At 34.1% G+C, this 72,089-nt stretch overlaps 5 protein-coding genes across 5 annotated transcripts; 4 read left to right on the top strand and 1 right to left on the bottom strand.

Moving 5' to 3' along the window:
• Positions 1–27,497: 27,497 nt before the first annotated feature.
• On the top strand, positions 27,498–29,164 carry LOC120079538 (large ribosomal subunit protein uL29). The gene is made up of 4 exons (XM_039033751.2): positions 27,498–27,631; positions 27,757–27,892; positions 27,985–28,141; positions 28,939–29,164. Exons 1-4 carry the CDS (start codon positions 27,628–27,630, stop codon positions 29,011–29,013), a joined length of 372 nt encoding a protein of 123 aa, XP_038889679.1. The 5' UTR covers positions 27,498–27,627; the 3' UTR covers positions 29,014–29,164.
• An 8,785-nt stretch (positions 29,165–37,949) lies between these two features.
• ITN1 (Ankyrin repeat family protein) lies at positions 37,950–41,256 on the top strand. Its single transcript, XM_039034425.2, has 4 exons — positions 37,950–38,432; positions 38,554–39,063; positions 39,182–39,591; positions 40,226–41,256. The coding sequence occupies exons 1-4, from the start codon at positions 38,411–38,413 to the stop codon at positions 41,054–41,056; spliced, it is 1,773 nt and encodes a 590-aa protein (XP_038890353.1). The 5' UTR covers positions 37,950–38,410; the 3' UTR covers positions 41,057–41,256.
• A 6,943-nt stretch (positions 41,257–48,199) lies between these two features.
• Positions 48,200–53,566, top strand: TT5 (Chalcone-flavanone isomerase family protein). Its single transcript, XM_039034903.2, has 4 exons — positions 48,200–48,488; positions 48,591–48,749; positions 50,537–50,760; positions 53,226–53,566. The coding sequence occupies exons 1-4, from the start codon at positions 48,383–48,385 to the stop codon at positions 53,439–53,441; spliced, it is 705 nt and encodes a 234-aa protein (XP_038890831.1). The 5' UTR covers positions 48,200–48,382; the 3' UTR covers positions 53,442–53,566.
• A 153-nt stretch (positions 53,567–53,719) lies between these two features.
• Positions 53,720–55,676, top strand: LOC120080277 (dirigent protein 10). The gene has a single exon (XM_039034901.2). The coding sequence runs from the start codon at positions 54,603–54,605 to the stop codon at positions 55,575–55,577; it is 975 nt and encodes a 324-aa protein (XP_038890829.1). The 5' UTR covers positions 53,720–54,602; the 3' UTR covers positions 55,578–55,676.
• Positions 55,677–56,275: 599 nt separating this feature from the next.
• LOC120080102 (ABC transporter G family member 6-like) lies at positions 56,276–59,475 on the bottom strand. Its single transcript, XM_039034662.2, has 2 exons — positions 59,040–59,475; positions 56,276–58,517 (listed from the first exon to the last, which is right to left on the bottom strand). Exons 1-2 carry the CDS (start codon positions 59,205–59,207, stop codon positions 56,451–56,453), a joined length of 2,235 nt encoding a protein of 744 aa, XP_038890590.1. The 5' UTR covers positions 59,208–59,475; the 3' UTR covers positions 56,276–56,450.
• Positions 59,476–72,089: the final 12,614 nt, after the last annotated feature.

The following is a 72,089-nucleotide window of genomic DNA, read 5'->3' as shown; positions in this document are numbered from 1 at the left end:
TGAACGATGTGGCGCCACACACCTTCTCTTGGCTCGAGAGGTATTCACACATGTTGGACTATGTTGTATTGTTCATTAGAGGAATCAGTGGTACTTAAGGAATGGGATGTAACTACAGGGACAAAACGGTAAATTGGCTCAACTGTACTTACGAGCATCTGTGAAGGGTCATCGTACTCATGATTGGTTATATCCGATAGATACAAAAATATATCTGTGGTAAGAAGAGTTCAGCTATTGGTCTTTAGTGGAATCATTGACAGCTAACGGATGGTGGATCTCGTGGCTAAAGAGTTTAGTCAGCTATTCACGTACCGTTGGAGCTTCGAGCCATAGGTTTATTAGGTCCCCTGGGTAGCTTGGATAAATTCGAGAACCAGTATTTGGGTTAATTTGAAATGTTCAAATTGACAAGAGGAAGTTCGATTAGATATGATATAATTTGACTGGTTAATTATATATGATATAATTGGAAAATGTATGAGATACATAATTATGGAGGAAATTAGATATAAATATGATTTATATCAAGTCATGAAAATATTTCTTGAAAAGATCGCCCGAGAGCCTATACGATAGTTTCTTCTCCGTCTAAACAATCGTCTACCACAAGATTTATCTAAACGATCATATATGTTTTTCCTAAACGGTCGTTCAACATTTCATACACGATCGTGTATCTCCTCTATGCAATAAGCACTTCTGCTATACGATAGCACTTTTTTCTCTCCCACTTGCTTATCGCCTACATGACTCGTTTGTCCTCCGTCCTTTACCAAATTCACCAAAGCCCACCCTTTGGGTTTTCACTCCGAGAACACCTAGGGCCCATTAGTTGTGGTGTCATCCCCGTTACGGTGTTTGTGTTAATGTTGATCGTGCTGTTGCAGTCGACGTTCCCACCGATTGTTGGTAGATCTGTTGGAGGGATCCGCTGCGTGAGGGTTCAGAAGTTCGAAGATAGTCTTCAACTGGTATGGAACCCTTTCCCTGTTATTTATCTTGTTCTGAGCATGCCGATAATTAGATTTATTTGCATAACTGTATGTATTGAATGTATATCATTTGTATTTCGATCATGGTGAGCTCAGAGCGATATAAACACGCTCATAGAACTCTCGGTATGAGATCCTTTAATTGGTATCAGAGCCAGGTTCTAATACTTCGATTTTATCTGTTGCAACGAAATGACATATACATTAATGGTGGGTGCATTTCTACGCTATTTTAATTGTTAAATCTGCTCTGGATGTGCCGGATTAATGGATGTTTTCGGGATGATTAGCCTCGGTTTGTTTAAGATCCTTTTACGTTTGTGGTTATTTGTAAAGTTCCCTGTGTTTTTTGGCATTAATAATCGTTATCGAGACTGTATTCAAAGTTTGTTTGACGTTTTGAGTCATTCATCGAAGTTCTGGGCAAGCGTTGTAGCTCTTCGAGGAAGAAAGCGATTTAGGGTTGGTTGTATCGTGCAGAAGAAGTTCTACGTGATCGCTGTCCTCGTATCATAAAAATGAAGAAGTACGCGATCGTGGTTGAATGCTTCAGTTAAACGATGGGGAATGCAATCAAGAGTTGGTCGCATCGGGTTGACGATCGGGTACGCGATCGCCAAGCATCATTTAATGCTTGCGCGCTAGACGATCGTTTAGGTCAGCAAGCTTCATCGCTTAGTAATTGACTAAACGATTGCTTAGTATCGCAAGGTAAATCGTTTACCTAGTTGCACGCATCGTGTAGACGATGAGACACTAGCGTATTGTTTAAAGCACGCGCACTAGACGACGTTTAGGTTAGCAAGCTTCATCGTTTAGTAACTGACTAAACGATCGCTTAGTAACTTAAGGTAAATCGTTTACCTGTCGTCGCGCTACATGATTGCATGGACGGTCAGGCTTCGCAGCCTCGTCGTCGTCTACACGATCATGTTCTTATGCTTTTATCGTCTAAAGCGCGTTGAACGATCATCTACCTGTTGGAGTTTGTACACGATGAAGACCTCCTGGCAGTTCAAGACCCGATTCGCCTGTAAACCGGTTTGCTCAATGAAAAATGTAATAGATAGGGTTTTTATTTCGTTTTTTTTTTTTTTTTTTTTGTAAAGGTTTATCCTAGTCCATTAATCCTTTGTTTATTACATGCGATGTATGTTTTTTATGTGTCATATGGTATACATATAGTAAATCCCACCTTAGGTTATGCAATGGTCATGCATCATCTCTTTATTGTAATTATTATAATTTAGAGAAGCGTGATTTAATTATGTAAGAGCATGCTCATACATCATATAATATAGAGTTATATTTATGCATGCATAAAAAGCATTGACTTGCATCATCTTTATATTATAATTGTTATAGTATAAGGGTGAATGATAGCATGTTTGCTTGGTTATTACGCATTATATAAAATTTATATATAGTAATGACAGGAAATTGCATGAAGCATGAACATGACACATAGGTTACTTTATAAATGTTATAAACACCTCATTGTGCGCAATGGTTTTAGTTGTTTTTTTTTTAGAAAGTTAAAGAGGAATTAGAACTAAAAGAAATAAGAAAGACATGCATGCTCACTTAGGCTTAATTCATGGTTGTGAAATGTTTAAAACTTGGATCACATAGACCAAAGATCATGGTTCTATTATGATTAGCAACCCTAAGGCTTTAATCTTTTAATCAGTTTAATAGGATTAAATTGGCTAATAAAAGGTTAAAGTGTAGCAAATCTATCTATAAGGGACCTTTTGTCTAAGGTGGGTTCTGTCTAGGCTGGGGTATTTAAGTTGACAAAAACGTAACACTCCTACCTGGGAACTTACCTGGAAAGGTGAATTAGATAGATTTGATGCATGCATGCAAGTTAAGGACAGTCCATTAAAGTGTTTAAATGTGACTACTTGAACTTGTTCATTTTTCATAGACAAGCATTGTTTATGAGCAGAGTTTAAAAAGACGACTCAGAGTAAAATCAGTAGCCGGATTGTCTAGGTTAATGAATCCCTAGGTAGAACATTCAATGGGAGGTACTTGGGGCATGAGATTCTTGACTTAAACCTTTCACTTTTCTCCTAAATAGTCCACATCGTGAGATCTATCCTCAGCCTTGCGACACCTTTGGCGTGTCTCCCCAACAGATGGTGTTTAGGTAGGTCAATATCAATGTGGATGGAGAGAATGTTCATAGTAAGTGGGAGCAGAAAATGTGATAGCATATCCCTCGGTCTCCCTCGTTAGGTTGAATAAAGTTACTGCGCATCGCCTCGAGGCACCCTATGAGTGTCCCCCTAAAGGATGGCAGTATTGCGCGTTTCTTTATTTGATCTTCTGTAAGAGGATAAGGTAACTTAGTCTCTTGTCCTAATCTACTTCTTCCCTACAATGGGCTCATTTGGGCAGGACTCTGGCACTGAAAGCGAGGGGTCACACTTACACGGAATTGTTAAAGGTTAATAGTTCTGGACCGAAAAATGGTGGCTATTAGGTTCAGTTCCAAGAGTTGGTTTTGCCTAATGGTTGAGAATGTCTCATCCCAGCAAAGGGTCAACTGATCACCCCACCGGTGACGTTTGTCCTGCCTTACTGGGGCATCATTGCAAAATAGAAGTCTATAACTTAGGGTATTTGAAATTGTTTTGCAAAACTGATTGGTTTAAAAATGGTTTAGCAAAATCTAATAAAGTTTTGTTCGTATTTTCAGCAATATTTTCAAATGGCAACAGCCATGTTATCGTTGTTAAACGCTGAAAAACTAACTGACGATAATTTTTCAACATGTAAACACATGATCACGACGATCCTAATCATCAAGGATCTCATGTTCGCTCTCACGGAGGCTTGTCCTCCTATTCCAGCTCCAAATGCCTCTAAAAATGTTTGGGAGGCATACGAGCGATGGACAAGGGCGAATGAGAAGGCCCGAGCCTACATCTTGACAAGTCTTTCTGAAGTCTTGGCCAAGAAACATGAACCTATGGTCTCAGCGCGTGAGATCATGGAGTCTTTGCGGGGGATGTTTGGACAACCGTCTGAACAACTTATGCATGAGGCTCTTAAATACATATTCAACTCCAAAATGCAAGACGACACCTCTGTTCGTGAACATGTGCTAAACATGATGGTCCCCTTCAATGTGGCGGAGTTGAATAGGTCTACTATCGATGAGGGCAGCCAGGTTAGCATAATCTTGCATTCTTTGTCGGAGAGTTTCCTACACTTTGTTAGTAATGTGATTCTTAACAAAGTGAAGTATAACTTTACAACTCTCCTCAACGATTTACAGACAAACCATTCTTTACTGAAAAGTAAGGAGAGGCCGAAGGGTGAGGCAAATGTTGCTTCATCCTCTAGAACATTCCATAGAGGTTCGACCTCAGGAACGAAGTCTGCACCTTCTACTTCTAACTCTGCAAAAGGGAAGAAGAAGAAGGGTAGTAAGGAAAAAGGGAAGGCACCTACTAACCCACCGCCTGTCGCCCTAATGAGGCATCCAAAAGTTGCTAAGGGAAAGTGTTTCCACTGCAACCAAAATGGACACTGGAAAAGGAACTGTCCTCGGTATCTGAAAGAGAAGAAAGCAGCCAAGGCTAAGGCCAAGGCGGATAAAGGTAAATGTGATTTACTTGTACTTGAAACTTGTTTAGTGGAGAATGATGATTCTGCCTAGATAATTGATTCAGGCACCACTAACCATGTTTGTTCTTCTTTTCAGGGGATTAGATCTTGGCGACAGTTGAAGGTTGGTGAGATGACGATGCGAGTAGGCACCAGGCACGTCGTCTCAGCTGTGGCAGTGAGAGGACTCCAGTTAGCTTTACAGAATATGTTTCTTATTTTAAATGATGTATATAATGTTCCTGAACTAAAAAAGAACTTTATTTATGTAAAATGCTTATTATAATGTAAATATACTGTCTCTTTTGATTTGAATAAAGCGTTTATTCATAAAGATAGTGTTTTTATTGTACTACAAATCTGGAATCGAATTTATATGTGCTAAGGCTGTTAGCCATTAATTCCCTCCATAATACTGAAATGTTCAGAAATGTCGTAACTCAATCAAAACGTCGACGAATTTCCCCAAAAGAAAATGCCTAACTTTGGCATCTACGTTTAGGGCACATCAATCTCAATAGGATTGAGAGATTGGTGGAGAATGGACTTCTAAGTGAGTTAGAAGAAAATTCTTTGCCAGTGTGCGAATCTTGCCTTGAGGGTAAGATGATTAAACGACCTTTTACTGGAAAAGGTTCTAGAGCCAAGGAGCCTCTTGAGTTAGTACATTCTGACTTTTGTGGTCCTATGAATGTGCGAGCCTGAGGTGGCTATGAGTATTTTATCTGTTTTACTGATGATTACTCTAGGTACGGGTATGTTTATCTTATGCAACGAAAGTCTGAATCCTTTGAAAAGTTCAAAGAGTTCAAGGTTGAAGTTGAAAATGTATTAGATAGATGGATTAAAACACTTTGATCGGATCGGGATGGAGAGTTTTTAGATTCCACATTCTAGAACATGGAATCGTTTCCCAACTCTCAGCGTCGGGTACACCTCAGCAGAATGGTGTAGTGGAGAGGAGAAATAGGACCTTGTTAGACATGGTTCGCTCGATGATGAGTTACGTTTCCTTACCGGACTCATTTTGGGGTTTCGCAGTAGAGACTGCGGTGTACATACTCAACTGTGTTCCCTCCAAAAGTGTTGCAAGAACACATTTGGAGTTGTGGAACGGGCGTAAAGCTAGTTTACGTCATTTCTGCATTTGGGGTTGTCCTGTACATGTGCTTGAGGCTAATCCCAAGAAGTTGGCACGGTCGAGGTTATGCCTCTTTGTAGGCTACCCCAAAGGTACATGAGGGGGTTATTTTTATGATCCAACGGAAAATAGGGTGTTTGTTTCAACAAACGCTACTTTCTTGGAGGAGGATCATATAAGAGAGCACAGTCCACAAAGCAAAGTCGTGTTGCGTGAGCTTTCCAATGAAATTACTGAAACTTCAACAAGAGTTGTTGAAGAGCCTGCTATATCAACAAGAGTTATTGATGGGAGTTCATCTAGTAAGTCGGTTCCACCTCAAGAGTTGAGGGAACCTCGACGTAGTGGGAGGGTTGCGAACCCACCCGTTCGCTATCTGGGTTTCACGGAAATCCTTGCTATGGTAGCAGATGGCGACATTGAGGATCCGTTGTCTTATAAGAAGGCAATGGAGGATGTTGACTGGGATGAATGAGTCAAGGCCATGGATCTCGAGATGGAGTCGATGTACTTCAACTCAGTATGGGATCTTGTAGATCAGCCTGATGAGGTTCGCCCTATAGGTTGTAAATGGATCTACAAGCGCAAACGATGTGCTGATGGGAAGGTACAGATCTTCAAGGCTCGACTTGTGGCAAAGGGTTATACCCAGGTAGAGAGAGTTGACTATGAGGAGACTTTCTCGCATGTTGCCATGTTAAAGTCGATCTGCATCCTTTTATCCATTGCAACTTATTATAATTATGAGATCTGACAAATGGACGTCAAGACAGCCTTTCTGAATGGCAATCTTGAGGAGACCATTTATATGGTGCAGCCTAAGGGATTCATAGCCCATTGTAAAGAGCAAACGGTTTGCAAACTGAATCGGTCCATTTATGGATTGAAACATATGTCTCGATTTTGGAACATATGGTTTGATACTGCGATCAAGTCGTATGGCTTTGATGAAAACGTTGATGAACCTTGTGTTTACAAGTGATATCCTACTCATTGGGAATGATGTAGGTCTACTGACTGCAGTTAAGAACTGGCTAGCGACCAATTCCAAATGAAAGATTTGGGAGAGGCTCAGTTTGTTCTAGGTATACAGATCTTTCGGGATCGTAAGAACAAAGTGCTAGCACTGTCTTAGGCATCGTATATTGACAAGATGTTGCTCAAGTACTCGATGCAGGACTCCAAGAGGGGCCTACTGCCGTTCAGGCATAAAGTCATTTTGTCTAAGGAAATGTGTCCTAAGACACCTCAAGAGGTTGAGGAGATGAGACGGGTCCCATATGCATCTGCCGTTGGAAGTTTGATGTACGTGATACTCTATACTCGTCCAGACATCTGCTACACTGTGGGCATAGTCAGTAGGTATCAGTCTAACCTAGGCCAGGTTCACTGGACCACAGTGAAGAACATCCTTAAGTATCTTCAGAGAACGAGGGGCTACATGCTCGTGTATGGTTCGAGGGATTTGATCCTTGCAAGATACACGGATTCTGACTTTCAGACTGATAAGGACTGCCACAAGTCGACATCAGGGTCAGTCTTTACTCTTAACGAAGAAGTTGTAGTGTGGCCAAGAACTAAGCAGGGGTGCATCACCGACTCCACTATGGAGGCGAAGTACGTAGCGACTTGCGAAGCTGCTAAGGAGGTCGTTTGGCTCAAGAAGTTTCTGACAGACCTGGAAGTTGTTCTTACCCTCTATTGTGATAATATTGGGGAAATGGAAAACTCCAAGACCAAGAAGTCACGGGCGTGGCAAACACATAGAGCGGAGGTATCATCTGATCCACAAGATAGTGCATCAAGGAGACGTGATCATCACGCAGATCGCTTCGGAGCACAATTTTGCTGACCCGTTTATGAAGGCTCTCACGGCTACAGTGTTTGAGGGTCACCTACGGAGCATGGGTCTATAGGATCGCCCGCAGCTGGACTAGGGCAAGTGGGAGATTCTTTTGTACTGGGCTTTTATACCCTAGTTTATTGTTTTGTACTAAGTTTATTGTACACCCCACTTCGCTTTAGGACAAGTGGGAGATTGTTGGGGTTGATGCTCTAAATTCTCGTGTCTTGTAGTTTGTAAACAGTATGTACAAACAATTTTGTTGTTAATATATGATATTTATTTCACATCTTATATTTTGCTCAGTTACTTGTTTTATTTGCTTTACCACAAACCAATAAATATCAAATCCCTGGTTATCTGTATGTGACTCAAGCATTTATGTGGTGACATATAAGTGGATCATGTCTTGAGTGATAACTAAAATGGTCTGTAGTATATGGATATAGGAGGGAAACCTTATCCTGGTAACGCTACGGATGCGGCCTGCTTTATGGAATGGTCACAAGTGTTGTGACTTGTCACAAATGGTCTAATCCTGATCATTCGTGTTAGGGACATGTGAGCGGGGGCGTCCTATACAAAGAGTTTGTATAAGACCTGACCACGAAGTGTTAACATCTCGTTATATAACACTGTTCATGACAGAGACTTCACTTCACTAGGATGACCATAGGTAACATGACCTCAATCCCGAGTGAGTTGGGAACTCCTGCCATTGAAGGCGGTCCTTTGATTTGTATGGGTGCGAGTGGTTAGGCCGCCGATTCAAACCTGACATTTTGGGGATTCGTCTAATTTGGGAGTTGGGAACTCAGCTACACAAGATAGAATTCACTTCTTCCCTGAGGCAGGGGTAAGTAGATAGATGGCTCCCTTAAGGGCTAATTCTGGGGGCTTGAACGATGTGGTGCCACACAGCTTCTCTTGACCCAAGAGATGTTCACACATAGTTGGACTATGTTGTATTGTTCATTAGAGAAATCAGTGGTGCATAAGGAGTGAGATGTAACTACAGGGGCAAAATGATAAATTGGCCCAGCTGTATTTACAAGCATCTGTGAAGGGTCATCGTACTCATGATTGATTAAATCCGATGGATACAAAAATATATTTGTAGTAAGAAGAGTTCAATTGTTGGTCTTTAGTGGAATCACTGACAGTTAACGGATGGTGGATCTCGTGGCTAAAGAGTTTAGTCAGCTATTCACGTACCGTTGGAGCTTTGAGCCACAGGTCCATTAGGTCCCCTGGGTAGCTTGGACAAAGTCGAGAACCAGTATTTGGTTTTATTTGAAATGTTCAAATTGACAAGAGGAAGTTCGATTATATATGATATAATTGGACTGGTTAATTCTATATGATATAATTGGCAAATGTATGAGATACATAATTATGGAGGAAATTAGATATAAATATGATTTATACCAAGTAAAGGAGAAAATACTATAGTAGATATGTGATATCAAACTATAGGATATAAATATAATATGATTATATTTATTAATTAATTTATTGATTAATTTTATGATAATTAATCCCCTTTTTTTCCACGTTCGGACGTGGGTAGTGGACAGCGTCGGTTATGGTAACCGATGGGTTAAAAATGAAAAGAGTTTTCATTTTGAATCGTGCATTCAATATTTCTTCGACCGCCCAAAAGATTTCGTGAAAAGATCGCCCGAGAGCCTATACGTTAGTTGCTTCTCTGTCTAAACGATCGTCTACCTCACGATTTATCTAAAAGATCGTATACATTTTTCCTAAATGATCGTTCAGCATTTCATACACGATCGTGTAGCTCCTCTATGCAATAAGCACTTCTGCTATATGATAGCACTATTTTCTCTCCCACTTGCTTATTGCCTACACGACTCGTTTGTCCTCCGTCCTCTACCAAATTCACCAAAGCCTACCCTTTGGGTTTTCACTCCGAGAATTCCTGAGGCTCATTAGTGGTGGTGTCATCCTCATTGCGGCTTCATGTTCGCGTTGATCATGTTGTTGCAGTCGACGTTCCCGCCGGGTGTTGATAGATCTTTTGGAGGGATCTGCTTCATGGGGGTTCAAAAGTTCGAAGATAGTCTTCAATTAGTATGAAACCCTTTCCTTGTTATTTATCTTGTTCTGGGCATGCCGATAATTAGATTTATTTGCATAACTGTATGTATTAAATGTATATCATTTTTATTTCGATCACGGTGAGATCGGAGCGATCTAAACACGCTCATGGAACTCTCGGTATGAGATCCTTCAGTAGGCTCAGGCCTTCTCATTCGCCCTTGTCCATCGCTCGTATGTCTCCAAAAAATTTTGAGCAGCATTATGAGCTAGAATAGAAGAACAAGCCTCCGTGAGAGCGAACATGAGATCCTCGATGATCAGGATCGTCGTGATCATGTGTTTGCATGTTGAAAAATTATCGCCAGTTAGTTTTTCGGCGCTTAGTAATGCCAAAGTGGCTGTTGCCATTTTTAAAACATTGCTAAAATACGAACAAAACTTTATTAGATTTTGCCAAACCAATTTTAAACCAATCAGTTTTGCAAAACAGTTTCAAGTACCCTAAGTTATAGACTTCTATTTTGCAATGATGCCCCAGTAAGGCAGGACAAACGTCACCGGTGGGGTGATCAGTTGCCCATTTGCTGGGATGAGACATTCTCAACCATTAGGCAAAACCAACTCTTGGAACTGAACCTAATAGCCACCATTTTTCGATCCAGAACTATTAACCTTTAACAATTCCGTGTAAGTGTAACCCCTCGCTTTCAGTGCCAGAGTCCTGCCCAAATGAGCCCATTGTAGGGAAGAAGTAGATTAGGACAAGAGACTAAGTTACCTTATCCTCTTACAAGAGATCAAATAAAGAAACGCACAAAACTGTTATCCTTTAGGGGGACACTCCCAGGGTGCCTCGAGGCGATGCGCAGTAACTTTATTCAACCTAACGAGGGAGATCGAGGGATATGTTGTTGCATTTCCCGCTCTCACTTACTATGAATACTCTCTCCATCCACCTTGATATTGACCTATCCAAACACCATCCGTTAGGGGGACACGCCAAAGGTGCCACGAGGCCGAGGGTAGATCTCACAATGTTGAATATTTAGACGAAATGTGAAAGGTTTAAGTGAAGCATCTTATGCCTCAAGTACCTCCCACTAAATGTTCTACCTAAGGTTCATTAACCTAGACAATCTGGCTACTGATTTTAGTCTAAATCATCTTTTTAAACTCTGCTCATAAAAAACGTTTGTCTATGAAATATGAACAAGTTCAAGTAGACACATTTAAACACTTTAATGGACTGTCCTTAACTTGCATGCATACATCAAATCTATCTAATTCACCTTTCTAGGTAAATTCCCAGATAGGGGTGTTATGTTTCCGTTAACTTAAATACCCCAGCCTTGATAGAACCCGCCTTAGATAAAAGGTCCCTTATAGATAGATTTGCTATACTTTTAACCTTTTATTAGCTAATTTAATCCTATTAAACTGATTAAAAGATTAAAGTCTTAGGGTTGCTAATCATATTAGAACCGTGATCTTAGATCTATGTGATCTAAGTTTTTAACACTTCACAACCATGAATTAAGCGTAAGTGAGCATGCATGTCTTTCTTATTTCTTTTTGTTCTAATTCCTCTTTAACTTTCTAAAATAAAAACAACTAAAACCATTGCGCACAATGAGGTGTTTATAACATTTATAAAGTAACCTATGTGTCATGCTTCATGCAATTTTCGGTCATTACTATATATAACTTTTATATATAACGCGTAACAACCAAGCAAACATGATATCATTCACCCTTATACTATAACAATTATAATATAAAGATGATGCATGTGCATGCTCTTACATAATTAAATCATGCTTCTCTAAATTATAACAATTACAATAAAGAGATGATGCATGACCATTGCATAACCTAAGGTGGGATTTACTATATGTGTATGCCATATGACATATAAAAAAACATACATCGCATGTAATAAATAAAGGATTAATAGACCGGGATGAGCCTTTACCAAAACCGGAATGAAATAACCCTATCTATTACATTTTTCATCGAGCAAACTGGTTCACAGGCGAACCGAGTCTTGAACCACCAGGAGGACGCCATCGTGTAGTAAATGCCATAGGTAGACGATCGTCCAACGCGCACTAGACGATAAAAGCAAAATTAAATGATCACGAAGACGACAACGAGGCTACGAAGCCTGATCGTCTATGCAATCTCTTAATGCGGCGACATGTAAAAGATTTACCTTGCGTTACTAAGCAATCGTTTAGTCAGTTATTAAGCGATGAAGCTTGCTGACCTAAACGATCGTCCAGTGCGCGCGCGCGTTAAACGCTACGTGTACCCGATCGTCAATACGATGCGATCAACCCTTGATCGCATATCCCATTGTTTAACCGATGCATTGAATAGCGATCGCGTACTCCATCGTCTGTATGATGTGATCAACCCTTGATCGTCTCCTTCCTCGAAGAACAGCAACGCTTGCTCCGATCTTCTTCTTTGAACGATTCAAAAGTTCAAACAGACTTTGAATACAGACTCGATAATGATTATTAATGCCTAAAAAATTCAAGGGCCTTTACAAACAACCGCAAATGTAAAAGAATTAAATCAAACCGAGGCTACCATACACGAAAACATCCATTAATCCACACATCCACAACAATTTAACCATTAAAAAGTGTAGAAATGCACCCACTATGAACGTAAATGTCATTTCATTGCAACATATGAAATCAGAGTATCAAATACCAAATGAAAAATCTCTTAACGAAGAGTTCCATGAGCATGTTCGGATCGCTCCAATTTCACAGTGATCGAAATACATCAAATACGTTCAAACGCACAATTATGCAAACAAACAGTAATTATCGGCATGCTTTGAACAAGAAATTACAAGGGAGAGAGTTGGCATACCAGTTGAAGACGATCTTCAAACTTCGAAACTCAACACAGCAGAAACCTCTACCCGATCAACCAACGCCCAGCAGATGCGTCAACTGCAGCAGCACGAACAACCGCAAACTCACGAAAGCAACGGGGACGACACCATCAGAAAGGAGTCCCAGGTATTCTCGGAGTGAAAACCCAAAGGTGGTCTTTGGTGAATTTGTTAGATGAAGGAGGAAGAACATATCGTGTAGGCGATAAGCAAGTGGGAGGGAAAAAGACGCTATCGTATAGCAAGATGCTTATCATTTAGGAGAAACTACACGATCGTGTAGATTTTACTGAATGATCATTTAGGAAAAGGTATACGATTGTTTAGCAAACACGACACACTATATGATCGTTTAGGGAAGTTATCCGATTGTTTATGAACTAGCGTACGAACATTTAGGTGCGAGGTGGACGATCGTTTAGGCACAAAGCGACTATCGTATAGGCTATCGATTTTAAGCCATCGATTACGATTTCACCAACGCGCTCTTCTATATCTTTTTGGACGAACGAAAAACCATTCAAAAATGAAACAAATTTCATTTTATTCACCGGTTACAATAATCGACACATTCCCACTGACGCACGTCCGAACGTGATTTTGGGTTAATTATCATATAATTAACCAATTAAAATATTAATAAATATAATCATATTATATTTTTACCCTATAGTTTGATATCACATATCTACTATAGTAATTTCTCCTCTACTTGATATAATTCATATTTATATATAATTTCCTTTAAATAATATTTCTCATACATTTAGCCAATTATATCATATATAATTAACTAGTCCAATTATATCATATACAATCGAACTTCCTCTTGCTAATTTGAACATTTCAAATTAACCTAAACACTGATTCTCGACTTCATCCAAGCTACCCAGGGGACCTAATGGACCTGTGGCTCGAAGATCCAACGGCTCGTGAATAGCTGACTAAACTCTTTAGCCATAAGATCCACCATTCGTTAACTGTCAGGCATTCTACTAAAGACTAACACCTGAACTCTTCTTACCACAGATATATTTCTGTGTCCATCAGATATAACCAATCATGAATGCGATGACCCTTCGTAGATGCTCGTAAGTACAACTGGGGCAAATTACCATTTTGCCCCTGTAGTTACACCTCACTTCTTAAGTACCACTGATTCCTCTAATGAACAATACAACATAGTCTAACTATGTGTGAACACCTCTCGGGCTAAGAGAAGGTGTATGGTGCCACATCGTTCAAGCCTTGAAATCAGCTCTTAAGAGATCTATCTATCTACTTACCCCTACTTCGAGGAAGGAGTGAATTCCATCTTGCGTAGCTGAGTTCCCAACTCCCAAATCAAACGAATCCTTAAAATGGTAGGTTTGAATCGACGACCTGGCCACTCGTACCCATATAGATCAAAGGATCGCCCTCAATGGCAGGAGTTCCCAACTCACTCAGGATTGAGGTCATGTTACCTATGGTCATCCTAGTGAAGTGAAGTCTCTGTCATGAATGGTGTTATATAACGAGACGTTAGCACTTCGTGGTCAGGTCTTATACAAACTCTTTGTATAGGACGCCCCCGCTCGCATGTCCCCAACACGAATGATCAGGATCAGACCATCTGTGACAAGTCACAACACTTGTGACCATTCCACAAAGCGGGCTGCATTCGTAGCGTTACCAGGATAAAGTTTCCCTCCTATATCCATATACTACAGACCATTTTGGTTATCACTCAAGACATGATTCACTTGTATGTCACCACATACATGCTTGAGTCACATACAAATAACCAGAGATTTCATGTTTATTGGTTTATGGTAAAGCAAATAAAACATGCAATTGAGGAAAATACAAGATGTGAAGTAAATATCATATATTATACAACACAAGCGCTCGTACAATCTGTTTACAAACTACAAAATATGAGACTTTAGGGCATCAACCCCAACAGTTACATCCAACTCCTTAAGTACCATTGATCCCACTACTGAACAATAAGTCATATTCCAACTATGACCAAACCCTTCTCGGGCCAGGAAAGGGTATGATGCCACATTGTTTAAGCCCCAGAATCAGCTCTTAAGGGAGCAATTTATCTATAGTTTATAACTATAGAGATTGAGTGAATTTCTTCTATGTAGCTGTATTCCCAGCTTCTTAATCAAACAAAACCCCAAAATGGTAGGCATATTGCGTCGCCGAAACTGGTCACTCTCATCCATACAAACTAAAGGACTGCCTTCATAGGTAGGAGTTCATAATTGACTCAGAATTTAGGTGAAGTCATCTATGGTCATCCTGATGAAATGCAAGTCTCATCTATTAATGGTATTATATAGAAAGACTATACATTTCGTGGTTTGGTCTTATACGAACTCTTTGCATAGAACACCCTCACTCACATGTCTACACGTGAACGATCAAGATCAGATCATTTATAGTACTTTACAACAATTGTAACAACTATAAAGCAGGTCGTATTCGTAGTGTCACAAAGATAAGGTACCCAACTTTATCCATCTACTACAAACCGTTTAGGTTATCATTTAAACATGATCCACCTATATGTCTCTACATACATGTTTAAGTTTAAGAAAATAACCCTAAATCTTAGTTTATTGGTTTTTATGGATAAAAGCAACTAAATGATAAATAAAATACCTCTTTATTTTATTAGATAAATCAATTGTTTGTACTATACAATTACAACTACAAGACCAACGAGATTTAGGATATCAACCCAACAATCTCCCACTTGTCCTAAAACTAGTGAAGTGTACAAAAGAAAGAACAAATAAGTATAATGTACACAAAAACAAGAAACTAAGGCACATAATACACACTCAATAATATCTCTCACTTGTCCTAGACAAAACGAGGCATATCTCATAGACCTAGACTCTCTAGATGACCCTCAAACACCTTAGCCGTAAGGGCCTTTGTAAGCAGATCAGCAACATTATGTGTCGAAGCTATTTGCGTGACGATCACGTCTCCTCAATGAAAAATATCTCGAATCAAGTGATACTTGCACTCAATATGTTCCCCATGTTTGTGACATCTGGGTTTTTTTAAATTAGGCACAACACCATTATTATCACAGTAAAGGCTTATAGGTCTCGACATGTCTGGAACTACTTCCAGTTGAGTTAATAAATTCATAAGCCAAACAACTTCTTTGGAAGCTTCACAAGCCACTACATATTCTGCCTCCATGGTGGAGTCAGCAATGTACCCCTGCATGGTGCTTCGCCAGACTACAGAGAGACCGAGTATGTAGCGGCGTGTGAAGCTACTAAGGAGACCGTTTGGCTCAGGAAATTCCTGACTGGTCTGGAAATCATTCTAAACATATCAAAGCCCATCACCCTTTATTGTGATAATAGTGGTGTTGTGACTAATTCACGTGAGCTTTGGAGTCATAAGCTCGACAAGCACATTGAGCAGAAATACCATCTCATCCGAGAATTGTTCATCGACGAAACGTGAATGTCACAAAGATAGCTTCGGAGCATAACGTTGCTGATCTGTTTACGAAGGCCCTCACAGTGTTTGAGGGTCACCTGAAAAGTATGGGTCTATGGGATAAACCACAGCTGCACCAGGGAAAGTGGGAGATCTTGTACTGGGCTTGTTTGTGCCCTAGTTTATTGTTTTGTGTACTTGTAAGTTGATTATCTTGTACACCCCACTAGCTTTCAGACAAATGGGAGATTGTTGGGGTTGATGCCCTAAATCTCAAAAGGTCCTGTAGTTTGTAAACCTTGTATGAACAAACATTTTGGTGATTTATAATATTTGATATTTTATTCACTCTGTCTATGAAATATTTGATATTTTAGTTGCATTAACCACAAACCAATAAACTAACATCCATGATTATCGTTGTAACTTAAACATATATATGGAGGCATATAGATGGATCGTGTTTAAGTGATAATCTAAATGGTCTGTAGTATATGGATAAGGCTGGGTACCTTATCCTGGTGACACTACGAGTATGGCCTGCTTTGTAAGTGTTACAAATGTTGTAAAATGCTACAAATGATATGATCCTGATAATTCATGTATTAGACATGCGAAGGGAGAAAATCTACGTAATTTGGGGATTCGTCTGATTGGGGAGCTGGGAACTCAACTACATAAGATGGAATTCACTCATTCTCCGAAGCAGTGGTAAGTAGATAAATTTCTCCCCTAAGGGTCGATTTCGAGTCTTAAGCAATGTGGCGCCACACCCCCTCTTGGTCCAAGAGGAGTTTAGTCATAGTGGGACTATGTTATATTATTCATTAGAGGGATCAATGGTACTTGAGAAGTTATATGTAACTACATGGACAAAATGGTAATTTGGCCCAACGTACTTACGAGCAATTTGTGAAGGATCATCGTATTATTGATTGGTTATATCCAATGGACACAAAAATATATCTGTAGTATGAAAAGTGCAGTTGTCGGTCTTTAATGGAGTGTCCGACAGTTAATCGATGGTGGATAATGTGATTAAAGAGTTTAATCAGTTATTCACGTACCATTGGAGCTTCAAGCTACAAGTCCATAAATGGTAGCTCAATGGATTTAAGTTGAGAATCAGTTTTTGGGTTAATTTGAAATGTTCAAATTAATAAGAGGAAATTTAATTATATATGATATAATTAAATTAATTCAATCATATATGATATAATTGATATAATGTATTTGATACATTATTGTTTAATTGGGGGAACAAATATTTGAATATGATTCAAATATATTTTCTATGAATAAGATTCATAGTTATTAAATTTAATATAAATATCATTTATATTAAATGCCATATAATTGAGAGAAAAAACTATGGTTTATTTATTGTATATGATGCAATATTAAAACTATAGGTTATAAATATAATATGATAAGTCGGTTATCATATTTATTTGTAATTTATTAATTATTTGATAATTATCCATTTTTCTCTCTAACCACCCTTAGTGAGAAGTTATTTGGTTTTATGGCAAAAGTGGGATAAATAAAAATTGGTTTTTTATTATTCTAAGTGATAAGCTTTTCATGATCGAGTAAGAAAGTCTTCTACACGATTTCCTTGAGAGACTAAACGATCGAGTAAGAAAGTCTATGCGATAGACTTCATTGCCTACACGATAGCTTTTGTCTTCCTCGATCGTCCTCCTCCTCCAACTCCAAACTTCCCTCTAACCAAAATTAGTCAGAGCCCACCACTCTTGGATTCTCACGTCGAAAATACCAAGGTCACCAAGTGGTAGTGTCCTCCTTTGGTTCGAGTTTCTCGTTACTGTATGCTGCTGTTCGAGGAGAGTTCGTGAGTTGTTTGACACGTTCATGAACATGTTCATTCAAAGGATTAACGTGCAGAAGGGTTCTTCAAAGGTATAGTCTTTTGAACCTTTGTTTATTATGAGATAGCATGCTGTAATTTAGTTTTATGCATAATTTGTTCTTATTGACTGTATATGTGTGCGTTCAATCGACATGGGATTTCAATGATCCACTTTCGCTCAAAAGTTCTCTATAAATAGAGTTCCTTCAATTGGTACCAGAGCCGGGTTGTATTCTGATTTCCAAATTTCATTTACTGTATTGAATTTCGTTTACAGTTTGGTGGGTTTTAAGTTTATGCAATGTGTTTAATTGTTAAATGTTTATGGATGTTGTTGATAGATAATTTCGGGATAGTTGTCTCTGTTTATGCTTTCTGTTTACTTTTACAAAAGTCAATTGTAAGGGCCCCTGCGTTTTTTGGCACAATTTCTTACAATCAGGTCTGTATTCATTTAGAGTTTTTGAGTCGTTCGTGAAGAAGTTTCAGACGCAAGAGTTGTAGATCATTTCGATGGAGAAGACGAAACGGTGGTCGCATCGTGTAGCTTAAGCTAGACGATCGTTTAGATTTGGTTATGTGTTCGTGTAGAATTGTTCTACTTGATCGTGTAGCATTTGATAAACGATCACATAACTAATGTAACACGATCGAGTAAATGCGTTGGCTTCATGATCGCGTAGACACTCGAGGGTAAACGATCGCGCGGTATTTGATACTCGACACAAGGCATGCGCGCTAAACGATCGTGTAGACTATCATGCTCATCGCATAGTCATTAGCTACATGATCACATGGTATACGATACTCGACGCTTTCTACTCGATCATGTAGACTATCATGCTCCTCGCATAGTCATTAGCTACATGATAACACTTGAAATGTGCTATTTTCTTCTACTTAACTCAGGTTGTTTAGCTACTTAATTTGATTTAGTTGCTTATTTTGTAGGACTCGAGTGTACAAGCGGTTGGATCAAGCGTTCGGGACTTAAAGACGCTAAAATGACAAAATTAGAAGCCAAATCAATTAAATGACCAAAAAAGGAAGAATGCTTGGACGCAGGGCAATGTTGCAACACTACCCCCAAGCGTTGCAACGTTTTGAAAACTCAAGGACCCTAGCATTGCAATGCATTCCAACACTGAAGCCTGACACTGTAAGACAGAAGCATCAGCATTGCAACACTCCACGTTGTGAAGTTTGATGTGAACCCCTCGGCACGTGCAGCACAGCCGAGAGTTGCAACGCTCTCCCTAGCGTTGCGACGCTGCAGTTGGCCTATAAAAGTAACCCTTAAGGTTCAGTCAAAATCATCCCATTTTTTACCTTCTACTCTGGTTTTGGGCATTTTAGTCTCTTTTCTAGCTCTATTTTTATTGCTTTTTCTTTTAATCTTGTAATAAGTTATTCCCATTTGCCAATCGTGTTGATTTTCGACATGTTTCGTGGCTAAAGGGTAAGAGCTTAGCTTGGGTTAGTTAGTTTAATTTCATTCAAATGTAATTCTTGAGACTTGTTTTGTAATTCTGTGAGTATTATTTTGACTTAATGGAATTTGTCTTGAGTATATTTTCAGTTTTCGTGTATGGGACAATCTGACAAATTAGCTATGCACTAATTTGTAATCGTTAGGTAGTCATCACCTAGAAGCAAAAGTTAAGTCAGTTTGTTGTGTTAATTAGGGACTCCGATTAACAAGCATTTACTTTCTAACTTAGATAAATTTCACTCGATTAATCGGTTAGACGATGGAAACCAATGAATTGGCTTAGGTTTTGCCCTAAAGCTTAAAGCCTGTTAGTTAATTGATTGGTTGAGGATCCTCGCTCTTCTTTTAATTAACTTGATTCTATGGACTCCCAGTTAGGATTCTAATTGAGTAGGCTAATATTTTAATTCAAATAATCTCACACAAATTTTGAGTAGTCTATGATAGAACTATTGAGGAATGAATTAAATTACAATTGCCCAAGCTAAGTGTTCGTTTCATTGATGATTTTCACAATTGTTATATTGCAATTCTTTTTGTTTTCAGAACTAGTTTTTAACAATTTTCATAACCCCCTCTCCCCTAACTTTTCTTAGGAATCCATATTAGGCTCTCTGTGGTTCGACCCCAAACTTGCTACTTGTACTACTAGTTGGTATAAAAGGTTTGTTCGGTGATTCATAAATTTTATTTGTATAGCAAGGGGTTTAGGAACGACACCAAAATTCTCGCTATCACTACACGATCGCATGGCATGCGTTACTTGAAGCATGTTGCACGATCGTGTGGACTTTCATGCTTATCGCATAGTCCAAAGCTATGCGATCGTTGCTACACGATCATTTACACTCGATGTGCTTGCTCGACAATCAGGGGATTTGCTACACAATCAAGTGACGAGGCTTCAAGGCGGGCGGTTCAAGACCCGGTTCACCTGTTCGAATCGGTTGACTCAAACTTTTGTAATGGTTTAGCATTTCTTTTTCGGTTTTGAGATACATTATCCCGGTCCATCAACTTTTATTAAATGTGCATGTGATATATGTTTATATTATATGTCATAATGTATGTCATATAGTTTTAAAACCCACCATAGGTTATGCATTTCTCCATGCACCTGTTTGAACCGATTGACTCAAATTTTTGCAATAGTTTAGCATTTCTTTTTTGATTTTGAGATACATTATCCCAGTCCATCAACTTTTATTAAATGTGCATGTGATGTATGTTTATATTATATGTCATAATGTATGTCATATAGTTTTAAAACCCACCATAGGTTATGCATTTCTTCATGCATCATTTTATATTATAAATGTTATAATATATTAGTATGCATGATTAAATTACATAAAGCATGCTCATGCATCATATAATATAAGAGTTATAATATATGCATGCATTATAGCATATCCATGCATTATTTATATCATAAATGTTATAATATAAGGTTGTATATTAGCATGGGATGTATGCTTAGTTTATTACTTAATTATATAAAAGTTATATATTAGTAATGAATGAACATTGCATGAAGCATGACACTTTGGTTTATTTATAAATGTTATAAATATCTTATGCATGCCTAGCTCGCAATGTTGAATGCTTTTAATTGTTTCATTTTTTATAATAGTTATAGTTAATGAAATTAGAATTAAAATCAATAATAAAGAGTTGCATGCAAACCTTAGGCTTTAATCATCTTTAAAAAATGTTTTAAAATTTGATTGAGATAGACCTAAGATCACATTTCTAATGAGATTAAAAATCTAAGTTTAATCTTTTAATCTAGTTTAATAGGATTAAATTGACTAATAAAAGATTAAATATGTAACAAATGTATCTATAAGGGACCTTTTAGCTAAGGCTAGTTCTAGCTAGGTTGGGGTACTTAAGTCGATGGAAACGTCTATCCTACCTGGGAACTTACCTGGAAAGGTGAATTAGATATATTTGGTACATGCATTCAAATTTGATGAAAGTTTGTTAAAGTGTTTAATAAGACTTGAATCAAACTTGTTTAATCATCAAAAGAAAGTGTTGTTTTTGAGCAAATTAAATAGACCACTTAATTAAAATCAGTAGCAGGATTTTCTAAGTTAATGAATGCCTAGGTAGAACATTCAGTGGGAGGTAAATGGGGTATATGATACTTCACTTTACTTCTACACATTTCTCCCAAAAAGTTCACAATGTGAGATCTATCCTCGACCTTGAGGCACCTCTGGAGTTCCCCCTACGGGTGGCACTTGGTGTTAGGGATGATGCCCTAAAGTCTTGTGTTCTGTAGTTTGTAAACACAGTTTGTACAAACGCTTGTAATGCATAATATATGATATTTTCTTCACTACTTGACTTTGCACATTGGATATTTTATTTGCTTTACCACAAACCAATAAACTAAAATCATTGGTTGTCATTATGTAACTTAAGCATGTATGTGGTGACATACAAGTGGATCATGTCTTAAGTGATAACCAAAATGGTATGTAGTATATGGATATAGGAGAGAAACCTTATCCTGGTAATGCTACAGATACGGCCCGCTTTGTGGAATAGTTACAAGTATTGTAACTTGCTATAGATGGTCTGATCCTGATCATTCGTGTGAGGACATGCGAGCGAGGGCGTCCTATACAAAGAGTTTGTATAAGATCTGACCACGAAGTGTTAACATCTCGTTATATAACACCGTTCATGACAAAGACTTCACTACACTATAATGACTATACGTAACATGACCTCAATCCTGAGTGAGTTAGGAACTCCTGCCTTAGAGGGCGGTCATTTGATTTGCATGGGTGCGAGTGGCCAAGTTGCCGACTCAAACCTACCATTTTGGGGATTCGTCTGATTTGGGAGCTGGGAACTCAGCTACACAAGATGGAATTCACTCATTCCCCGAAGCAGGGGTAAGTAGATAAATTGTTCCCTTAAGGGTTGATCTCGAGGCTTAAACGATGTGGCGCCACACATTTTCTCATGGCCTGAGAGGTGTCCACACATAGTAGAACTATGTTGTATTGTTCATTAGAAGAAACAGTGGTACTTAAGGAGTTAGATGTAATTACAAGAACAAAACGGTAAATTAGTCCAATTGTACTTACGAGCATCTGTGAAGGGTTATCGTACTATTGATTGGTTATATCTGATGGACATAGAAATATATTTGTGGTAAGAAGAGTTCAGCTATTGGTCTTTAATGGAATGCCTGGTAGTTAACGGATGGTGGATCTCATAGCTAAAGAGTTTAGTAAGCTATTCACCTGCCGTTGGAGCTTCGAGCCATAGGTTCATAAGGTCCCCTTGGTAGCTCAATGAATTCAAGTTGAGAATTAGTTTTTGGGTTAATTTGAAGTGTTCAAATTGACAAGAGGAATATAATTGAACTGGTTAATTATATATGATATGATTGACTGAATGTATGAGATACATTAATTCGAGAAAAATGGATATAAATATGATTTATATCTAGTAGAGGAGAAAACACTATGTTGATATATGATATTAAACTATAGGTTAATCAATATAATATGATTATATTTATTATTTTTAATTGGACAATTATAGGATAATTGGCCGTCGTTTTCTCCGTAAATGTGCGTTAGTGGGAAGTTTCATTCGGTTTTCGTAACTGAAGAATAAAATGAAAATTGTTTTCAGTTTGAAAAGAACACGGTTAATTGCTTAAGAAGTGTTTGCTACCCGCTTAGTAAAATCAGAGACTATACAATACCTCGAGTTTACTACACGATCGCTTACACATATACGCCCTCTTCTAAACGATCACTTACCTTTTCCTAAACAATCGTCTAACGCCGAACATTTACTAAATGATCGTATAGGTGATCGCTGGCCTTTTCTTACACGATCGTGTACTTCATCTAAACGATCAAGCACTTTGTCTATACGATAGACTTAGTTTTCTTCCACTTGCTTGATCGTTGTATACGATCTCTTTTCCTCCTCCCCTCTACCAAATCCGAACAAAGGCCACTCTTTGGATTCTCACACCGAGAATACTAAGGGTTCTAAGTGGTGGTATCGTCCCTATCTTTCTGCTGCTCGTGTGAAGGTCATTCATGGTAGACGATCGAATTTTTCTGAACGATAGCTTGTCGTTCGAGCGAGAGCGAGAGTATCCATTCTGATAAGTTTTCTTGTTCTCGTGTTTGTTATTGTTAAAGCATGCCAGTAATTTACAGTATGATGCATATCTGTTTGTTTGAATGTAAATGTGGTAGTTCTGTCACAATGTCTTTGGAAAGATCCGCTTCCGCTTAGAGGTACTCTTGTATAAGAGTTCCTTCACTTGGGTAGGTCAATACAAAATTGAATGGAGAGAATATTCATAGTAAGTGAGAATGGGACGTGTGACAACATATCTCTCGATCTCTCTCATTAGGTTGGATAAAGTTTGTGCATCGCCTCGTGGCACCCTGGGAGTGTCCCCCTAAAGGATGACAGTTTTGCACAACTCTTTATTTGATCTCCAGAAATGGATAGGGTTGCTTTAGTCTCTTGCCCTAATCGGCTTTTCCTTAAGGTTGACTTATTAGGATGGGACTCTAGGGCCTAAAATGAGATGCTACACTTACACAGAATTGTTAAGGATGTTAATAAATTATGGACTGAACAATGGTGACTGTTAGATTCAGTTACAAGGAGTTATTTCTGTCTAATGGTTGAGAATGTCTCATTCCAGTGAAGGGGCACTTAATCACCCTATGATGACTTTTGTCCTACCTCACTGGAGCATCATTGCAAAATAGATGTCACTTAGGGTACACTAGAACTATTTTGCTAAAACTTAATTGGTTTCTAAAAGTGGTTTAATGTAAGTAGACTTATTAAGTTTGGTTATTTTTCAGCAATTTTATTATGGCTACCGTTACTTTATCTTTATTTATCTTTATTTGGTTATAAACGGACTGACGAGAATTACGCTAGTTAGAAAAACACTATTAACACGATATTAATCATCAATGACCTAAGGTTCGTCCTTATGGAGAAGTGTCCTCCTATTCCACCTCTTATTGCTGCTCGAAATGTTCGAGATGCGTATGAGCGTTGGACACGAGCGAAGGAAAAGGCCCGAGCATATATCTTGACGAATCGGAGAGGAACGCGAAGAATTGGTCTTCAAAGGTGAGTCATTTCTTAATCCCTTCCTCTCTAATTTCATCTTCAAAATAATTATGAGAGAATTTACTGAAGAAAATGAAAGGTTTATAAGTTATTTGAAGAAAAATGAAAGGTTTATGTAATTAAAGATACATATAATTAAATAAAAATTTTCATTTAATTAATATGTACTTTAATTAACAACCTATTTTATGTAATTAAAAAATATACATATAATTAAATAAAAACAAATTTTATTTAATTTATATACTTTAATTTAATATTATAAAACAAAATTTCTCAATTATTTAATATGAATCAAATTCATATTAAGTTTGGAATTTTCTCTTAAATTATATCTCATATAATTTTATATAAATAATTTTCCTTATTAATTTGAACTGTTCAAATTAATCTGAAATCATTCCATTATCATTTTTACCCCAACTGAGCTAACGAGGGGACCTTATAGACCTATAGTTTGAAGCTCCAATGGTACTCGATTAAATTAATCAACTTCTATTAACTGTCATCCACTCCACTAAAGACTAACAACTGCACTCTTTACACTACATATATAATTCTATGTCCATTGGATATAACCAATCAACGGTACATTGACTCTTCACGAATTTCTCGTAAGTACAGTTAGGCTAAAATTATCATTTTTCCCCTGTAGTTACATCTAACTTCTTAAGTACCATTGATCCCTTTAATAAACAATAAGTCATAGTCCAACTATGACCAAACCCCTATGGGTCAGGAGAGAATGTGGCGTCGCATTGTTCAAGCCCCATAATCAGCTCTTAAGGGAGCAATTTATGTACAGTCTCTATCTATAAAGAAGGAGTGAATTTCTTCTTGTGTAGTTATGTTCCCAACTCCCTAATTTGACAAATCCCTAAAATAGTAGGCATATTGAGTCAGCGAAACTGGTCACTCTCACCCATACAAATCACCGCCTTCATAGGCAGGAGTTCACAACTTACTCAAGATTCAAATTGAGTCACCTATGGTCATCGAGTATCGGTTTCGAGCAACCGTTATCGAGTATCATGCATCAGTATCGTGTCGAATGCTTCAATAACCAATAATAGTGCTAAATGCTTTAATGCTATTACCAAATAAGCAAGAGTGTTACTAATAACTTCGTTGCTAGAATACATAAGAGGTCTACTTTAATGGTGGTTTCATGAGCGGCGAACAATGGTCCGATAGTACATTGACACATTCAAAGTATGGAAAAGAAATAATGGATTTAAAGTGTGATAAAGTTAGGCAATACCAAGTAAATCCAATCGATTTTTATAGATTTCATGTCAAGGACGGTGGATTATATAGTATCGTCAGCCTTAACACTCGAGAATGTCTGTATACAATCTCAGTGTTTGGAGATGTCATATTCGGACGCTATTGCTGCAACTAGAGAGCGTAACATCAATCCGTATACTCTATGTAACAGATTCTATGGTGTTGATTCTCTAGTACTAGTATACATGGAGTCAATAAACCCATTTGCTCATGTATTCGAATGGAAAAAGCCACTAAGGTATACCGAGGTAAAAATACTCCCACCGAAAAGAATGGTATATGTTGGTAGACGAAGGTAAATAGGATATTGTCCGCTGAATAACATGTCACATTAAAGAAACGTGGATGGTGTGGCCAATCGGGATATAATAAACAAAAGTGCAATAAACTACTTGATACATCCAAACGCAACAAACAGGCAAGGATCGAGACTCAGGGGACCCAGATACAATTGATGTCAAATAATGTATAGAATATGCTGATTTAGATTGTATACTTTGCATTTTGTTCATTCTGTAAAGTGAAATAAACATTCTGATAAATACTTGATACTTGATCCATGTTACACGTTACTCACTATTTGATCTATGTTACATGTTATTCGATACTCGATACGTGATTGCTCGATATCTGATACATGCTACATAGTATCCTTTACTCACTACATTAAATGTGACTCGATGGTCAATTGTTGAGCATTCATTTTGATTTTTCAATTTCATGATTTATCCTACTCAAATCCTAAACTCTAGACGGTCTGAAATACCAAAAACATGAAGATCTAAACGAAAAAATTCGAGCTCTAGCTAAACAAGCAAGACATGAAAACCAAAATGAAAATTGTATTGGTCGAGTATCGAGGAACATACAACTGCATTTTGAGGAACATGATGCCAAAATATACACAACAGAAGGGACAAATGATGCCAAAATATAAACAAAGAGTAGTTTGTCACCTGATGCAGAGAGAATCAATAGAGTGTTGAGTCAAGAGGTGAAGTCATCGAGGGCTATAAATTCATATGACGAGAGAGAATAGTCTGAGCAATGAGTTGAAGTGGTGAAATAATGGACTTCAAACGGGTTAAGAATTCAAAAAGTTTAAAAGGATTGAGTATAATCGAGTATCGAGTATGACGTGGCTATGATCAAGTATGCACGTGTCGATTGTCGTCGTATTAAATGACCAGACATTAGGGTATCGAGTGACCATGCATCGAGGATCGAGTGACAAGCCATCGAGGATCAAGTTCCTTGGTAGTGCAAGCACGCGAGATGCATCTCAGGGGCGAAGTGATAAAATTACACGTGGTTGATGTAAGCAGAAGGTTACTCTCTATTACTTTTTTAATAGGTGACCATTTTTCATTTGGGCCTCCTGAATGAGGTCATCTGTACAAAAAAAAAACCCATTAGTGGATAAATGTACAATATACGTATTTGAAGCCACAAGGAACGAAGGGGTAAAATGGAAAAATCAAGTTTAGTGAATTGAATGACCATAAATCAAAATTTTCAAAAATGGGCCTAAAATACCAATATTCATCTAATTAATCCCAAATAAAGTCCTAGCCTAATTGGGCCGATATCATTGAGTGGGCTAAATCCACCTATTTTTTCAGGCCCAAAAGGGCAAATTTGGGAAATAAAAAATTATACATATAAGAACACAACCTTTTTCTCGTACACGAAAACCCTAGCTTTCTCGTGGCAGCTCTTCCACCAGCTTCCATCTTCTCTTCTAGGGTTTCGCCGGCGGCGGCGCAGAGTCGAAGACCACACAGGAAGAAATGGGTAAATTCTCAATCAAATCTTATCACTATCGAAATGAGACATTCTCAATCCAGTTCTTGGCTCTCTTGTTTTTCAAGGAAAACGATGAAATTTTTGTTATTCAATTTGGTGTTTTTGGTTTGTAGCGAGAATCAAGGTTCATGAGTTGAGGCAGAAATCGAAGTCGGATCTGTTGTTGCAGCTTAAGGATCTTAAGGCGGAGCTTTCTCTCCTTCGAGTCGCCAAAGTCACCGGCGGTGCTCCGAACAAGCTATCCAAAATGTGACCCCTTTTTCTTTGAGTTTTCTTTTTTCCCGCCGCGATTTCACTCATTGTTTTGTTAACCTTGTTGTTCTATGTGGTTGATTTTGCAGCAAGGTGGTGAGATTGTCGATCGCTCAAGTTTTGACAGTAATTTCTCAGAAGCAGAAGGCGGCATTAAGGGAAGCTTACAAGAAGAAGAAGCTTTTGCCTCTCGATCTCCGCCCAAAGAAGACCAGGGCCATTCGTAGAAGGCTCACCAAGCACCAGGTAATTGCTTCATCTTTATCCTGTCCTGTTTCTTCGTTTAATTTCAGTACAGCTTGGTTTCATATGTTCCTCTTTTAACCGTTTAATTAAATTTCATTACGGATTATATGTCTAAATGTTGCCAATATTTGTGCACGGTACCTGTAGAGATTTTCTAAGTTGCAAATGAAAATAAAAGAATTGGTATTTAATGGAAATGCTATCAATTTTATCTATGAATAGTGGATGGGTTTGTTAGTTTTACAACCTTGATATCTATTGTTGAAGTTAGTATCGTTTCACAACCATTTCATTTTTAAAATTTCTGCTTGTTTGTGTCCAATTTCCTTTCACCCCCAAATAAACCCATGAATTCTTAGTCAAATATCAGAAACAAAACTATGTTTTTGGGTTTTTCAAATCATCAACACACCCATGGGATTACTGTTTATAACCTTAATTTTCAAAAACTAAAATTAAATGGTTTGGAATTTGACTTTCATTTGTTAGAATTATGATTTCTAAACTTCAATTCTTCAAGTAATATTGTGTACAACCAACCTGAACATAGTTCATCTGGCATTATCTTCTACTATCAACTTTGAGGTATGAGGTTCGTTATATTGTAGGGGTTTGGTAGGCTTTGGCTTGATACCATCTGATATATGTATAAAAAAACTTTACCCTCAATCCTTTTCTGATCCCTTTATTTGATTTAATTGTCATGCTTTGACTTGGTTGGCAGACCATTTCTTTATCTCTCTAGTTTTGTGTCGAAATTGGATCATATTGTTGAATGATTCCATTTTGTGATGCAGGATTCTTTGAAAACTGAGAGACAGAAGAAGAAAGAAATGTACTTTCCATTGAGGAAATACGCTATTAAGGTGTAGTAGTAGTATTCAGTAGTCCATATTTTTATGTGCAACAGCAGACCAATTTTGTTGACAAGTTTTGTCTCATGTTCTACTCTCGAGGTTTTTCTTCTTAAACCGAGGTGTCTTATTTTCATTGACAATTATATATTTTTGACAGTTTAGCGTTTTTCTTGTTTTGAACTTGTGTTTTTTCTGCTTTTTAAGCTTCTCCCATTTTCCTTTAAAGATTAAACAAAATATTTAGTATGTTTTTTTAAATCTGACTTTCATTTATATAATTATATGTTTGGCATTGTTGAAACAGATTGAAATTCTTATTATTCATTGCAGATTTATTTTAAATGTGTCAAGTCTGAAATGATTGGATTGATTACTAACAAATTGATCATCAAACTAATCAGAACTGAGACAACCACAACTAACCAGATGAATTCCTCGTTTGGAGAAGAAAATTTTTCATTTTGTCGAATAATGGTTGGATATCTTGTGTGGAATAATGATCTCTTTGGTTTGTGATTCAATTTTCCTTTTAGAAAAGAAATAATTAGAAACCAAATGAACTTGAGTTGAAAAATGAAGTAGAATGTTAACGTGTCAACTTATTCAAATAAAGAAAAATGAGTCAACTTATTTGTAAATATAGCAAAATTTTAGTTATAGATGTCTATTGTGATCTATTGTTAGATGGTAACATTTTATTATATTTAAAATAATTATTTTTTAAAGAATTGTTGAAGAATAAATAATTCAAAAAAATCTTGAAAAGTAATCTAAATTAAAAAGAATAAATTGTAAAAATCATTTATAAAATATAGTGGTAATTGTAATTATATTCTTAAATTTTTAATTTTAGAAATTGAGTTTTCAAACTTATATAAATGTTAAAATTGGATTTTTATACTTAAATATTTAATTTATTAAATTGCAATAATTATTTAATTTGAGAGTTTAATATTTAACTTTTGTGGGTTTAATTTTTAAAATTATGGAAGTTCATAATTTGATGGTGCAATGGTAACTACTGCCTACTTTAAGGATTACTTCTACAATTTGCTTTTAAAAAAAATAATGAATTTAGGTTGATTGAGTCGATGACAACTCAAACTAAATTGAATTTGGGTTGAACTAGCTTCTACTCATTTCTTTTTTTCTTCTCAAAGAGTTATTTTTAGTTGTTAAGAGTAAAACTAAGGGTTCAATATCGAGAGGTGAATTATCATGGCAAGTAAAGAAAACAAGTAATAAAATGTCATAATAGAAGTAATAGAAACAAGAACTTTATTTATTAATTTAAATTTACTTTTTAATTTCTTTTTTAGAAATATCCATCATTATTTCCTAACCAAAAAGAAATTAAGGCACATGCTTAATTGTGTCGTATGGTCAAACTACGAGACCCGGACCCCACCTTTTGAATGCATAAACTACTTTCTAGGTTGCTTCTCGGCATAACTCTCGTTTTGAACCCCACTATTTTTTGTTTATGTTTTTGTTTTTTTTTTTTTTCCCATTTTCTAGAAAATATTAATAGCTTCAATTGATAAGCATGATTCCCATTTAACTTATTGAGATTTGTCACTTTCATGTACAATATTTGTTCTTTTTTTTTGAGATTCACATGAAAATTTTGTATAATATGACCTAATTTCTCACAATGAGGACACACCACTTTTACTCAACAATCACGTTTAATGTACCCTAGTTTACCGCATCTAAATTTGTTCTTGGACTATCCTATTCCTTCCCCTTGGAATTATTGCTATCATTGGAAGAACGTTTGGAAGAATAATTAACTCTTCCCTTGTCTTTTGCATAAAGAACATCTTCCACCACGGGATGAGATTGCTTATTATTATAAGCATTTATTTTATCAATTTTTTTTTTTTAATTTGAGAGCAAATTTTCTAACTCAACAATAAAAGGTTGATTTACCCAACCATATGGAAGAAATAAATGGTATAAACTCCTTTCACAGTCCATGATAAGATATCGAAACAATTAAGCGTCTGCATCGCTAATAGGCTCCTCTTTGTCAAATTCTAAAATTTTAGAACACAATCTTAATCTTCAAAAAATTTTATGAAATTGAAAAATTATCTTGAGTTGTTCCAACAAAATTGTTTTACAAATATTGCAATCACGTTGTGTTCTCTTGAGTGAACAATCTTTCAAGTGTGTCCCACACTTTATGTGGAGAATTTTTCATCACAAATATGCTCGATATACTCCTTACCAATAGAATTATAGAGCAAATAAAACTTTGTCGCACTTGATCTTTCACTTTCTCCGTGGCTCGACATTCTCTAGAGTATCTTCTAGAATTGAATCATCAACAAAAAGAAGATCCCACAAATCTTGTCTTTGAAGAAAAGCTTCCATACATAGCCTCCAATAATTATAAGTATCACCAATAAGCTTGTCTACACAAACATTATTTCTACCGTTCATATTCACCGAGTATTTAAACTCAAACGCAAAATAAAAAACATAAACGTTTTGATACCATGTAATGAAAAACAACAGATGAAGAGAACAAAGGTGAAAACAAGAGAGAAATGTTGCACGGCAGATTAAGTGCTTTAATTGAGTTCTTTGTTCATTGAAGTGGAAATATTACAAGTATTTATAGGCAAATAAAAAAACTAACCATTAGTACACTAACCTTAAAATTCTACCACTAACCTTGAAAATCTCTTCCATCCCACTAACCTAGGCCACGAACTCCTAAATAAAAGGCACAACTCTAAATAAAAAACCAATAACATAAATTATAACTAAAGGGGTGTTTGGCTCACCGACATGAGTTGAGTTGTATACCAACTTAATGTTTGACCCCCCAACTTTAAATAAAACTCAACTCCACCACAACTCTCCCTTCTTCCAATGTTTTCAATGACTCCACCCATCGACCACTGTGGCCGACAATCGCTGTCACACTACGACCAACTCGGGCCTCCGACAATCACCTCTGATGACAACTTCGACAACCAGCTCTAGGCTCCAATAACCACCTTTGATGAATAACTCCAACAATTAACTCTGTGCTCCGACAACCACCTCTGATGACAACTTCGACAACTAACTTCGTGCTCTGATTACCACCTCCGATTACAACTTCGACGACCACTTTCGATGACAACTCTAGCGATCAACTCCGAGCTCCGACAACTACCTCTAGTGAAAACTACGACAACCAATTCCAAGCTCCGACAACCACCTTAGATGAAAACTTTGGCGACCAACTCCGAGCTCCGACAACCACCTACGATGAAATCTTCGAAAGCCAACTCGGGGCTCCGACAACCTTCATGTGACCAACTCTGACAACTAATTTCGGGCTTTGGCAACCACCTCTGATGACAACTTCAACGATCACCTTCGCACGACTAACTCCAACGACTAATTTCAAGCTCCGACAACTACCTTCAACAACAAACTCCAATGACCAACTCCGATAACCACCTCTAACTACGAACTTCAACAAAATCATCTTCGAACGAGCAACTTTGACGGCCAACTTGGGGCTTCTCCGATGACAAACTCTGGCAACCAACTCCAATACCACATTCATGCGACCAATTTCGGACTCTGACAACCACTTCCAACTATAAACTCCGGCGAAAATCATCTTCGATGATCAACTTTGACGATCATCTTCGCACGACCAACTCTGAGCTCCGAAAACCACCTTCGATGTCAAACTCCAATACCACTTTCGTGTGATCAATTTCAGGCTCCGACAACCACCTCCGATTACAAACTCCACTAAAAATCATCTTCGATAATCAACTTCAACAATCACTTTTGACTATTATAAGAGTGATGACTATTAAAGTTTGGTGTAGGTTCGTTGATTATATAAATAATCGTATTTTGTCTACATTAAGTGCAATATTTATACGTGAAAATTTTGTAAAATATATTTTTATTTAATTGAATTCACATATCAAATGAACGTTAAGAATATTTAGACGAAAATTATGTATGTAGTTGAAAAGTATATAACATATACAAAAAAAAAACCCATAAAGTGAAGATTTTTTTTCGTGAAACATTTCATAGCAAGAATTAGTGAAAAATGGAAATTTGCTCTCTGAAGATCCTCCAAATTTGGAGGAACTGAAAGTGAAATTGTTGAAATGTGGTTGCTAAGATGATGGGAGAGATTCAATTTTTTTTTTAAAAAAAAATCACGATAAAGTAAAAATACAGAGCAACAACATTAAGAAAAAGAAGAAGATGATAATGAAATTCATGGAAGAAAATAGGAATAAAATATTTTGATTTCTCTTTGGTTTCTTATTTTATTTAACCATATTTCTATAAATCTAATGGATTAATTGTTGTTAACTACCCAAGAAAGAAAGAAAGAAAAGTATTAAAAATTAAAAGAAAAAAATTGCAATCAATATTTTATTTAAATAAAGATGAGTAGAATTATTAAAAAAAAAGTTTCAGAACAAAAATAGTAATTATAAAAACATATTATTTATGTCTCGTTTGGTAATCATTTGTTTTTTTGTTTTTGTTTTTTAAAATTAAGCTTATTTCATCCACATTTCTTATAATAATTTGCATCATTCTTAAGCACAATAGTTGAATTCTTAGCCAAATTCCAAAAACAAGAACAACTTTTTAAATACCACTTTGAATTCTTAGCCAAATTCCAAAAACAAGAATAACTTTTTAAAAACCACTTTTTTAGTTCTCAAAATCTGGCTTGGTTCCTTAGTGAAAAATAGACAATAAAGGAAGGAATTTGGATGTAGAAGTACTCTCCATAGACTTAATTTTCAAAAAAAAAAAAAAAAAATGGTTACCAAACAGTATCTTAGAGTTCAAAAAACTACCCAGATATTCCAGACATATGAACTCAACTATACACTCCAAACATAGTCATATGAACTCAAACCAAATAACTCTACACCACAAACACAAATATATGAACTCCATACATTTTATCTCAACTCAACGCTCCAAGCTGTTGGATCGACACCATCACGCAGTGGAAGAAATCAGGATCCATAAGCATTCTAATTCATTAATTTTGGTTGAAAAGAAACATGCTAAAAACAGAGTTTAATGGTTTCAAGAATATACCTTGGCCGAACCAACGAAATCTCTATTTCCAGCTGCAAAATCCTTCGAATCCTTGTGTAGACCATCACAAGATATTTTCTACTATCCTCTCGGTGCTCTAGATTGAGTTGTGGGATTCAAAATAAGCTGGAATCAAAGGAAATATGGAGAAAACTCACTGAACCAACCCATTGAAAAACACCTTATTCATCCGAATTTTTCAGCAAAAATTCAGTCGGTTCAACACTCATTCTTCACTCCAATCTCTTCAATATATTGTAGACTATCATGCCAAGAGATGTGTTGCATGAGATGCAGCTCATGCTTGGAGTAAACCAAGAGAAGAGGTGGTGAGTTCCTTGTGAGCAAGTTGAAGATGAACTTGAAAAACCTATTTTTCAAGTTTTGTGTAATTTTTTAATTTTCAAAAATCTATTTTGATTTTAAAATTATGTTTTATTTCTAAAACCAAAATTTATTAATTTCACAAATTAATTTTATAATCAATAAATAATTATTTAAACAATTTAAACAATTCTAATTAATTTAATATCCAATATTAAATTAATTTTTACACAAATTCATCTCCATATATTTAAATAATATTTAAATATATTTTCTCCAATTCCGTTTGATTCTAATTTGAACGTTTCAAATTAACTTATCACGCTACTCTAGAGCTAATCCATTTCCGAGCTAGTAAGGGGACCTCATGAACCTACAGATCATGGACTCCAACGATCCGAGATTAATCGGCTAAACTCATTAGACCGATCTAACCCCCATTCGTTAACTATTGGGTTACTCCACTAAAACCCATAGTTAAACTCCCCTCCTCACTGTAGATATATTATGTCCATTCGATATAACCATGATTAGTAAGTTAGCCCTTCATAGATTGTTCGTAATAACGGCTGGGTCAAATCTCTGTTTAACCCTGAAATTACCTCTTGTTCCTTAAGTCCCCACTAATCTTCTAATGAACAAATGTTTTGTGATCCAATCATAAAACCGAGTCCCTCTCATGCCAAATGAGAGGGCGGAATCCCTTGTTCAAGCTCCAGAATTAGAACTTAAGGGAACAACCTCTCTACGATCCCCAAAGTGGGTAGGAGTGAATTCCCTCTTGCACCCTATGTTCCCAGCTATCTATCCAGTCTTACCCCTAAAATGACAGTCATATTGAGCCGGCGTTGTTGAGCCAACCCTCACATATGAAAATCTAAGGGCAATCCCAGATAAACAAGAATTCATATTTAGCTCAGGATTAAGGTCAATTTACCTAGGTCATTGTTTTGAAATAGTCAGTTTTAAACAATAAACAACGTTATAAAGTAAGAGTGACTCATTTCGTGGTCCGATCTTGTACAAACTCTTTTGCACAAGGACACCCCCATTCCTCATGTCCAACATGAATGAATTAGGATCACTTCGTTTGTAGCACTTTACAACTCCTTGTAACAACTACAGAGCAGGCCGTATCCAATAGTATTACCAGAATAAGGTACCCAACCTTATCCATGTACTATAGATCATTTTGACTATTTACTCAAACCTGATCCACCTTTATGTCTCCACATAAAGTTCAAGTACTCATCCAATAGTCAAGGGACTTTTAAGTTTATTGGATTTCTATTCAAGTAATAGATCTATTCAATAACACCTTTATTGAATTTTCAGAATAAGCTCCATTGTTTACATACCACGAGTTTTAGGACATAAAACCCAAAACAAACAGCTCCTAAAAGCTAATTTGATTACTTGCAAATTAAGTTTGTACTAATTCTTAACAAAACTCAAATAACTCTGCACCCCAAACATATAAACTCCAGACATTCCATCTCAACTCAGCGCCCCAAACAGTTCCTAGAAGCAAATTTGATTACTTGCAAATTAAGTTTGTACTAATTCTTAACAAAACTCAAATAACTTTGGACCCTAAACATAGATATATGAACTCTACAGATATATGAACTTCAAACATCTTATCTTAACTCATCATCCCAAACAACCCCTAAAAGTTACTTTGATTATTTGCAAATTAAGTTTGCACTAATTCTTAACAAAACTCAATTTTTTTGTCCCCAAGTTTGAATTAATTTAACTTGATGTTATATAGAGTTGTGTAGATGAGGCATAGTAAGCAATGAAATGCTTCAGGGCTGCCATCCGCATCTCTTTAGCTATCGCCCCTGTCTTCTCTTTCTCAACTCGGTGACCACTATTATACAATTAATTTTTTTCCAGTACAACAACTGAGGGGATGAGGATCGAACCTTCAACTTTTAGGAAAAAGTTCGTATCAATCACTATTGAGTTAAGCCCACTTTAACAACGGTTATACAATTTCTCCCAATAAATCAACAATAAACAAATAAAAACCCATGAATAAAATGTTTTTGCTTTTCATATGCCTTCCCACCCCTTGGTTGAATTTTATACATTTAGAATCAAACTAGCAAAAATCGACATTAATATAAAATATTTCAGTACCTCAACTCAATGCAAACACGTAAATTTTATAATCGACACATTTATTTTTATTTTTTTTTTATTTTTCTTTTTTGCTAATACACATTTTATTATTTTTAAAACTAGGCCATATTGCACTCACACACGTATGTATATAGATCACGATTTAGATAACATCTGATATATGTATTTATTTATTTATACATCAGCCATTAATTAATTTTTTTAATCACATCAAAGAATGACCTATATATTGATAGTCAATCGATCTGGATACGTATAAATTCAAATTAAGACAATACTTAATTAAAAGAAACCAAAGTTTATAAACATAATACATAATTTATTGGACATTAATAAATACCATTTAAATTTCATATCCATAGGACCATAATTTATTGAACAAAATATCAATATTCTCTGAGTCAACCGGCGACCGAATCCGATATTATTTAAGTGCTAGTTCATTTAATTGGGCTGCTACTGCTGCACAAAATAATAATAATAACAATAATAATAACAACAATAATAATAATACTAAGTTTTAAGAATTAAAAAAAAAAAAAAGAATAATAAGAAAGATGACGATAATTCCACTAACCGGCAACCGGTAAAGTTGTTTGCGGCAACCACTGCAATTAGTACGACGAACAGTAGAGTTGAAATAAATGAATTTAACATTTATTTTGAAAATAAAAATAAAAGAGATAATTGATTAAAAGTCTAAAAATGACTTTTGCCCAACTTTTTAAAATTGAATAATTTAAACGTTTTACTTATACCTAAAGATTAAAATATCGATGTCGATATTATTATCAAAATTTCAATTTTATAGATATATTGACAAATATATCAATAAAATATTGATATTAACAAATATTTTTATAAGTCATGAAATTTATAGAATTTAGGTAGATTGAAAATTAAGTTGTTTTTACTCCAAAACTAAATTATGGATATTATCATTAGTAATCATACTCATTTATGTTGGACAAAATAAAATATATTTTTATATTTTACGAACATGTATAAAAGATGTTGAAGATATCCATAGATATTTAATATCAATATCGAACCCTTCATTTATGGATATATCGACATATCCACGTAGATCATTCTTGTTGACATCATCATCAAGCAATTTTACAAAATTATCCTTATTTATTTTTCTCATTCTTCCTTCGTATGATCTCTTCATTCTTTCTTCTTGTTTTCATCCAAGATTTTTCTTCTTCGTTGTGACTAACTTCAACTTCATCTTCTTCGACAGGACCAACTTTAGCGAGACTATACACTAGCTCCAGTGAATCCATAAGAGCAACTTTAGCTATCTTCTTCTTCTCTTCCTCTATTTAGTTTATGTTGCATAATAAAAATGAAATTGCTTGTTGGAAAACAAGACCGATCACTGAAGAGCGAGGTCATAGTAGAAAGGAAAAGAAGAGAGTAATATGTGAGAGAAGAATGAGAGTAAAAGAGTGAGAGAGTAAGTAAGCTCATTCCACGTACTCGAGTTTCATTTTGGTAATTTTACCTAAATTTGACATCATTACTGGATAAAAAAAAACCCATTTTAAAAAAGGGCTCCCTCAAAATTTGTATCATCAATCCCACAAACAAAAAGAAAAAGGAAGGAAAAAAAAAAAAAAAAGAAGCTAAATTCTTCAACTTAAGTTCCTAGCGCTTTCCTCTGGTCTCCTTTTTCCTCGTTCGATTGTTTTTATCTGAATTTCTTTCTCCCTTACTTTATCTGAAGCCATCTCTCTCACTAACTTCGCAGCCAGAATCTGAGCTCTCGAATCCGCTATTAAAGCTTTGGAGGAGGTGAATCTCTTGAGTTCTTGTTGCCTCTCGTTTGAAGATGGGCAGTTCTTCAGCTCAAGGTGACTGTACTATTTTGAAATTTGTTTTCTGTGATTTAGTTTTTGTTTTGTGGTTGAAATCTGTTTTGATGAGGGTTTTTGAGATTCGGGGAGTGATTTCGTTTGTTTTCTGGATTTGTAGTGGTAGTGGATGGCGATGGAGATTTAGAGAAGGGGGTTTTGAGTTTACCATCGATTCAAAACCCTCTGGCTGAGCTATCGCCGACGCCGTCTCCGTCGTCGACTGCGACGGCTCCGGCTCTGGTTCTATCCAATTCAGGGAAGCGGATGGACCAAGCCGGGAAGAAGAAGTACGTGAAGCAAGTAACTGGACGGCACAACGACACCGAGCTTCATCTAGCGGCGCAACGGGGAGATCTAGCCGCCGTGAAGCAGATTCTTGATGATATTGATTCACAGATGGTGAGAAATCTCAGTGGCGCCGATTTCGATGCGGAAGTTGCTGAGGTCCGATCGTTAGTAGTGAACGAGGTCAACGAATTGGGGGAAACGGCTCTGTTCACCGCCGCAGAAAGAGGACATATAGAGGTCGTTAAGGAATTATTGAAGTATTCCAATAAAGAGACACTTACGACAAAGAACAGGTCTGCTTTCGATCCGTTGCATATAGCTGCAAGTCAAGGACACCATGGTAATGATCTTGATCTCAGCTTCTTTATGAAATGAAATGCCCTAGGGTTAGATCTCATCTTCTTCACTAGGAAATTTTGGGGGAAAATCATGATAATATACTTTAATTTGAATTGCAGCAATTGTTCAAGTGCTTCTTGAACATGAACCTTCTCTAAGCAAAACATTTGGACCTTCGAATGCGACTCCACTCATTACTGCTGCAGCAAGAGGCCATACAGCCGTAGTTGAGGAATTACTTAACAAAGATCGTAGTCTGCTAGAGATTTGTAGATCTAATGGTAAAAATGCATTGCATTTTGCTGTGCGTCCTGGCCATACTGAAATTGTAAAGCTATTACTCAGCAAAGATCAACAGTTAGCTCGTAGAAATGACAAGAAGGGCCAAACTGCACTGCACATGGCTGTCAAAGGGCAGAGCCGTGATGTTGTGAAGTTGCTCCTTGATGCAGATCCTGCCATTGTAATGCTTCCTGATAAACTTGGTAACACTGCACTGCACGTTGCCACGAGGAAAAAGCGGGTTGAGGTAGTTTAACTGAATCCCCTTTGTGGATATTAGCTTGTTTATCTACTTAATTGCTGATAACTTAGATATGTTTTGAAACTCTCATATAAATCTTTTAAGGAACAATCTGTTATACTAGCATTGAAATGAAAAGTTTTTGGAAATAAGATTGTTGGGAATGAGACGTTGTTTTGAGTGTGTAGTACTAATAGCTTTGGAATATATGAGAAAGGAGGATGTAATGTTTTGGTAGGTTGGAATACTGACATTGAAATGAAATGTTTAAGCTCAGCTCCATATCTCTGGTTTCTGAATATTGTGCTTCGTTTCATATAATTTCTTTACAATAGTCTTCATTTTTCTTAGAAGTAATAGTTGAATTATTAACTAATTGTAAAACCCAAAAACAAGTTTTTTAAAACTACTTCTAGTTTTCTAAATTTGACATGGATTTTGAGAACATTGTTAGAAAATTGATAAAAAAAAAAAATCATAGGTGAAAGTAGTGTTTATAAGCTTAATTTCAAAAATCAAACACCAAATGATTATCGAACGAGGTCTTAAAAATGAGGAATTTAGGAATAAGATTGTTGGCGAGATTTCTGTGTTCATACTAAGGACCTCTAAATACTCATCCTTCTCTTAAACTTTGCAGATAGTGCAGGAGCTATTGCTCCTCCCAGATACCAATGTGAATGCATTATCCAGAGACCACAAAACTGCATTTGACATAGCTGAGGAGCTTCCTCTTTCAGAAGAATCATCAGAAATCAAAGACTGTCTTTCCCGTTACGGCGCTGTCAGAGCCAATGAACTGAACCAACCAAGAGACGAGTTACGGAACACAGTGACTCAAATTAAGAAAGATGTTCATACCCAGCTTGAACAAACCAGAAAAACAAACAAAAATGTACATAATATCTCTAAAGAGCTCAGAAAGCTGCACAGGGAAGGAATCAACAACGCAACCAATTCGGTCACGGTGGTGGCTGTGCTTTTTGCAACAGTTGCTTTTGCAGCCATCTTTACAGTACCCGGTGGCGACACGGATCAAGGAACAGCAGTCGTCGTCGGCACCAGTTCTTTCAAAATCTTCTTCATCTTCAATGCAATCGCATTGTTTACATCGTTGGCAGTCGTGGTGGTGCAAATTACATTAGTTAGAGGTGAGACGAAAGCAGAAAGACGAGTCGTGGAGATCATAAATAAACTCATGTGGCTGGCTTCTGTTTGTACTTCTGTCGCATTCATGGCATCGTCTTACATCGTGGTTGGTCGTAAATACGAATGGGCTGCAATTATAATCACAGTGGTTGGAGGTGTGATTATGGCTGGTGTTCTTGGGACAATGACTTATTATGTTGTGAAATCTAAGAGAAGTCGATCCATAAGGAAGAAGGAAAAGAGTAATAGAAGAAGTGGGTCAAACTCATGGCATCACTCTGACTTTTCAAATTCAGAAGTTGATCGAATTTATGCTCTTTAGAATCAGACAAAGACTTGGAAGTTGCCAATTATTTTGGTGTTTTGCTCAAATGTTTGTATGTATATGTATGCTTAAGGTCAATTCTCTCTTTCAATAAGATTTTTAGCTTATTGATACTAATTTACATGAAGTAGGCATGTAAATCCCCATAGTTAGGGGTGTGGATGAAATCAATAACATCGATTCATTAGATTAGGTCAGATTAGGTCTTGCGTTCATTTGCTTCTTTCGATTTCAAAGATGAGAGGTGAAAACTTTTGGTTCAATTTGGTTTCTATCATATGAAACTATTTGGGCTTTGTTTGATAACTATTTGGTTTTTAGTTTTTTAAAATTAAGTCAATATTCATTCAATTTCTAAATTTCTTAGTTTGTTATCTATTTTTTACCAAAGTTTTCAAAAACTAAGCTGAATTTTGAAAATTGAAAAAGTAGGTTTTAAAAATTTGTTTTCTGTTTTTGAAAATTGGATAAAAATTTAAATATTTTTCTTAAAGAAAAATGAAAACTATTGTAAAAAGTTGGGAGGAAATAGATTTAACTTTCAAAAACCAAAATAAAAGACTAAGATCTCGATTTGTAACTATTTGGTTTTAATTTTTAGTTTTTAGTTTTTGAAAATTAAGCTTATAAACAATTATTCCACCTCTAAAAATTTTGTTTTATTATCTACTTCCTATCAATGTGTTTAAAAATTAAGTTTTGAAAACAAAAATAGTAATGTTTTTGAATTTTGGTTAAGAATTTAACTCTTTTACTTAGAAAGAAAAAAACTATCGTAAGAAATCGAGAGAAAATAAGTTTAATTTTCAACAGCTAAAAAACTAAAATTCAATCGCCTCCCAAACGAGGCCTTGATTTTTTAAAATTAAGCTTATAAACATTAGTTTTATCCATAAATTTCTATATTATGTTATCTATTTTTTCTACTAATCTTTTAAAAAACCAAGTAAAATTTTATAAACCGAGAAAAAAAAAACTTTCAAATAGTTTTTGTTTTTAAAATTTGATTAAAAATACACGTGTTTCTTTAATAAAAAGTAAAAACCATAACTAGAAAATAAAAAGAAAACCAACATAAATTTCAAAAACTAGAAACTAAGGGGGCGTTTGGTGTGTGATAAAAGAAAAGAGTTGAGTTGAGTTGTGTTGGTAATTATTATTTGGAGAGTTAAATTATTTGTGTTTGTTGTGCAGAGTTGAGTTGAGTTGAGTTGGTAATTTTTGTTTGTGTTTGGTGTGTAGAGTCGACTTAAGTTAAGTTGAAAGTCAATGTTTAGGTGTAGGGTAGTTGAGTTGGGGTATATGATGCAATTTTTGTAAATGAGATTGATTCTTTTTTTCTTTTTAATTTTTTTTTTTTGCTTTGTTGTTGATTAATTTTCAGCTATACACCTATTTTCTCAACTCTTTTGTGACATAAACTGGAAAATCTCTTCACAATTTGTAAAACATAATAGATTCTTTTCATGTTAAAAAATTCTCTTAGTGTTGTTGGTACATTGCCTGGCCACGCTAGTATGAGAGATGATAGTGTTCCTTTCTATACAAAGTAAAAAATCCTTCAGCATTAGGGTAGCCATTTTTGGGATTGTAATACATGTCTATTAATGGAGTAACTCAAGGTTACTTATGTACATAAGTGATTTTTCTACCTTTTGGAACCCTTTGTGTAATTAATATAATAAATATCACCTAAAAATGTAATATATATATATATATATATATATATATATATATATATATATATATTAAAATAAGACACTACTTTCATATTATAAAACAATTTAGACAATGTGGTTTTAGTCAAAATTTGAAGGTTAAAATTTTGGAAAAAGTTATAGAATGGAAAAAAATATACATGAAAATACCAAAGTACCCAAAATTAATTCTAGGAAGATCCTTGTCATCTCACATCCAAAAAATAAAAAATAAAAAATAAAAAAAAGTAAAAAAAAAATTTGATTTTTAAAAGCAATTTTTTTTTTCTACTATTAGAAATCATGATTGAAAATTTGAAAAATTGAATGCTGTTAAAAGCAATTTCAAGACTTGTTAAAGAGCAATTTTAAGACTTTTTTTTAAAAAAAGATTTTATTCCTATGTTTTTTATGTTGAAAAAGTATTAACTCTCACTATTATGCTTATACTTTCTTTGTCGTGAAATTTATACCATGTTAGAAAATATTATACGTAATTTTCCTTCAGAATTAGTCCCAATTCATTCATATATATATTTTTGTATTTACATATATTTTAATGAAGATTAATTTTATGTATTTACAGTTATTCTTTATATAAATAAAAATATATTTTTTATTCTATACAGATTTGAAGTGTATTTTTTAATTTCACATTAATTGTTATATAAAATAAAATGAATATGGAATGCACCAAATTAAAATTATAAATAGGATTCTAAATTAAATTTTAGAGATTGAAAATTAAAAAAAACATCAAAATATTTACAACAAATCAAAGTCCGCAACTGTACAGTCTCCAACAAGTTCAACATACAAGTGAAAAATACAAAACCATAATACATTACAACTAAACAGTCTCCAACAAGTTCAACAAACAGTAGACTATAACAAAGATCATTCCGAACATAAAACTTACGAACCTCAAACTAGTTATGAAAGGTATATTTGATTAGTTTAGGCCCTACACGGAAGAAAAAGAAGTATAGTTAGACCATAAGTATATTAATACGATTGAAGTAGAAATAAAATATAATAGATCATACATTCGATTACTTTTGGAGTGAATAAAGGTTGAGACAATCCACAATTAGGGGGCAGAAAAATTGGTTCAGGGCCTAACAAAAACATAAAAATATTAGCAACAGATCTTACTTTGATTATAAAGAAAGAAAGAAGCATACCTTATATGGATGAAATAAGTTGAAGTTAGATGTGGAAAATATATTGCAACAACCAAACAACACATGTGAGAATGTAAAACGGTTTAAGAAAAAGTTGAAATAAAAAGGTTAAAGCAGGGATGTACCAACACAGTTTGGAGGCTATGAGAAATCTAAAAAAAAATATGAGGAGGGATTCAGGTATAAATAGAGGATATGGTTGGTGAGGAAAGTTAGGTACAGTTAAGTCTACCTAACCACAATAAGTTCAGTACAATACACCTATAATAAAGAGAGTCAACTCAAAAATAAATAAATTAAGTAATGGTCAGGTCAATATTAATTTAGTAGTTGAGTTGAAAATGGACATAAATACAACATAATATCTCACATATGAATGAACATAATAATAAAGATTAGAAGGTCTCAGGATTTGATATAGCTATTTCATTGGAACAAATCAACTCCAAGCAAAGAAAATAAATAGTTTCAACACTTGTAAAATTGAAGTTAAATTTAAATGTACGAAAATTGAATTTAGCTGAATACTGAAAAAAAAATTTCAACAAAACAAAGAAAAAAAAAATCCATTCATCAGATGTAGAATACAAAATAGATTGAATATGTATGAAGGAAGAAATTACAAAGCAGTCCATAAAACATAAGGAAAAACAGAGATGCATTCATTTTTATTCTATATATCGAAATGAAATAAAATTAAATCGGAAATCATACTCAAATATGAGACTGCAGATTTTTGGAACAAATCATCATCGGGCTTCAAGGGAAAAAAAAGATAGAAAACAGACCTATTGTTGGGGTAGATTGACCACACCAAGCTCCAGTAATATGGTTAGTATCCCCTACTAAGAATTCACTCGTCGTCCAATTTTGATGGAAAAGCATAAGAAAAATGGCAAGGGAAGGACACATGATTTATTATTGAAGCGGCAAGAGGAAATCTGGAAGAAAAAAGTATGGAAGACAATCAGGAAACAAAACAGATATCAACAAGGGAAGGAAAAATAGAGACAAAGTAAATACAATATAAATGTATGAAAAATATAACCCATTCGAGCCATGGAAACGATTTGTAAGAGACCAAGAACAATTTATAAGAGTAAACCCTAGTTAGTCACAAACATGCAAGCAAAAAAGATGCCCAAAATGGAACAAAAGCTAAATTAGAATAGTCCAAAATTGGACGAAGTACAATGTCAACAACAATCGAAAAATTAAACATGCAAGGACAAATAAAATATGAGGAAATCAAGATGACAATGTAAAAATCTTCAGCGAGAAACCAAATATTTGAAAATTTTTTAGATCTAAACAGAAAAAACTAGATCTACTATAAAATCATTCTTATATACTAAAAAAATAGTTAGATCTACCAAAAAATGGTTAGATCTACCGAATATCGTTAGATCTACTAGGAAATCGTTCGTATCTACTCGATCTAAAAAAATAGACATACAAAGAAACCAAATAAGAGAAATGCATCATTGAGTAAGAAAATTCGAATATGGAATGAAGTCTGAGAGGAATATAACCCATTCGAGACGGAGGGAGAACGAAGAGACGAGATGAAGAAGACAAACCGAACGGCGAAAGAAGAGAGAAGATGAGAAGAAAGAGGTGAGTAATGAAAATGCATGACGGAAAGAGAGAGAGAAAAAGAGCATAATGTAATTAAAATACTTGAAAATAGAGTGTGAAATGAGGAGAGAAAATGGTAAGTAAAACTCACCGTTTTCTTTTAAGCAGCCATCAAGCACGTTTAAGCCCACCCAACCCAATTTCATGAAAGCTATCAAACAACCCCTATAAAGATTTTTCTTTTCTTTTCTATAAGGAAACTACACACTTTGTGAAAGATTTGTACCTGCATGATGGCATATACACTTGAGTATTGAAGAATGGTATACAAATGCCAAATCACTAGTAATAATGTTTGAGATTTTATTTTATTATTATTTTTTTATACCATATATGAGATGAGAAATCAAACTTTTAATTTTAATGTTAATAACGCAAATATTATGCCAATTATACCATGCTTATTTTAGGTTTTTTTCCTTTCTTTTTCAAACAAGTAGGTGAATGTTGTTTAATAGTAAAATGTATAAATTTAGATCAACGAATATTTAGAGGCTAGAGATCCACATATTTGGATCAATATTAGCAAGTTTGAGCACAAAAATAAATTATTTACATGTATCTCTTATTTCCATGATTGATGGTATTTATATATCCTTCAAAAAGTGTGAGTTTTCTTTATGTCCTCTTATCTCTCTTCTTCTCCATCTTTTTCTAACGTATTGTTTTATTTTTTAATATACCATTTTTTAATTAATTAACTATGTGTTTCTATAATCAATCAAATAATATTAAAACTAACTAGTAATTTATTTAAGGGTTGTATTCAAATACAGTAAAATGAGCCAACTTATTTATAACTATAGTAAAATGTTATTGTTTATATATTTATCATTAATAAATAATGACAAATTACTATATTTAAAAATATTTACAGTAGTTTTACTATTTAAAATAGTTTCTGTTTATTTTTAACTAGTATACTTATTCTTGATTGTAATAAGTTATATATTTTTCTGTTTTACTTTTTTTAAAAATATATTTGATTATTTTTATTGATAAATATATGTTAGATTAATGCAATTAAGTATTCATTGAATTATTAGCTAATAGATTAATACTGTTTTTAAATAGATCGTATAACGAATCAAATACAAAATAAAGGGGTCTCTATAAATATAAAAAAATATTTAAACGTTATAGCAAATAAAAATTCTAAAAATACAAACACTTTTAGAGTTTTTTTACTATAAAATAATTTTTTTATATATTTTTATTTATAAGAATTTCTCTTTTAAAAATAGTATATTCATTTTCAATAATAAGTATTATTAACAATATATTTAATTAAAATAATTTCCCATCAATGAATTTATATCCATCAAAATAATGTATCGAAATCATATTTGTAAGACTAATGTATAACCCTGATTTATTTTGACCGGAACCGTTATCTTGGTGAGGCTTTCTTTGCACTAAAATTGATTCCAGAATTGATTCCTTGGATCCCATTTGATAATTTTTCGTTTTTTTGTTTTTTAAAATTATGTCTATTTTTTTCTCATTTCTTACAATAATTTGTATGTTTTTAAGTATATTAATTAAATTCTTAACCAAATTTTTAAAATAAATATTATTAAAAGCTATTTTTTTTTAGTTTTCAAAATTTAGCTTGGTTTTTTAAATCATTGATAAAAAGTAGGTAACAAAAGAAAAAATTTGGAGGTGGAAGTAGTGTCTATATGCTTAATTTTCAGAAACAGAAACAAAAAATCGAATGGTTACTAATTGGAAGTGGCATGAGCATGAAGTTCATACTTTTGTTGATTCCATTCACAATCTCTATCTCTTCGTATCTATTAAATGCTTTCTTTTGGTCAATCACAAGAACAACTTTATCGCTCATGACTTAGCTTACTTTGATTTTTAGCGATCTAGTTGAAAAACCACCTTACAAGGACGAATTCTATCTTACTTGATGATTTATTGCTTTCTTAAGTTCTTTTGCTGTTTGTCTTTACTGTTGTTCTAAAACAGCTCATAAACAAAGATAAACATTACTTATTTCTATAAAAATCAAATAGCATTTTCATGCATAATCAAACAAAGAGAACGTAACTTATCGAGGTAGGTGTTAAAAAAAAAACAGATTAAATTATAAATTTGGTCCCTATTATTTTGAGAAAGTCAAAATTTCAGTTCTTATGATTTATAATTAAAATTTAGTTTTTATAGTTTGATAAAATCCTAATAAATAGTCTCTATGGTATTGACTAATTATGAAGATTTCATCAAACTCTAGGAAGTATTTATAAAGTTTTATCAAATTATGAGACTAAATTCTAATATTTAAAATTTTTTGAATTAAATTCTAACTTTCACCAAACCATAAGAACCAAATTTATAATTTAACAACAAAAAAAAATATTGGCCTACATTTTTTAAAAATGAAAAAAACGTTATGCTAATATAATACAAAAAATATGAAAATATAAGAATTAATCGTGAAATATCATATCTTTTATTCTTTTTAGTTATTCCTAAATCAAATGATGCTTCTATCTCTTTTTAATAAAAAAAAATAATAATATACATCAAAATAAAATTTCCATAAATTAAAAGGTTTAGATATTTATTGGATGAGCATATATCATTTAATAATTTACATTATAGTTCACTTTATACACCACCATTTGAACCTAACAACCGACGGTTCGCGGCGCGGCTATGCTTTCTCCACGTGTTCAGCACGTGATCGCTCCTCACCTTATAAATACACTTTAAATGCACACCAAAATTTTCCACTTCACTACCGACAGATCTCTTCAAAATCGTGAAAGCGAGAGATTTCACGGACGGTTTCAATGGCGCTGGTGGCTGATCTCGGCGGACTTCAGGTCGAGAACGTGAAATTTCCAGCGGAAATCAAACCTCCGGCCTCCGCTAAGACTCTATTTCTCGGCGGCGCAGGTACGATTTTCAAATTTCCTCCGCCGCGATCCGATTGAATGTGATTGTTTATATCGCTTTTTTCCCCCCTTATGTGAATGTGTTTCTGGAAAAACTGTATAGGAGTTAGGGCGTTGGAGATCGGAGGAAATACTGTGAAATTTACTGCGATCGGTGTTTACTTGGAGGAGAAAGCTGTGCCGTTGCTCGCCAGTAAATGGAGCGGAAAGAGTGCGGCGGAGTTGATGGATTCCGTTGAGTTCTTCAGGGACGTTGTCACTGGTGAGTTAACTGATTTCATTTTTTTATTTTTTTTTGTAATCTGTACTTGAGAAGGTAAGAGATGACTGCTAGATTTCCGCGTGCCGGCCGCCGGTGTACCGGTGATTTCACTTTTTAAAATTACTTGCTAGATCGTTGATTTTGTGGAAGTAAATTTGTTAATTGAACGAATACGATCAAATATGTTTACATGAATTTTCTATTTGTAAGATCAAACAAACAATATGACAAATGATCCGTTACCAAAGTAAATTTGAATTGATGCACAAATATGATTGTTATGTAAGATGTACTTTCGGTTCTTTCTTAAATAAATTTAAATTAAATTAAGTTACAAGTTTAATTCATATATTTTGTAAGTCGAGCTATTTTTTTCAGTTTTGTGTAGGCTCTTATAAAATTTTATATCTAGTATATTCAGAGAGCTAGATTCAAATTTGAAAGTTTGAAATCTTATTAAACATAAAATTCACAATTCAATATTAAAATACTTCGAACCTAACCCTATAATAATTTTGATAATCATTTGATTTTTTTTTAGTTCGAAACTTTAGTCTATAAATATATCTTCCACCTCTAAATTTTTGTTTTATTATAAACGGTCTACCATTATTTTTAAAAATTAGTCAATTTTTTTTTTAAAAAATAATTATTAAAAACTTGTTTATATATTTGAAATTTGACTAAGAATTCAGCTCTTACTCTATAAAAATGAAAATCATCAATTTATTACCCTGTTCCTAAACCAATAATTGTATCAATTTAAATATTAAACTGATTGTATCAATTTACATTTAAACTTTGCGGATTGTATCAATTTAAATTTAAACTTTGCGGATTGTATCAATTTAAACCTTGAACTTTTATAAATATATCAATTTAAACTCTCAATTATGTAAATTTGGATACACTTATGAATGTTATATTTATGAATGTACATGGTTTAAATTGATACACTTACGAAAGTTAAGGTACAGAGTTTAAACCTTGAACTTTTATAAATATATCAATTTAAACTCAAACTTTCATAATTGTATTAACTTAAACTCTCAATTACGTAAATTTGGATACACTTATGAATGTTCAAAGTTTAAATCCATATATTTATGAAAGTACATGGTTTAAATTGATACACTTACAAAAGTTCAATGTTTAAATTAATATAATTATTAGTTTGAGGTTTGAATTGATACAAATCCCAAAGTTCAGAGTTTAAATCTATACAACCTCCAAAAGTTTAAAATTTAAATTAATACAATTTTTTAGTTTAGGGTTTAAATTGATAATATCTCCAAAGTTTAGAGGTACGAAGTGATATTTGCCCTTGAACACAAACGTTTACTAATTTAATAATAAATGTACTATTCAAATTTTAAAATTGATTGAAGAGTAGGATATGATAATTCGATTTAAGGAATTTTAAACTTTAAACATATAGTTTTGATTAGCTAATTATACACTATCGTGCCCGTTTAGAAAACCAATTAGAAGTTGATCTCGTAAATTATTATATCACACTCCATGTTTGGGTCATCAAATATAATAGTGTTATATATAACTTATAAGTATAGTAAATACCATTTCAAAACCGTCTTTACTATAGCATTTACTATTTTTCATTCATTTCATTCTCTCTTTTGTTTATTAATTCCTACTCAAACAGAAATAGTTTATAACCCAAATACAAACTAGTGTTATAATAGCCCATTTAACGCTCCAAATGACGTAATTTAGTTGAATATGATTGAAGTGTAAAATTGATTATGTGTGAGATTAAAATTTTGCAGGCCCTTTCGAGAAGTTGACAAATGTGACATTAATATTGCCACTTACGGGTGAAGAATACGCTGAGAAAGTGGCAGAGAATTGTGCAGCAGCTTGGAAATCCATGGGAATCTATACTGATGAAGGAGCTGAAGCCATTCGAAAGTTCATTGATGCCTTCAAGAATGAAAATTTCCCTCCTTCCTCTTCTATTCTTTTCACCCATTTCCCTCCTAACACTTTATCGGTTAGTACCATTTTTCACTCTCTATTCATTAAAAGCTTTCATTAAATCTATCATCAATTCATCCCTGATATAAATAAATATGTTTTGAAATAACATAAAACTTTTTTGACCGTTCAATTTTGAGTTTAGTTTCTATTCCATCCTTCGATTTCAACGTTAAGTTTTGAGATTGTTTTCAATATAGTATCTAGATTTCAAAATATTACGTTTTACTATTGGGATGTGAATTTTGTTTCAATTAGGTCCTTATGTTTCAAAATTTAAACTTTTAACTTGATTTTTTTAAAATTAAATACTCATTTTGGGTTATTGGTGTTGTTACTTACTAATTAATTTAATATAATAATAAAATATCATAATCTATATACTACAATAAACTACTATTTAGGTTTATCATGATACAGATAGATTGCGATAATAGTCTAATAGATTGTGATATTTTGTAAATATTTTAGTTCATTTTTCTATATTTGAAATTAGTCATTTAATTTTGATAGTTCTTATAATTCCTTTAAGTTAATTAATAAATATTAACACTAAAAATGAAAAATGAGTATTTAGTGATTTAGGTTAAAAGTGTAAGTCTTGAAACTTAAGATCAAATTGAAACAAACTCAAATCTCAAAGATAAAACTGCAACAGTTTGACACTTAGGAATTCAATTGAATTTGAACTCAAAATTTAAAAACTAAATGTGCAATATTTTAAAATGAGTGACCAAATAGATAACAAATCTCAAATTTAAGAATAATTTTTTTTTATTTCTTCTAAATATGATGAAGTAATGAAAAAAAAATTACATTTTTGTTAAATGAATTTTAAAGAATGTATGTATTTGGTCAAGTCAGTTATTTTTCTTATTTAAATTTAATGAGTTGTGAAACTTATTCTTGAAATTAAAATTCTGGATTAAAATGATCAATTTGATCAATTTGAAACATGACACACAGGATGTATACGTTCTTGAAAATTAAATTGAGGACCAAAAGAATAATTTTTTCTAAATAAAATGTACATCAATAAAGTTACTTTAATCATACTAATTATCAAAATTATTAAATAATTATATACTAGCCCATACATAATCTTTGAAAATAATGGAAAAAAAAAGAGAAAACATATTAACCGATTTTCTTCCAAAAATGCTTATTTAACGAATTACACTGATACTAAAATATGACTAAAGTGAGCTTCACTTAATGCTATTCCATATATATACTCTATCATATTTAGAGGTTAAGTTGTTATACTAATTAATATATATTTATATATATATATATATAATTAATACTTCTTACCCGTTATGTTATGTTTTTTTGGACAATTAAGGAAGAGGAATTAATATGGGAGCAAGATTGTGAGAGAATATTTTCTTTTCTTTTCTCTTTTTTGTTTTAAATATATAAAATACCCTTAAAACTTTGGACTTTGGGATTTCAATTATCCTACTAAGTTTTGAAAAGTTTTATTTTTCGAAAACTTTATTGATAGGAGACAATATAATTATATTTTAAAATAAAATTCTTTTATACTCAATAGTAAATCCGAAAATGATATATTTTTTATTTTAAAAGATAAGTATAGTAAATCCGAAAATGATATATTTTTTATTTTAAAAGATAAGAAAAAATCAATTTAAAAATGTCTCAAAATCTTATTAAAATCTAGTTATAAAATGTTACTAAATATCAGAATATTTATAAAATATTAGATATGTAGTATGCTAATTCCCTAATCTTTTTGAATAATCCTTACATTTATAAAATATTAGATATGTAGTATGCTAATTCCCTAATCTTTTTGAATAATCCTTACCTCTGAATGTGTTGGTAAATTCTCACTCTAATATTTTCTACCTCATTATGTTGATTTTTTCAAAAAAAAGTTATACAACATACTTTGAACTTTGGATTTCAATTATCATACTAAATTTCAAAAAGTTTTATTTTTACTCTTGAATTTTAAAATTAATAATAACAACTGCACATTCCGACTTGAGACATCATCTATAATTGTTATTAAGAAGATTTTTATCATTGTCATGACAACCACGACCATAATTGATTTATATCAATTCCTTTTGTGATTGAAGATTCAAATCTACATACATTACTACACATCTCTTGTACTTAAAAATATCTTTGCTACCATTTATTTCATCTCAAAAGACATTGTCAACATCATTTAGGTAATATTTTTTGATACATTAACTATCACATTAATTTATGTGAAAGATGTACATAGCTATAACGTCAACTTCTATCCTATTTTAACCAAAAATAAATAGATAAACCTCTTTTTTCTTTTGCAAAGGCTCTCCAATTGTATTTTCTAAAATAAATTTCAACATCGGTGGGTAAAAAATGAAAATTTTCGAAATCTAAGAACATAATTGAAACACACGGTTGGACGTGTTTCGTATATTTTAGGGTTTAAGAGTGATATTTTGGGAGTAAATGATGCAGATTAGCTTCTCAAAAGATGGGTGCAGTGGTGAAAAACAAGAAGAAATGGTGAGAAAAATAGAGAACAAGTTACTTAGTGAATCAGTATTGGAGTCCATTATTGGAAAGAATGGAGTTTCACCAGCAGCCAGGCTTAGTTTGGCTACAAGATTCTCCCAATTGTTCAATCATTATGAACCTAACACTCCCAATATTTGTAACCCTAAACAAATCTGAACAATTACCCCTCATTTTCCCCTCCACTTAGTTTTTTATTTTTAATTTAAGAGACTTAGCATTTTTATGTTGCTTTTCTATCTAAAATATTTTAATAACTAATGTCCTTTACCTCTTTTCCCTTATTATTATTATTAGGTTTAAATATTATTTTCGTATTTTAGTTCATTTTGATTCCTATACTTTCAAATTTTCCATTTTGACTACTTGATTCATTTTGGTTCTTGTGCTTTCAAAATATTCATTTTAAGAAACCAAAATGGTTAGTTTTCTTAAAGTTCTACGACCAAGTTGAGAGTTTGAAAGTATAGAGACTAATTTTTTTTTTAATAACTAAATTCTAATTTGACTTTTTTGTTATTGTTATTATATATGTGGGTAGATGTCAATTTATAATCCTCAACTTTGAAATTATGTAAATTAAATTTTGAACAATAATCATATCAATTTAAAAGGCAAAGTGAACTTAGATCAACGATAATTGACATGACCTATTTTCTTAAAAGTGAAAGGTTTGATCTCTTATCCATGCAATTGTATAGTACCTGAAAAAAAATTAACCATAATCTTTAAAGACTTAATCAATTTAGACAAATTTTTAGTGATTTGTATCAATTTCACTTGATTCCATTTAAAATTTTCTCAAAATTACTTAAATAAGATGGTTTTTGAGATGAACATATGAAAAGTTACTGTATCTATTTATTATTATGTATTTAATCTCGAAGTTAGAGGTTGAATTCTCCCTCCAATATATTGTAAAAAAAAAAAAAAAATCGTTAGAAGTAACGCATTAGGGTATTTAAAATAAAAATTTAATGAAAATTGATTTAAATTCGGATTTTAATGGTGTGGATTGATATTTTTCTTTTGTGTGTGTTTTTGCTGGTGTTTTGGAAGTTGAGCCAATCCTCTTGACCAATATACTTTCAACTTTCAAGACTGTTTTTAGTATGCTTTCTAAAAAATTATTGAAACCTAAACCAATACACTATTGATCATAGAGTTATTCACCAACTCCATTTCATCCACTCCCATTTCTTCAGCTTATTCTCTTTCATACATATATATATACAATCTCACATATATTACCCTCAAACCCATCATCAACATTACCAAAAACAAAAGCTCTATTACCTCTAATTCCTTCAACTTCCTCTCATGGAATTTCCCAAAGTTCTTCCTTTCTCAACTAAACCTATTCCCTGCCTTCTTCTCCTCTGCTTCATGTGTTTCTCTGCCAACTCGGCCCGACTTCTCGATGAGCAGCCACAAGTCCCGGTTGCTACTCCGGCAGCCTCGAGTGTTGTCGGGACGCCTGTTGGTAATCTCGGGGCAGGAACTCCTACTACTACACCTTCAACAACTCTACCTAACTCAGCTGGAAACTTGGGGCAAGGAGCTACTACACCTTCAGCAACTCTACCTAGTTCAGGTGGAATTGAAGATTACCATCATACATTTACCTTCTTCATGCACGACATCCTCGGTGGTTCGAATCCCTCGGCTCGGGCCGTTACCGGGGCAGTTAACAATCCAGCTCTTAATGGCCAACTTCCATTTGCTAAACCAAATGGAGCAGTTTTATCAGTTGGAAATAATGTTCCTCAAAGTAATGGAAATAGTGGTCTAATTAACAACAACAACCTCCCCTTTCTAATTGGCCTTGGTGGAGCTGCATCCCCTTTGTTGCAAAACAGCAATGGTGGTGGAAACAACGGTCAGCTCGGTTTTCCATCTGTTAATGCTGGGCAGCTCCCATCCGGAGTGTCGATACAACAACTCATGTTCGGGACGATGACGGTGATCGACGACGAGCTCACGGAAGGACACGAGTTGGGTTCTGGCTTGATTGGAAAAGCACAAGGGTTTTACATTGTGAGCTCGGAAGATGGGAACAGTCAAACAATGGCATTCACAACAATGTTTGAGAGCGGCCATTACGTCGACAGCTTGAGCTTCTTCGGCGTTCATCGGACGGCCGTGTCGGAGTCTCATTTGGCAATCATGGGAGGCACAGGGAAATATGTAAATGCAAAAGGGTATGCTAATGTGAAGACTCTTCCAGGAACCAACCAACATGAAACTGATGGTGTAGAGACTTTGCTGCAAATCACTGTTTACATCAGTTACTAAAATTAAGTGTTGTTTTTATCATTGAGTGAAATTATGTTTAAATTCTCTGTTTGTTTATGAATATATGGTTTGCAATGAAAGCTTATATATTTATCACAATTATGAATCAAACATTTGATATTCTCTTCTTTTTCCTCTGTTTTTAATCCAAATATTGAAACCCAAAAACCTATTTTAACGATTTTGTTATTAATTTATAATTTCTGAAAATTATAAATATTGGGTCCCTAATTGCTTTATTGATTTACTATAAAATAAATTCCATTAAATCTTAACAATCTTTCAAAACACTAAATGATTAAAAGTTTTTGTACAAATGACTCATTCTCAACTCGTCTCTAAAAAAACAAATGAAATCTAACTTTTTGCTTATGTCATAGGACACTACTGCGTTTTATCGTTTTATACATGACCATGTCTATTGTAATCCTAACGTGAAAGTCATGTTTATCGCAATCTTTATTTTTCTCCACTACATCACAATATGAAAACATGAAGATCTCGATAGAAACGACCATCGCAATAGGGCTACAATTGATATGACCATACCCTTAACACGATAGACTGCGATAGTGAGCTTTAATGTAAGCAGATGGTTAGATAATGGATCATCCGTACAAAAAGCTAAAATGACTACTTTCGTCCAAAGATGAAAAGACCAAAAACAAAATTTTACCATGAAAATTATAAATAAATAATTAAAAAAAAAAGAATATATTGGAGATTAACATTTTAATAACAGTTATTTCAATGTTTCACAGCCTTAAAATTTGACGATAAATTTAAAAATTAAAAATTGAAAAAAAGACCACATAAAAGAAAATGCAAACAAAATAGAACAGAATCACAATAGTGAATTTAAATCAATCATGTTCATCTTCTCTTGTTCTTACTTCCAATGAGAAGCGAAAAGTAGAAGAGAATCCTGAACAAGAATCCCCAAGCCACCGTCACAAGCAAACAATTCCACTTACTCAAATCCATTACTCCTTGCTGTTGCAAAATGTCAGATCCCGTCGTCAAGCAAGTCGATCTCGTTATCTTCATCCCCAAAGTCTTGCTCAGATTCTCCAGAAGCTTCAATTTCATGGCCGCCGGCACCATTCCCAGCGGCGTATTGTCGAAGATCTGCACTCCTCTAACGAAGCATTTCGTCGGATTCTCAAATTCGTTTTGTAAAACTGCTTCATACGGATATTTCACCAGCGAAAGGTAATGGAACCAGATCCAGTAACCTGGAATTCGATCGCGTGTGATGAAGAATCCGCTGAAGAGAAGGAAATACGCCAAAATTGCTACGACAATGGTGTATCCAAGCATTACGTGAGGTACTACTCCCGAAAGGAAGGTTACGAATGAACTTCCAGCCCAAAACGCAGCGAAAATGATCAGAAAGTAGAACAAGAAACCTGAAATTCCGCCGTCTAGTCCGACGGCCCAAAATGTTGTTGCTGCAAAGGCTAAGGACAGGAAGATCAGCGCCGGTAAGGCTACTAGAGAATGAGAGAGAACGTAGGAGGATCTTCGATATGCGTTGTAGGCTGTTTCTCTCATGAAAATGTACCGTTCTTGTAGAAAAACTGGAAGAGCATCGGCGCAGGTGTAGAAGGTTGTAGACATGGCGAAAGCGAAGAACCCTAGCCGTTCTTGAACTCCTTTTGGTGAGTTATCGAGTTGCCAAAACATGGTAGCCAGAATGAATCCGGTAACAAGAACGGCGCCGAGTCGGATTCCGAAGAGTTCTGGCATACGGCGGGAGTTTAGTATTGATCGTTTTGATAAAACCGCCATTTCTATCCAGAATGGATTTGCGAAGTTTGGAACCATGGAATTAGGGCTTGCGTCGTTGTTTGTTGCGCCGGAAACTAATTTGCCTCTTGAAATGCTTGCGCTTATTGCTTCTTTTAACGACATGTTCTGGTGATCTGATTCTGATTTTGGAATATTCTTCATACTCTGCCATGATTTTTGAAATTCAACCAAGCTCTTCGTTCCTCCCGGAGAGCCTTCGAGTTCTCGAATCCGATCGAGAGCGAACTCCGTCCGGTTCTCGTTTTCCGGTATCGGATGGCCGAACTCTGCAAAATACAGAGGAAGATTCGCCGGAGAGCCACTGTAAACGGTTTGTCCACGAGAGAGGAACAATAACCGATCTAACAATCCAAGAATCCGATAACTCGGCTGGTGTACGGACATAACGACGATGCTTCCGCTTTGAGCAATCCTCTGGAGAACTTTCACCACCATGAACGCACTAGTTGAATCGAGTCCGGACGTCGGCTCGTCAAGGAAGAGAATGATCGGATCGTGGATAATGTCGATTCCGATCGAGACTCGCCGCCGCTCTCCACCAGAAACTCCGCGGTGTCCTTCGTCTCCAATGACAGTTTTCGCTGCGTTTCGTAGTCCTAACTGATCAATCAACGCTTGAACTCGCAGTTTCTTCTTCGATTTCGAAAGCGTTCGAGGCAATCGAAACTCAGCCGAAAACATCAGAGTTTCTTCCACCGTGAGCATCGGGAAAAGGAGATCATCTTGCATTACATAAGCAGAAATTACCTTCAACAATCTTGATTCCAACACCTCGCCGTTTAACGTCACAGTTCCTTTCAAGCTTCCTTTGGCAATTCTATTAGCCAGTGCATCAATCAGCGTCGATTTTCCCGAGCCACTCGCTCCGAGAACGGCCATAATCTCGCCTTCTCGAGCCTCGCCGGAGATGTTGTTCAACAGAGTCTTTGTTTTCGTGAATAAACTGTCGCCGACGACTGTCTCGTCGGCCGGAGAACCGCCGAGTCTGTTCCCCCGGTGATGAAAAACCGACGAGAAACTGATCTTACGGCGAACTTTGACGCTGTATGTGAGATTGTTGAAGGAAAGCATGAAAGGCAAACACCTCGGCTCTAAGCTCGCGCCGTTCATGTCCACTACCTGATGGACCTGTTAAGCAACATAATTAACCACATTAATTCCATAAATTTATCTTAATCCATCACCTTATAGAAATTTTAATAATAATAATAATAAAACAATTCGAACATATAGTTTGGATAAGATAGCAGATCTTTTTTTTTAAAAAAACCTAATTAACCTATAATATGAAATTTAAGAAAGATAGGTCCCAATAGAATGGTAATAGTCTACGATTCTATAGGTTCTTCAAGATTTGGTTACCATTTCTCTAATCGAGGATTAAGCTTATAAGCGAAACGCAATCTAAACTTGAACCATGTTCTAGTTTTGACATGATGTCAGAGCTTACTAACAAACAGAAGTGTTAAGGAATTTAAAGTTGAGTAGTTTCTTCAAGATTTGGCTACTATTTCTTGGATTAAGCTTATAAACCAAACTCACTTTAAACCTTAGCCATGTTCTAATATCGACTATACATTTAAAAGCTTACTAATGAAAGGAAGGTTTAAGAAATTAAAACATGGTAATCAACAAACTTAAGACACATACCGGTGTCTCATTGCCATCTCCGTTGGCGTCCCTCCGCACGTCGCCGAGGCGTTTTAGAAGCTGGCCGAGTGTAGGAGACAACCCAGCAAACGAGCGTGGACGATCATGAAGCTCCATATGGTTAAAAAACGCAACCGTATCTCTTGCAGGTGACATATTTTCCACCATAATCACTTCTAAGACACAAAAAGCTTAATAAGATGTTATTCTTAATAAGCTTGTGTGGCTAAATTTTGGGAAGATCCCCAACAGAAAGAAAGAGAAAAAGCACTTTTGTATGAAGTGGGATTTAAGGATTTTAGCTTTTTGTATAACCCCATAAATACAATAAAAAGGTGGTATAAAGAGAAGAGAGATGGGAGGGTTGGAGAGTGTGGTTACACAATTAGGTTAGAGTTGGAACAGTTTCAAAAGGAAGAAAATATGAAAAAAGGTGGCCTAAAACTCCTAACTTTTGCAATTTTATAAGAGAGAACCATTCATGAGAAACAAATGGGGTCTTGACACGTGTAATTATTTGTATTTTTGGGTTTCTTATTGTTCACACTTTATACTTGTAAATTTAGGTTGGGTGTTGATCTACTTTGTCAAGTAAAATAATTAAAAGGATTCAACACTGCACGGGCCGACCCCCTGTTTGGATGCAAAGAAAAAGAATATATATATATATATATATGTAATTTTGATCCGATATTTTAATTTTATTATTTTTTTATTTAATGGTCCAATTTTAGTCCTTCTACTTTTAATAAATTTTAAATTTGGTCCATATAATCTTACATCTATGGTGCACCTCTTGTTGTACCCAATTAAAATTTGACACCTGTCAATTAATTATTTTTTATTTTATTTTTTATTTTTTGCATATGTATAAAAAAATGTAGTATGATACTTAAATTTAGTTCTTCAATAAGTCTTTGATTTAGTTCTTCAAAAAGTTGTATTCATGTAAAAAAAAATATATATTAAGCGAATATATATTTTAGGATATTCATAAGCAATAAATTAGTGGAGAAAAATAAACTATAAACTAATTAGTTTTAAGATTTTGTTGAACAGACAGTTGTAAATATAGCAATCAGACTCAAAATATTAATAAATATAACATAATGCAAAACAATTTACAAATATAACAAAATTTAGATTAACTCTTAGAGTTTATCATTGATAGATCATATTGCCAATAAGGGTCTAAGTCTATCATCCATAGAGTTTATTATAAATTTTGCTATATTAGTAATTTTTAAAAAATGTTATTATACATTTAATTATTAATCCTCGAAGTATTGCTCTTGTTAAAATTACAAAAACTAAAATTGGATAATTGAAAATTTGAAAGTAGGTTTATAATATAAAATAAAATAAAATTCTTCAAAATCATTAAAAAAAAAAGGAAGAAAATTTGAGACCGCATTAAAAAGGAGATTACTTGGAAGTTAGAGCGTGGCAGGTAAGTTTAGCAAACTTGTAGAATTAAATATTTATCACTTCTATTGTTGAAACTTGTAATTTATTTAAAAGAACCAAACTTTTGATATAAACAAGTACATTTTGTTCATAAAGTTTCTATGCTTTTATAATATATATATATATATATATAAATCCATAATCTTGGGTATGACAAGAAAAAAAGTTTATTAGCAACTGTGGAACGATATTTGAATAAATATTTTTCTGTATTGTTTTGAGATTTCCCTAACAAATTTATGCAAAAGGATGATTAACTATTTTTCTAACCTAAAGCCTAAATATATGTAGAATACATAAATTAAAACATAAATATCGCAACATCCTCTCTTAAACTCAAGGTAGAGACAATTTGAGTTTGTGAGTAGACAAACTGAAGTGACTGAATGACAAAAATTAAAGTAATTCTAAATCAAATCAGAGTAGATCTAAGCGGGATACAAAAAACAACGGAGAACTAGAACACATGGATCTTTTGGGTTGGAAACAAAAATAAACGAACTTCTAGGTTGGTAACAGAGACCACATAAAGATTTACCCATGAACTTTTGAGCTAAAAATGGAGATCCGTGAATTATCAATTTAAAAACAAAATAGCAACTAACAATACCAAGAATAATAGAGATTGAAATCTATAAAAAGAATTAAAATCAAATTTAGGCTTGATTGAACCAAACTAAATCAAATGAACCTAATTGAACTAAGGAACTAAACTAAATCAAACCATAGGACTGACCAGAATCAAATCGGTTTGAATAACATGAGCTGATTTTTTTTTGTTTCTCGAGAAACTGATTCAAAACCACAATGCAAAATAAGGAACTTCGGCAGAGAGGACATGAACCAAATCTAAACTAAGGCGGGCGTGATTTTCGAATCTGATGGCAACGTGCAACGATTTCAAGAAAGGGCTTCAGCACGGAGTCGGGGGATGCTTACAAATGGATCTGAGCTGGGGCGCGAGGGATTGGGAGGGAGGGCTTGGGATCTGGATGGACTGTTGGGAATGGTGTCCTAAATCTTCTTGTAATCTCGTAATTTGTAAACTTTGTATAAACATATTGTTATTAATAAAATAAGTGTTTTTTTATAAGCATATACTCAATCCAATAAATTAAGATCCGAGGTTATTTTATGTAATTTAAATATGTATGTAGAGACATACAGGTCGATCTTGTTTAAATGATAACTTAAATGGTCTATAGTAAATGGATAAGGTTGGGTACCTTATCCTTGTGACACTACGGATACGACCCGCTTTTTATGTGTTACAAATGCTGTAAAATGCTACAAATGATCTACAAAGAGTTTGTATAAGACCGGACTACGAAATGATTAGTTTCTTTATATAACACCGTTAATAATAGAGACTTACATTTCACTAAGATAACCATAGGTGACATGACTTGAATCTTGAGTGAGTTGTGGACTCCTGCTCATGAAGGCAGTCCTTTGATTTATATAGGTGAAAGTGGCCAGATTGCTAACTCAACAAACCTACCATTTTAGGGATCGTCTGATTGGGGAGCTGAGAATTCAGCTACACAAGACGAAATTCACTCTTTCCTCGATGCAGTGCCACTAGATAAATTGCTCCCTTAAGGGTTGATTTCAGGTCTTGAACATAATGACCACACCCTGGCCCGAGAGAACTTGGTCATAGTGGGACTATGACTTATTGTTTATTAGAAGAATCAGTGGTACTTAAGAAGTTAGATGTAACTATAGGGGAAAACGATATTTTAGCCCAGCTATACTTATGAGCAGTTTGTGAAGGGTCAATCGCATTGTTGATTGACTATAGTGTAGTTGTTGGTCTTTAGTGGAGTGACCGATAGTTAACAGATGTTGGGTAATTTAATTAAAGAGTTTAATTAATTATTTGAGTACTATTAAAGCTTCAATCTATAGGTCCATAAGGTCCCTACTGTAGCTCATGGATTTAATTTTTGGATTAATTTGAAATGTTCAAATTGATTGAGAGAATTAATTATATATGATATAATTAATATAATGTTTTTGATACATTATGAGAGAAATTTGAATATGATTCAAATACCAATTATATGAATAAGAATCATGTAATTAAATATAAATATGATTTATATCGATAGGAATAAAATATTTGGATACGATCTAAATATTATTTATATGAATGAGATCCGTATAAATGGATTTAATATAAATGAGATTTATATTAAAATATCACTTATAGTTAAGAGAGAATAAAAACTATAGTTTGCGTTGTATTTGATGCAATATATAACTATAGGCTATATGTTGTATTTGATATAACATATAGTGTACATATAATAAAGTAGTTATGATATATTTGTTATTAATTTATTTGAAATTAATAAAAGGAAAGGAATTATAGATCCGTCACCCACATTCTCTCCAAATAACTAACGAGTGATAAAGTTGCGGGGGAAAAGATTCATCTTGTACCAAGAATTCATACAAAGAAAAGTTCTCTAAGAAATACTTCCAAATACTTCCTCCAATCCTCTCCTTCTCCTTTCCTCTTCCAAAGATTCAAGCAAAGTCCATAACTCCTGCTTGAATCCTTTAATCCCATAAGAGAATTCAAAGGGTTCTTGATTGGTTGTCTATGTGAGAAGAAGAAATCCATAACAATGACGGCTAAAAAGTAAAAAACCCTAGAAAATGGACTTTGATACCATGTGGAACGATATTTGAATAAATATTTTCCTGTATTGATTTGAGATTTCCATAAGGAATTTATACAAAAGGATCATTAACTAATTTTCTAATCTAAAGCCTAAATATATGAAGAATACGTAAATTAAGGCATAAATATCGACAGCAACGTTAGATTTATTAACTATAGTGTTACAGTATTTCTTATGCTAGAGATATTTAGATACTGATTATTTCAATTCATTAACTCTTGCATTGATTTACATTTAATAGAGGTTAAGTTATACCATACTGTACCTTGAGTGATTTACTTCGCTTACGTCTTTTGATAAAATTTTGTAGTTGGTTGTGTTGTTGTTTTCTTAAAAAAAAAAACGAATACTCAAGGTTAGAGAGAGATTGAATTATAGTTTATTGAGCTTTCACCTCTCATATGCTATTGGGTTACCATATTATACTAGCACACCGCCTATGAGTAAGTGGTAGATAAGTACAAACTCATTACCATTTGAAAGAAGGCTCAACAATATGTTGTAAGAGGGGAGATGGTTTGACACGTGATTAAAATTCTACATCGATCAGGATAAGAAAAAAATCATATTGATATGAGATCTTTCAGATAACCAAAAATAAAATCACAAACATTAAGACCCTGTTTGGTAAGAAATTTGGAGGTGGAAATAATATCCATTGACTTAATTTAAAAAAAAAAAAGAAAATTCTAATAAATAGACCTAAATTATACCAAATGAAAAATTCTAAGATAGTGCACTTTTCAAATACTCTAATTTTTTCTTCTAAATTTGTAATAACTCACTAAACATCATGTTCTAATAACCATCATAAGTCAAACTTAACCATCACTAATAAAAGAGTGTAGTTAAAAAAAATAAAAATATTAAAATTTTTTATAGTGATATGTTAGATGAAAGTTGTAAAACATATATGAATTTCATGGTTTGATTTTGTCCAAAATGGCAATGAGAAAACAATTTAATCTTATTATTATTATTATTATTTTGAATAATTTAGTGGAAAAAGTATGGTTGATAATGTTGTTGGGCTACCACGGGGAACGGGGTAGCACTCTAAAATTGAAGAATTACAAAGTCAAAATCAATTAAAGCGTCGACGTTATCTTTCTGTTACATCGCCCACATGCTTTTCAAACGGTATCCGTTACGTTTCTCATCCTTTTTCAGCCACTTTTTCTTTTCTTCACTTCACCTTTCTTCTCAAAACTAGTATTCAAATACAACTCTCCATACTTTTCTGTTATATTTTTATGTACCCCTTTTTAGTCTTTTTCTTTATCATTAAATTTTCCAAATTTTGTTTGATATGCGGCCCGCTTCGCTGAGTTGGTCTCGTAATCTGAGTTGACCTGGGCAAGAGTTACTCGCATCGATGGTGTCGAGCTATCGACCTAACTCTGATACCTAATTTAGTTTAAAAAGTGTATAGTTCAACTAAATACATAGAGTAAGTTAGAGTTCTCCATTGAAGATTACTTACTTCTTTTCTTTTGGGTTTGTCACGTGAGACTATTTATAATGCTCTTCTTCTAATACTCATTTATGATTACATGTGATGTAATTCCACGCTAGGGTTACAGGACGTGAGGATTGAGCTCGGCTTGGGTATTTTTCTATTAGTATGGCTTGGAACTTAGATTTTAACTGTGTTTCTCTATGCCTCCCACTAGTTTCTTTTGGCTTTGGATCTTGCTTGAATAAACCTCGACGGTATATATATATATATATATATTACATTTTGTTGAATTCAACAAAGAGAACTAGTTCAATTCATGAGTGTATCTTCAAAAACATTGGTTTTAAATTCATAACAATTTAGCTTTTGATCTTTAATATGTATCAATTTAATCCTTAAAATTTTGATTTTGTAACAATCTAATCCCAATAAATCTTGTCAATTTTTGTTTCATAGAGATTTGGTTTTCATAATTTATAAACAAATTTAATACCTAATCAATTGATTAATCTATGTGTGAAAAATTTGTTAAATCTAAGTTATATCTTTTACGATAGAGAATCAACCATTACAATTTGCAAAGTATGTGAACTGTTTTGACTTTTAGAGATCATGTCATGCCAATTACCATTGAGTTAAATTCATTTTGTCAATAATTTTTTATTTATTTATTAAGATTTAAGAGAATATATTTTTGGAATAAAACACTTTAGGGTTATTTTGGATAACATTTGACTTTTGAAAAAGAAGTTTATAAACACTATTTTCACTAATAGATTTATTTGTTTTTTTACCGGTATTTAAAAAAACCATGTCAAGTTTTAAAAGAAAAAATATTTTGTGGAGAATTTAAATGTTTTATAATAAAATAATATTTTTTAAATTTTGACTGAAAAAATTAATTTTTAATTTCATTAAAAAAACTCGACTACGAATCTAAATATTTCTTTAGGAAATATAAAAATCACACTAAAATAAAGTAAAGAAAACCAAGCATAAGTTTAAAAATCCTAAAAACAAAATTGTTCTTAAACAAGACCTAAATTATTCATTTTTTTTAAAAAAATAGCTTAGTAGAAAATTTATAGTATTTTCCTTCAACAAAATCATGTTTTACCAATAGTTTTTGGGTTTTTTATTTTTTAAAATTAAGCCTATATACACTACTTCCACTTCATACAAATCATTGTAAGAAATAAGGAGAAAATGGACTTAATTTTCAAATACAAAAAATCATAAACGAAATAGTAACCTGATAGTGGCCTAATTATTTATTTTTGAAAATTTTAAAGATTAATCTAATTCACAATCAATATGTAGAAATATCCTCATCTTGAGATATATTTCAAAACTAGATTTTATCATATTTTTGGACAAATTTAACCTCATGGCCAAGTATCTCTCTTATTAATTTTGGATATTATTTATCATTAAATACAAGAAAAAGTTTGGAACGTAATTAATCGGACACAATGTTTTCTTCTACTTTTCTTGGAATAATCATTAATAACGTTATATATTATAATTAATGTGTTTGATTTTATTTAATGATTGTTTTTTTTATTCATTAATTAATATGGGATATATCGCATAAAAGTGGTAATTTTTTAGGGGTGAGTCTCTCATGCGTGATTTGGAGGTTCATTTACTTTTCTTCCAACTAATTTTTTTTTTTCAGGCAATCGACTCTAGTCCTATTTATCATGGTTGCCTTTGGCCATCTAATTATTTCAGGTCATTTCTCAAAATTCAAGTATTCAATATCGATCCGATGGATATGTTGTTGGTTGTCACTTTGATTTTCAAATTTGTGTTTTAGTATCAATCATATACGTTCGTATGTCGATAGTTGTAGCATTACATATTTCATAGATAATAGGATATATTGTCTGGTATATATCTACATTGTATTTTGTACTTTATTCAACAATTTATTTTAGTATTACATTGTCCGAGTTCAGATAATTTCGAAAGTCCATAGTTATCATAATATATGAAATATAATAGGATATATTGTCAGCTAATATCTTCAACCGGTATATCCATTCATGTAGTTAATAGACATATATTTAGTATATAACTACTTATATTATTCTGGGATTATATTGCATTTCATTATATACCTTCTACTAATATAGAGTCTTCCCATATTAACAACGTACCACTTTTATCATCTATTAATATAAGGTCTTCCTTGTTCAATGGAATTACTTGACTAGTAGGACCCCATATGTAAATCCTAGACCCTATTTTATTATATTGTATGTTTAAGTAATGTATTAATGTATGGTTAATTCTATATTATGAATGTTATATGTAAAAGGGGTTAGGAGTTTTGAAGGAAAATCATACTAAGTGTCGAAAGAAAGTAAGAAGCATGGAGATGGATTTTTCATGCCATGTGTTCAATATTACAAAGGGAAAATTGCTAAGCGAGAAGCTTGTGTTGAGAAATATGAATAACCTAGTGAAGGCTAAGGCATGTGGGAGGCAAGCAGCCAAACTTGTCTGAGAGAGCGTAGAAGGGGTGCTGAGACAAGGGTTAGGCAGGCTGCAAGGTGCAACCTATGCGTTGGCTTGAAGGGCGCTGAAAAGTGTCATAGAGGCCTTGGGAGATATTGGTATGTAACTAGTGTCAACGCAAGTGTTTACGCTGTGAGGGCCGGAGACAAGGGCTGGAAATGCGATGCAAACCAGCTTATGCGATAGTATTTCTGTTGGAGTTGATGCCCTAAATCTCGTAGAGTCCTATAGTTTATAATTGTATTGTACAAACAGTTTATTTATGTAATAAAATTTATTATGTTTTATTTCAAAATTAGTTACATTAACCATGAACCAATAAACTAACATCCAAGGTTATCTTATTGAAACATGTATGTAGAGACATATGGGTGGATCATGTTTAAGTGATAACCTAAATGATTTGTAGTAGATGGATAAGGCTGGATACCTTATCCTGGTGACACTACAAGTATGACCCACTTTGTAGGTGTTACAATTGTTGTAAAATACTACAAACGATTTGATTATGATCATTCATGTAGAGTCATGTGAGTGGAGATATTCTATACAAATGAGTTTGTATAAGACCGAATCACGAAATGTTTAGTCTCATTATATTACGTTGTTCATAATACAGACTTACATTTCACTAGGATGACCATAGGTAATATGACGCCGACTCAACTTCACTAGGCCGACTCAACTTCAGAGTTGATGCCTATGAAGGTGGTCCTTTGATTTGTATGGGTGAGAGTGGTCAGATCGCCGACTCAACAAGCCTACCATTTTAGGATTCGTCTTATTGGGGAGTTGGGAACACAGTTGCATAAGAAGGAATTCGCTCTTTTGCCAATGTCGAGGCAAATAGATAAATTGCTCCTTTAAGGATTGATTCTGGGGCTTAAATAATATAGCGCCACAATCTCTCCTGGCCCGAGAAGGGTTTAGTCATAGTTGAGCTATCAAGGGGACTTTGTGGACCTGTAGCTTAAAGCTTCAACGGTACGCGAATAATTAAATAAACTCTTTAATTACATTATCCACCATCCGTTAACTGTCAGGTACTCCATTAAAGATCGATAGTTGCACTCTTCGCACTACATATATATTTCTGTGTCCATTAGATATAACCAATCAACAGTGCGATGACCCATCACAAATTGCTCGTAAGTACAGTTGGACCAAATTACCATTTTATCCTTGTAGTTATATTTAACTCCTTAAGTACCACTGATACCTCTAATAAACAATAAGTCATAGTCCCATTATGACCGAGTCCTTTCTGGCCAAGAGAGGGTGTGGCCACTATATTCAAGACCCGGAATCAGCTCTTAAGGGAGCAATTTATCTATTTACCCCTACATCGGGGAAGGAGTGAATTTTGTCTTGTGTAGCTAAGTTCATAGCTCCTTAATTAAATGAATCCCCAAAATGGTAGGCTTGTTAAGTTGGCAATCTGGCCACTTTCACCTATACAAATCAAAGGACTGCCATCATGAGCAAGAGTTCACAACTCACTCAGGATTCAGGTCATGTCATCTATGGTCCGGTCTTATACAAACTCTTTGTATAGGATACCTCCGTTCATAAGTCTCCACATGAATGATCAGGATCAGATCATTTGTAGCACTTTGCAACATTTGTAATACCTACAAAGTGGGTTGTATCTATAGTGTCACCTAGATAAGGTACCCAACCTTATCCATCAATTACAGATCATTTAGATTATTATTTAAATAAGATTCACCGATATGTCTCTACATACTTGTTTAAATTTACATAAAATAACCTCGGATCTTTGTTTATTGGATTGCGTATATGCTTATAAAATAACACTTATTTTATTAATAAAAATATGTTTATACAGAGTTTACAAACTACGAGATTACAAGGAGATTTAGGACACCATTCCCAACAATCTCCCACTTGTCCTAAAGCCTAGGGAGACTAATGTACAATACAAAGTAAATTACAAAATACAATAAACTAGGACATACACTATACCCCAGTAACATCTCTCACTTGCCCTAGACAATATGCCGCATATCCCATAGACCCAGACTTTCTAAATGACCCTCAAACACTTTAGCTGTGAGAGCCTTTGTAAAAGGATCAACAACGTTGCGCTTCGACGCGAACTTCGTGACAATCACATCATTGTGATGTACAATCTTCCAGATCAAATGATATTTTTGTTCTATGTGCTTACCTCTTCGGTGACTTCTAAGTTCCTTAGAATTTGCCACAACACCACTGTTATCACAATAAAGTGTGATGGGCAAAGACATATTTGGAACAACTTCCAAATCAGTAAGGAACTTCTTAAACCAAACAGCCTCTTTAGCAGCTTCACAAGCGGCTACGTATTCGGCTTCCATAGTGGAGTCCGCGATGCATCCTTGCTTGATGCTTCACCATACTATAGCTCCTACATTCAGAGTGAACACTGACCCTGATGTGGATTTCCGAGAATATCCCCATCAGTCTGAAAGTCAGAGTCTGTGTATCCTGTAAGGATCAAATCCTTATCTCCATACACGAGCATATATTCCCTCGTTCTCTGAAGATGCTTGAGGATTGTTTTGACCGCCGTCTAGTAATCTAATCCTGGATTGGACTAATATTGACTGACGATCCCTACTGCATAGCAAATGTCATATCTAGTACATAACATTGCATACATAAGGCTACTAATAGCCAATGCATAGGGAATCCGTCTCATTTCCTCTACCTCTTGAGGAGTCTTAGGACACTGTTCCTTAGACAAAACAATTCCATGCTTGAAAGGTAATAAACCCTTCTTGGAATTGTGCATCAAATATCTGACAAGCATATTGTCAACATACGATGCCTGAGACAAGGCCAACCTTTTGCTCTTACAATCTCTTATGATCTGGATCCCTAGAACAAATTGCGCCTCTCCCAAATCTTTCATGTGGAATTGGGCAGCTAGCCTTTTCTTAACGTCAGTCAGAAAACTTACATCATTCCCAATGAGTAGGATATCATCCACATACAACACGAGGAAAATTACTGAGCTGTTGATGATTTTCTTGTAAACACAAGGCTCATCAACATTCTGATCAAAGTCATAAGATTTGATTGCAATATCAAATCTTATATTTCAAGATCTAGATGCTTGTTTCAGCTATAAATGGACCGATTAAGCTTACAAACCTTTTGCTCTTGATCTTGTTCAATGAATCATTTTGGTTGAACCATGTAGATGGTCTCCTCAAGATTATCACTCATAAAGACAGTTTTGACGTCCATTTTCCATATCTCATAGTCATAAGCCTATAGACCCTACTTTCGCTTCATGCAAATAATTATAAGAAATAAGAAGAAAATAGGCTTAATTTTCAAATATCAAAAAACCATAAATGAAATAGTTACCTAATAGTGGCCTAATTATTTATTTTTGACAAATTTAAAGATTTAACCTAATTTACAGTCAATATTCACAAATATCCTAATCTTGAGATATATTTCATAACTAGATTTTATCCTATTTTAGGACAAATTTAACCTCATGGAAAAATATATCTCTTATTAATTTTGGATATTATTTATCATTAAATACCAAAAAAAAAAGCTTGGACCGTATTTAACTGGACACAATTTTTTCTTCTACTTTTTTTGGAGTAATCATTAATACCGTTATATATTATAATTAATGTGTTTGATTTTATTTAATGATTGTTTTTTTATTTGTTAATTAATATGGGATATATCGCATAAAGTAGTAATTTTTTAGGGGTAAGTCTCTCGTGCGTGATTTGGAGGTTCATTTACTTTTCTTCCGACTGATTTTTTTTTCAGGGAATTGGCTCTAGTCCTATTTATCATGGTTGCCTTTGGCCATCTAATTATTTCAGGTCACTTCTCAAAATTCAGGTATTCAATATCGATCCGATGGATATGTTGTTGGTTGTCACTTTAATTTTCAAATTCGTGTTTTAGTATCAATCATTTACGTTCGTATGTCGATAGTTGTAGCATTACATATTTCATAGATAATAAGATATATTGTCTGGTATATATCTACATTGTATTTTGTATTTGATTCTATGCTTTATTCAACAGTTTGCTTTAGTATTACATTGTTCAAGTTCAGACAGTTTCGAAAGTCTTTAGTTTTCATAATATATGAAATATAATAGGACATATTGTCAGCTACAAAAGTCCCTAGTTCTCATAATATATGAAATATAATAGGACATATTGTCAGCTAATATCTTCAACTGGTATGTCCATTCATGCAGTTAACAAACATATATTTAGTATATAACTAAGTATATTATTCTGGATTGTATTGCATTTCATTATATACCTTCTACTAATATAAGGTCTTCCCATATTAACAACGTACCACTAAAATTTAGATAAGAGAATTTTTAATGAAATATTGATGCTTGAGTTCCAGGGTTTAACTGTTTTACATGTTTCCTTATACGTGAGTGTACTTGTTTTAAATCATGATGTTTAGAGGAAATTGATGTTTTAACAATGCTCAATAAGTATGTTTTAAAGTAGTCACTCACTCGACTAGTAGCTCACTCTTTTCAATGTTTTCTTTTTTTTTTCTAGGTAGCGGTCAACATCCCAAAGGATAGTTATTCTACAGGTCTGCCACTCAGTATTCAAGGGTTGAAGTGAAGTTAACTTAGATTGTTAACGGTTTTCCTTCATGTACATATTAGGGACCTAGGCTAGTTTTCAGATGGGAACACAGTCTATAGTTGATCATGTTATGGTTTATATGTATGAGTTTGGCATCTATTTGTTGGGTTATATATCCTAAAACTCGCAATTTGTAAACTTTAAACATATTTCTATTTACAATAAAGATTTTATTGAGACTGTTTCAATAAAGTTATTGAACATATAAATTGCATTTATAGATTCCTAAATCCAATAAACTAA

The sequence above is a fragment of the Benincasa hispida genome, chromosome 6, assembly GCF_027475165.1.
Source record: "Benincasa hispida cultivar pf3 chromosome 6, pf3_genome.v1.1, whole genome shotgun sequence".
NCBI classification, from domain to species: Eukaryota; Viridiplantae; Streptophyta; class Magnoliopsida; order Cucurbitales; family Cucurbitaceae; genus Benincasa; species Benincasa hispida.
This window is presented reverse-complemented; position numbering and strand designations above follow the sequence as displayed.

Bases quoted from the DNA above. Each gene is read 5' to 3' on its own strand.
- LOC120079538 (XM_039033751.2), top strand. The intron at 27,893-27,984 runs GTGACCCCTTTT...TTGATTTTGCAG, and splicing joins CCGAACAAGCTATCCAAAAT to CAAGGTGGTGAGATTGTCGA. The intron at 28,142-28,938 runs GTAATTGCTTCA...TTTGTGATGCAG, and splicing joins GAAGGCTCACCAAGCACCAG to GATTCTTTGAAAACTGAGAG.
- TT5 (XM_039034903.2), top strand. From the start codon at position 48,383: ATGGCGCTGGTGGCTGATCTCGGCGGACTTCAGGTCGAGAACGTGAAA. The intron at 48,750-50,536 runs GTGAGTTAACTG...AAAATTTTGCAG, and splicing joins CTTCAGGGACGTTGTCACTG to GCCCTTTCGAGAAGTTGACA. The intron at 50,761-53,225 runs GTTAGTACCATT...TAAATGATGCAG, and splicing joins TCCCTCCTAACACTTTATCG to ATTAGCTTCTCAAAAGATGG.
- LOC120080102 (XM_039034662.2), bottom strand. From the start codon at position 59,207: ATGGTGGAAAATATGTCACCTGCAAGAGATACGGTTGCGTTTTTTAAC. The intron at 58,518-59,039 runs GTATGTGTCTTA...GTTGCTTAACAG, and splicing joins GAGATGGCAATGAGACACCG to GTCCATCAGGTAGTGGACAT.
- ITN1 (XM_039034425.2), top strand. From the start codon at position 38,411: ATGGGCAGTTCTTCAGCTCAAG. The intron at 38,433-38,553 runs GTGACTGTACTA...CTGGATTTGTAG, and splicing joins GGGCAGTTCTTCAGCTCAAG to TGGTAGTGGATGGCGATGGA. The intron at 39,064-39,181 runs GTAATGATCTTG...TTTGAATTGCAG, and splicing joins TGCAAGTCAAGGACACCATG to CAATTGTTCAAGTGCTTCTT.
- LOC120080277 (XM_039034901.2), top strand. From the start codon at position 54,603: ATGGAATTTCCCAAAGTTCTTCCTTTCTCAACTAAACCTATTCCCTGC.